Source organism: Saimiri boliviensis, chromosome 14 (genome assembly GCF_048565385.1).
Source record: "Saimiri boliviensis isolate mSaiBol1 chromosome 14, mSaiBol1.pri, whole genome shotgun sequence".
In the NCBI taxonomy this organism is placed as follows: domain Eukaryota; kingdom Metazoa; phylum Chordata; class Mammalia; order Primates; family Cebidae; genus Saimiri; species Saimiri boliviensis.
The window spans coordinates 5253652-5324688 of record NC_133462.1 but is presented as its reverse complement, the minus strand read 5'-3'; the positions used below and the strand labels follow the sequence as shown (position 1 = coordinate 5324688).

General features: G+C 45.4%; 3 protein-coding genes, 1 long non-coding RNA gene and 1 pseudogene across 7 annotated transcripts in view; 2 read left to right on the top strand and 3 right to left on the bottom strand.

The window, feature by feature from the left end:
• The window catches only part of ZNF347 (zinc finger protein 347), a 23503-nt gene extending 10842 nt beyond the window's left edge, over window positions 1–12661 (bottom strand). The window contains exons 1-4 of the mRNA XM_074385543.1: window positions 12480–12661; window positions 6941–7001; window positions 1481–1607; window positions 922–1053 (exon numbers count right to left, since the gene is read on the bottom strand). Of these exons, the coding sequence (XP_074241644.1) occupies window positions 922–1053; window positions 1481–1607; window positions 6941–7001; window positions 12480–12652 (493 nt within the window). The 5' untranslated portion in view covers window positions 12653–12661. The remainder of the gene's footprint in view (window positions 1–921; window positions 1054–1480; window positions 1608–6940; window positions 7002–12479) is intronic.
• A 9633-nt stretch (window positions 12662–22294) lies between these two features.
• LOC101042365 (zinc finger protein 160-like) lies at window positions 22295–39361 on the top strand. 3 transcript variants are annotated; one of them, XM_074385578.1, is made up of 5 exons: window positions 22295–22351; window positions 24967–25054; window positions 27874–28000; window positions 29169–29300; window positions 38417–39361. In XM_074385578.1, the coding sequence occupies exons 2-5, from the start codon at window positions 25040–25042 to the stop codon at window positions 39352–39354; spliced, it is 1212 nt and encodes a 403-aa protein (XP_074241679.1). In that variant the 5' UTR covers window positions 22295–22351; window positions 24967–25039; the 3' UTR covers window positions 39355–39361. The 3 variants fall into 3 exon arrangements, with proteins under 3 accessions (XP_074241679.1, XP_074241678.1, XP_074241677.1); XM_074385577.1 differs by lacking the exons at window positions 22295–22351; window positions 24967–25054 and having other exon boundaries at window positions 26932–28000; window positions 29172–29300; XM_074385576.1 differs by lacking the exons at window positions 22295–22351; window positions 24967–25054 and having other exon boundaries at window positions 26932–28000.
• A 368-nt stretch (window positions 39362–39729) lies between these two features.
• On the top strand, window positions 39730–44534 carry LOC120362778 (putative zinc finger protein 818; annotated as a pseudogene).
• Window positions 44535–44594: 60 nt separating this feature from the next.
• LOC141581132 (uncharacterized) lies at window positions 44595–55985 on the bottom strand. 2 transcript variants are annotated; one of them, XR_012513661.1, is made up of 3 exons: window positions 55937–55985; window positions 48073–53015; window positions 44595–46906 (listed from the first exon to the last, which is right to left on the bottom strand). It is a non-coding gene; the product is annotated as an uncharacterized LOC141581132 (long non-coding RNA). The 2 variants fall into 2 exon arrangements; XR_012513660.1 differs by having other exon boundaries at window positions 44595–53015.
• Window positions 55986–63512: 7527 nt separating this feature from the next.
• LOC101033582 (vomeronasal type-1 receptor 4-like) lies at window positions 63513–64413 on the bottom strand. The gene is given in 2 exon segments (XM_010331974.2): window positions 63513–64283; window positions 64285–64413. Coding segments are annotated over 2 exon segments (900 nt in total).
• Between the last annotated feature and the right edge of the window lie 6624 nt (window positions 64414–71037).

The window sequence follows — 71037 nt, the reverse complement described above, 5'->3', positions numbered from 1 at the left end:
CAATATCCCTGATGAATATATATGCAAAAATCCTCAACAAAACGGAAGTGGCAAATACAATTCAACAACACATTAAAAAGGCATTCACCATGATCAGGTGGGATTCATTCCAGGAACGCAAGGAGAGTTTATACACATGAATTAATGAATGTGATTCATCGCATCAACAGAATCAAGGACAAAAACTGTATTATCATTTCAATAGATGCTGGAAAATGACCCAATAAAATCAGTATCTCTTCATGATAAAAAGTCTAAACAACCTGGATGCAGAAAAAACATACCTAAACTTGATAAAAGCCATATATGACAAATCCACAGGGAATATACTAAACAAAAATTGAAAGCCTTTCTGCTAAGATCTGGAAGACAAGGGTGTCCACTTTCACTCCTTCTATTCGACACAGCATTGATCTTCTAGCCAAAGCAATTAGGCAAGAGAAAGAAATAAAAAAACATACGAATGGAAAAGGAGGAAGTCAAAATACACTTCTTTGCAGATGACATGACTTTATATGTAGAAAAACCTAATGGCTCCACTAAAACACTCTTACAATTTAGCAAACTATATAGAATTCAGATCTGTATGACTGACAACTGGGCATCAGATAGAATCAACTACAGAAGGAAACACCAAAGGACAAAACAACCCTTTTGTAACAGCCTTCCCTGTTCCACATGGAATCAAGGAACCAGAGTTTTCGGAAGCTAGAAAACAGTGGTGTCCATTATGATAAAGCCTTTGCCTTTGTTTGAACTACAGCGCAATTAGAGGGCGAAAGGATAAACTAGTACAAGTCTAAAGGACAGATAAAAGGGGGTAAAGACTTCTGTTCAGAGGTCACAGGATTCTCTATGTGTATAGATTTTCCCAAACACTGTTTAATAAGCAGCATTCTCTCCACCCATCTGAACTCTTACCTGTGATCAGGGCTTTGATCCATTCCCATCCATTTGGGCTTCCTGCTATCTGTACTTGGCTATCCAGAGTGAAAGGCTCCTTCCCTTGCTCCAACATAGAGATAATACTGAGGTCAAAACAAGAGATTCCTGCTTATGAAAGAAAGGAAAACAATGGGCTGTAGAGTTTCCAGAGTTCCAGTCCTATGTTTACATGAGGAGGGAGAACTTCACAGATATATCTAGAAAAAAACTTCAAAAACTCATCTACTAAATGCTTCCTGATGAATTTTTAGGAAACACTGTAATATGCAAATATACAGCTCTCATCCCCAAACCACTGAATCAGAGCATGGGGATAGAAAACAGCGAATTGGGTATTTTAAAAGCTCTGAAACCCTCCAGTGACATCAGGAAGAGGACAATGGAAATCCAGTTTCCACATTATGGAAATTTTCATTTTTGAGTCAACACAGCTTCAGTTTCAGCCAAGCCATGCAGGGGCTCCCAAGAGAACCACAAGGAAAAGGAAAAGAGACACAAGGGAAGATCCTAACTTCTGGAGGAAAGTCATCCTCACCCAGGGAGGCCAGGTTCCTGTAGTTCTCCAACATCACGTCCCTGTACAAACTCCTCTGAGCAGGGTCCAGGCATGTCCACTCCTCCTGAGAGAATTCTATAGCCACATCCCTGAATGTCACCTGTCCCTAAAATAAAAAACACATCCACCAAGGGGATAAGAGGAAATTTCTAATTTTCACATAAAATGAGAAGAATAAACTGAAGTGAGTGGGCTGACATCCAAGTTGTGATATAATAAAATATACATGGTCTTCATCCCCCTTTCCTGACATACATTTCACTTGGAATCTCTGGAGTGATAAGTATCTTTGCAAGCTAATGAGATGACTGGTGGCTAGAGGCCCCAAGACAGTTTCAGAATAGGGGCTGGTCACCAGAAAGACCGAGGCTGGATTAGAGAGCTGGGGCTTCAAGCCCCATGCCCCAACTTCCCCTGAGGGGACAAGGGCTGAAGGTTCAGTTGATCACCAATAGCCAAAGATGTAAGCAATCATGCCCACATAATGAAGCCCCCATAATAACCTGAAAGGATAGGGCCCGAACAAGCTCCCGAATAGGGAAATACATGAAGGGCCTCCCGAGTAGCTGGGATTACAAGCGTGCACCACCAGACCATGCCCCTTCTATACCTTACCAAATAGACTCCTTACATCTGTGTGTTCATCTCTATACTCTGTAATATCCTATATAATAAATGGGTCAATATACGCAAAGTGTTTCCCTGATATCTGTGAGCCACTCTAGCAAATGAATCAAAGCTGAGGAGGGGTCATGGGAATTCATGATGCATAGCCAGTCAGTGAGAAGCAAAGGTCATCTGTGTTTGCAACTGGCACTGAAATGGGTACACTCTTGTGGGACTGAGCCCTCAGCTTGTGGGATCTGAAGCTATCTATGTCCAGGTAGATAGTGTCAGAATTCAACTGAATAGAGGTCACCCAGCTGGTGTCTAGTCCAGAACTGCTTGCTTAGTGTGTGTGGGACATCTGGGATCACAGATGTGTTCTCTGTTGTGAGTACAGTAGGAGAAAGTGGATCTGTTTTCACTGCATTCTCACACACACACATTATTTTTGAGCAGGAGGTTTCCTTGTCTTCTTATACTTTTGTATAAGAGGTTATGATAGCCTCTAAATCAGTATTGATTTCTCAGTTTTGTAGACAATACAAAAAATATACAAATATACAAACAAAAAACCAACACTGGGTTAACTTTATTGAAGTGTTATATATCATGTTTGACACACCAAGTGATATTCAGTATCTAAATGATCTAGAGCATGAGTAACGCCTTATGAGTGAAAATGTATACAGTGACTGTATACATGAAAATGTATACAGTTTTAAGATTCTGAATCTTAAAACTGTGATAATCCTCACAATAACAATGACAGATGTTTCTGAGCACTTCCCCAGTGCAAGGCATTATCCTACTTATTTATTTACTTACTTGAATATATATATATATATATATATATATATATATATTTTTTTTTTTTTTTTTTTTTTTTTTTGAGACGGAGTTTCGCTCTTGTTACCCAGGCAGGAGTGCAATGGCGCGATCTCGGCTCACCGCAACCTCCGCCTCCTGGGTTCAGGCAATTCTCCTGCCTCAGCCTCCTGAGTAGCTGGGATTACAGGCACGCGCCACCATGCCCAGTTAATTTTTTGTATTTTTAGTAGAGACGGGGTTTCACCATGTTGACCAAGGATGGTCTCGATCTCTTGACCTCGTGATCCACCCGCCTCAGCCTCCCAAAGTGCTGGGATTACAGGCTTGAGCCACCGCGCCCGGCTACTTACTTATATTTTTGAGATGGAGTTGCTCTGTCGCCCAGGCTGAAGTGCAGTGGCGTGGCGTGATCTTGGCTCACTGCAACCTACACCTCCTGGGCTCAAGTGACTGAAGCAAGTCTCCTGCTTCAGCCTCCCAACTAGCTGGAATTACAGGTATCCACTACCAGGCCCAGTTAATTTTTGTATTTTTACTAGAGACAGGGTTTCACTGTGTTGGCCAGGCTGGCCTCGAACTCTTGACCTCAGGTGATCCACTTGCCTTGGCCTCCCAAAGTGCTGGGATTACAGGTGTGAGCCACTGTGCCTGGTCTGACATTATTCTAAATAAATGTCATGCATGTAGTAATTTGTATATGAATATGACAGCTCATGAGAGAAAGATCTGTTCCCATCTTACTAGGAGATAAATGTATGACAGACACTCTAAGAAACTTGTGTCAAGTCAAAGACCTAAAATGTCAGAGCAAACTTCTGAGTCCAGGTGTTTGGGAATAAGAATTAAACCTAAAGAATCCAACAGTTAAGTAAGAGAGTATGAAAAGTGCCTACATGAGCGAAGGTGAAACAAGGTCGTGAATACCAACATGCAACTACATATAAACACATTTATTTATACCCATAATGTTTTACTATTCTTACTTTTTTTTTTTTGAGATGGAGTTTCACTCTTGTTGCCCGGGCTGGAGTGCATGGCACAAACCTGGCTCACCACAATCTCCACCTCCCGGTTCAAGCGATTCTCCTGTCTCAGCCTCCCGAGTAGCTGGGATTACAGGCATGTGCCACCATACCCGATTATTTTGTATTTTTAGTAGAGATCGGGTTTCTCCATGTTGGTAAGGCTGGTCTCAAACTCCTGACCTCAGGTGATCTGCCTGCCTCACTCTCCCAAAGTGCTGGGATTACAGGCATAAGCCATTGTGCCTGGCTACTATTCTTACTATTAAGTTATTAATGTGATAGTTGAGAACAAATATAAGACAGAAAACATTAGCTGGGCGCGGTGGCTCACGCCTGTAATCCAAGCACTTTGGAGGCCAAGCGGGCAGATCACCTGAGGTCGGGAGTTCAAGACCAGCCTGACCAACATGGTGAAACCCTGTCTTTATAAAAAAAAAAAAAAAAAAAAAAAGACAGAAAACATTTATGATGTAATTTGAACTGCTAAAAAATATAAAGCTTATTGAAAGTTATGATGTGTCCTTAATAAAAAACCATGCACTCATATCACATATACTCAGTTTAATAACAACAGGGAAAAGTTAAAATATCCATCTATCCTCATTCAGAAAAAGGTCTGATAAGGATGAAGAATGAGCTATCCATATTTCCTAACATGAAAACATGTAAATTTTCAAAATCTGCATGCTAAAGTATCACAACAAAACTTTCACTGAAGGGCGGGCATGGTGGCTCATGCCTGTAATCCCAGCACTTCGGGAGGTCAAGATGGGCTGATCAGTTGAGGTCAGAAATTTGAGACCAGCCTGGCCAACATGGTGAAGACTTGTCTCTATTATAAATATTAAAACTAGGCTGGGTGCAGTGGCTCACGCCTGTAATCCCAATACTTTAAGAGGCCTGGGCGGGCAGAACACCTGAGGTCAGGAGTTTGAGACCAGCCTGGCCAACATGGGGGAAACCCTGTCTTTAGTAAAAATACAAAAATTAGCCAGGCTTGGTGGTGCATGCCTGTAATCTCAGCTTCTTGGGAGGCTGAGGTGGGAGAATCACTTGAACTTAGGAGGCAGAGGTTGCGTTGAGCCGAGATTGTGCCATTGCATTCCAGCCTGGGCAACAAGAACAAAACACCGTCTCAAAAAAAAAAAAAAATACACACACACACACACACACACACACACACACAAATAAACTAGTTGGGTGTGGTGGCATGCAACTGTAGTCCCAGCTACTTTGGAGGCTGAGGTGAAAGACTGCTTGAATCCAGGAGGCAGAGGTTGCACTCAGCCGAGATTGTGCCACTCTAACCCTGAGCAACAGAGTGAAACTCTGTCTCAAAAAAAAAAAAAAAATTAACTGAAACATTTTGTTCTTAATGTCATAACAATCTACAAACACATTTCTATAGGACTTGAGCTGTCTCCTGACATGAAACTGACAACACTACTTCCCCACTGAGATGAGATGGAGGACGGAAGATGCAACAGGAAGGGGATGCTTTATGGTTTAGGGTGTGAGCTGCAAGTTTGCTTGGAGTTATACTACAAAACAGAGAAATACAACATGTCAAGTTTAAAATGAAAGAAACAGCCGGGCCAGGCGCGGTGGCTCAAGCCTGTAATCCCAGCACTTTGGGAGGCCTAGGTGGGTGAGTCGCTGGAGCTCAGGAGTCCAAGACTAGCCTGGGCAACATGGTAAAACACTGTCTCTATAAAACATACAAAAATCAGACAGGCATAGTGGTGTGTGCCTGTAGTTGAGCTACTTGGAAGTCTGAGGCACGAGGATCGATTGAACCCAAGAGGTTTGAGAACTGCAGTGAGCTAGGATCATGTCACTGCACTCCAGCCTGGGCAACAGGGTGAGACTCTGTCTCAAAGTAAGTAAATAAATACAATAAATAGAATATTTAATAATTGGTAAAACAAGAATGTGGTTCTATCCTTTCTAATGGCAATGAAGTTCTGCTCTGATAACCGAGCAAAATAACCATTCTCACCTAGCACAGGAGTCCCTGCAGAAACACCGTAGTCTCCACTGTATGGGTTTTCTGAGAACAGGTGAATGATTCTCCTGCTTTTTCCTTTTAGGTTGATTTCAAGTATTAAAATAGACGATGGGGCCAGGCGCGGTGGCTCACGCCTGTAATCCCAGCACTTTGGGAGGCCGAGGCGGGTGGATCATGAGGTCGAGAGATCAATACCATCCTGGTCAACATGGTGAAATCCCGTCTCTACTAAAAATACAAAAAATTGGGCATGGTGGCACGTGCCTGTAATCCCAGCTACTCAGGAGGCTGAGGCAGGAGAATTGCTTGAACCCAGGAGGCGGAGGTTGCGGTGAGCCGAGATCGCGCCACTGCACTCCAGCCTGGGTAACAAGAGCGAAACTCCGTCTCGAAAAAAAAAAAATAGACGATGGGATGAAAGAATCCTCTGCCACTGATGCCTGTCAGCCTCAAGCTCCCATTCCATTCCCAGTCATTAGTAAAACTTTGGAGCTGGAAACAGTGACTCACTTGGTCAGCTTCGAATGTAATATAAATGAGTCAAAAAATATTTCCCTTTATTAGTCTATTTTATAGAATTTAGTAGGTATTTGTGCATATTAATAAGTGACGTCCATGTGCAGTTTCTCTACTCCTGGTCCACAGCCAGCTGACGGTACATCCCGATGTGGCTCCTGAACAATCCCTGCTGCCCAGCAGCCCTGACACCACGGGGCCCACACCCCATCTCCATCCATGTCTGGGGTGAGCCCTTCCCAGGACCATGCCCAGTGCAGCCTCTTCCCAAGCTCATGTCACTGGGTCACGGGAGATGGAATCTAAGTGAGATGAGAGGGACTGAGGGAAGGCATGGGTGAGTGCCAGCAAACGTGTCAGGCAGGACGCTTCAGACTCAGCAGATTTGCTGCTTCAAAGAGTGACATGTCAGGAAGAAATAAGAGGCAGAACAACCCACTGAGAATGTGACTTTACCTGAGTGAGAGCCATGCCTGACTTCTCCTTCGCTCCTCTGCCTCCTCTTTGAGGGTTCTTCCTTAGGGAACAGGAAAGCACCTTGAGAAGTCAATACTAAATATCCAAAATGTGCTGTCTATTGCTCAGAATCAACACATCCCCTTCCTCTGCCACAGTCACACACACACAGGGAAGACCCTCACCCTGTGGAAAGATGGTCCTCTGTGGCCCACTGCACCAGGTGCAATGCAAGGACAAGAAACTACTACGGGAAGAACAGTAAGTGAGTTTCTGGCCCCTTTCTTCAGAACCAGCTGCTCTCCTGGAGAAGCCCACACACATGCCACAGCAGTGGGGAGCTGGGCTGGAAGGAGCTCCCCTTAGGGCACAGACCCAGCCCTGACCTAATCCCATGCAGAGAACAGCCTCCCTCACCTCTCTGTGGATTGCAGGCCAATCTCAGGCCTCAGAAATGAAAGGCAGAGGCTGGATGCGGTGGCTCACACCTGTAATCCCAGCACTTTGGAAGGCCGAGTTGGGTGGATCACCTGAGGTTGGGGGTTCAAGACCAAGCCTGGCCAACATGGAGTAACTCCATCTCTACTAGAAATACAAAAATTAGCTGGGTGTGGTGGCGGGCACCCATAAACCCAGCTACTTGGGAGGCTGAGGCAGGAGAATCGCTTGAACCTTGGAGGTGGAAATTGCAGTAAGCCAGAATCATGTACTCTAGCCAGGGCCACAGAGCAAGACTCCGTCTCAAAAAAAAAAAAAAAAAAAAAAATGTAAAGCTTAATGGGATGTCCTAAAAGCCAGGAAAATAGAAAAGAAAGTGATCAACTGTGCCACATGCTGCTGATAGTAATGGAAAGATGACAGGAAATTAAACACTGAATTTCAAATGGAGCTGTCAGTGGTAACTAAAAAAGAGAGTATCAATGGAATGCTGGGTATGAGAGCTTGATTCAAGCAAGAGTTCAAGCAAGAATTGAACACACACAAAAAATTGTAGTGTAAGGAGGCTGAGGCAGAATTGCCTGAGCCCAGGAGGCGGAGGTTGCGGTGAGCCGAGATCGCGCCATTGCACTCCAGCCTGGGTAATAAGGGCGAAACTCCGTCTAAAAAAAAAAAAAAAAAAATTGTAGTGTATTGTACTCTTAAATGGAGCACAGACGAGGCGCACGTACTATATAGAGTGAAATGTAGTATAGGGGTTGGTTTTTTTTTTTTTTTTTTTTTGAGACGGAGTTTCGCTCTCATTACCCAGGCTGGAGTGCAATGGCGCGATCTCGGCTCACCGCAACATCCGCCTCCCGGGTTCAGGCAATTCTCCTGCCTCAGCCTCCTGAGTAGCTGGGATTACAGGCACGTGCCACCATGCCCAGCTAATGTTTTGTATTTTTAGTAGAGACGGGGTTTCACCATGTTGACCAGGATGGTCTTGATCTCTCGACCTCGTGATCCACCCGCCTCGGCCTCCCAAAGTGCTGGGATTACAAGCTTGAGCCACCGCGCCCAGCCGGTTTTTGTTTTTTTTTTTAAGATGGAATCTTGCTCTTGTCACCCAGGCTGAAGTGTAATGGCACAATCTTGGCTCACCGCAACCTCTGCCTCCCGAGTTCAAGTGAGTCTCCCGCCTCAGCCTCCCAAGTAGCTGGGATTACAGGCGCGTGCCACCATGCTCAGGTAATTTTTGTATTTTTAGTAGAGTCAGGGTTTCACCAGGTTGGCCAGGTTGGTCTCGAACTCTTGATCTCTGGTGATCGGCCCGCTTCGACCTCCCAAAGTGCTGGGATTACAGGTGTGAGCCACCATACCTGGTCAATTTAGAGTATTTTTTGTTTTAGAGATGTAGTGTAGAAGAAAAAAAGGGCTTTATTCTATGTCTTTTTTTTTTTTTTGAGACAGGGTCTTGCTTTGTTGCCCAGGCTAGAGTGCGATGGCATGAACGTAGCTCATTACAGCCTCAGGCTCTTGTGCTCAAGCGATTCTCTCACCTCAGCCTCGCAAGTAGCTGGGACCACAGGTATCAGCCACCACGTCCAGTTTATTTCTTTTCTAATTTTCACAGAGATGGGGTCTTGCTATGTTGCCCAGGCTGGTCCCAAACTCCTGGGCTCAAGCAATCCTCCCACCTTGTCCTCTCAAAGTGTTGGGACTGCATGTGTGAGCCACTCTGCCCAGCCCTGGGTACGTGTCTTAATGGAGAACACCTGCCCCTGGGTACAGGGATGAATTCCCTTGAAGTTAAAATTCTGAAAGCTTTATGAATTGGGAAGAAAAAAAAAGAAGTTAAAATCAATCGCATGCATATTGTTCTGAGACTGGGAGTCGGGCTGGCACGTGGTGCACAATTGCAGGGGAGCAGCAGCCAGAAGCAGGGACAGGCCATTCCCAGTCACTACTGAGTATAGGCCACAGGCCCTGACAGGTGGGTGCGTCACTTGGAGGTCTCTGCCTTTACTCTTTGAGATAGGAAAAAACGAGCTGGGCGCGGTGGCTCACGCCTGTAATCCCAGCATTTTGGGAGGCTGAGGCTGGCGGATCACCTGAGGTCGGGAGTTCAAGAGCAGCCTGACCAACATGGTGAAACTCTGTCTCTAAAAAAAAAGAAAAAGATAAAGATAGGAAAAAACCAAACTCTACATACTGCTCTCACATTAACACAGAGTCCTTCACCTCTAGTCATCAAAGTGTGCGTGTGGCTTTTCCCACAATCACCAGTTCCCCAGGGGACTCCCAGCTGGGGGGAGGTCCCACAATTTCACTTAACTCTGACATTAACTACAAAAAGACAGCATGGACTAGGCGAGGTGGCTCATTTCTATAATCTCAGCATTTTGGGAGGCCAAGGCAGGCGGATCACTTGAGGCCAACAGTTCGAGACCAGTGTGGCCAACAGGGTGAAACCCCATCCCTATTAAAAATATAAAAAGTAGCTGGGTGTGGTGGCGCGCACCTGTAATCCCAGCTACTCGGGAGGCTGAGGCAGGAGAATCGCTTGAACTCAGGAGGCAGAGGTTACTGTGAGCCAAGATCATGCCACTGCACTCTAGCCTGGGTGACAGAGCAAGACTCTGGTTTTTTTGTTTTTGTTTTTGTGTTTTAAAGGACAGAATGAGGTGCTACAGGTTCAGAGCTCAGTTTAAAACTGCCCCTCGCTTCCGACACGGTATGCAAATGGTGCCTGTCACTTATACTCTTTGAGTGACCTGACAAATACTGTGGTTCTTTTAAACCCTCCTCTGCTTTAACTTTCTAGGACAGCTCTGCCTTCTGACTGTTCATCTGTATCCTTGGTGAAATCCTTTATAAATGTGTAAACTAAGTAACGTGTTTCCCTGAGTTCTATGAGCTACACTCGCAAATTTACAGAACCCGAGGTGTTGTAGGGGATATCAAGGGAATCCCCACTCTATTGCTGGTCGCTCAGAAGTTCAGGTCCCAATGTGAGACTTGTAACTGGCACCTGATGTGGGGCAGTTTCGTGGAACTGAGCCTCAACCAGTGGGATCTGATGCTAACTCCAACGTAGTTTCAGAACTGAGTTAAACTATAGGACAATCAGTTCGTGTCTGACAGGGAATGGGTTGCTGGTGGGAGAAATCTGCTCATTTTGGTGAGTGGAGATGCGATATTGCACAGAATGTGCACTGTGGTACTGAGTGTGACAGGAAGAAAAACCAAAGGAAAAATATTTTTGTTTTTCCTCTTAGTTCCTACACTCGCCCAACCCTACCCTATCCCAGGAAAAGGGAAGTGGTGACTCAAAACCAAACGAGTGAAGTCACGACCCTCTGGTTTCAAGAGCGATTGCAAATGAAGCTATACTCTAATACTAAGAACTGTCAAACGCACATGTCTTAGGCATTTTACATAAAGGAGTTTCTTCAGTTCTCATTCACATCTGCGTAATTTGAGTACACGTATTTTAAATGTGTTGCATTATTATAAACCCAGAAACCAGTCGCAATGTAATCATCACATGGAATCAATGCACCACTCACCTGGACCCAGGGTCCCTCTCTCGCTTCCATACTGCATCTTTCCCTCCCTCACTCTGTGCATCTCTCTCATTCTCACATTAGCTTATTTTTCATTTTCTGTGTTTTTCCCCTGGTTCTTTCCAAGTTGTTTTGTGCTCCCTGCTGTTTCTCTCCTTCTTCCTGTTTCTTCCTTCCTCCTCTTCCACCTGTTCTGTCCCATTCTGGGGCCTTGTTTCAATTCTGACTGCTCTTTCTCCCCAATTTTTTCATTGTCCCAGTCTCTATATACATTTCTGCCTCTTTCTTTCTTTTTTTTTTTTTCCGAGACGGAGTTTCGCTCTTGTTACCCAGGCTGGAGTGCAATGGCGCGATCTCGGCTCACCGCAACCTCCGCCTCCTGGGTTCAGGCAATTCTCCTGCCTCAGCCTCCTGAGTAGCTGGGATTACAGGCACGCGCCACCATGCCCAGCTAATTTTTTGTATTTTTAGTAGAGACGTGGTTTCACCATGTTGACCAGGATGGTCTCGATCTCTCGACCTCGTGATCCACCCGCCTCGGCCTCCCAAAGTGCTGGGATTACAGGCTTGAGCCACCGCGCCCGGCTCTGCCTCTTTCTTCTTCCATCTCTGCTCCCCCTGTAAACCCTCTCTTCCCTGTTACACTCCTTGTCCTATTCTCTGGCACCCACAGGCCCCAGGCCTCCCCCTGCCGCGGTCTTCCCTCTGCTCTCCTTGTCACCCACTGTCCCCTCCTTGCTGTCCCAGCACCACACTACTCTGTCTGACCTGGCTCCAAATCTCTCCTCCTCTCCCCGACTCTCTGTCTGAAGAGCCTCCCCCTATCTGCCCCTCTCCCCGCCATGCCATCCCTTCATCTCTCTGGACACCGCGCTTTTCTCTACATTTCTCCAGTTGCTTTTCTCCTGCTTTCTCAGCTCCTTCTTTCACGCTTACTATGGCTGCAAATCCTCACCCACCCTCTGCTGTGCCAGCTGTTTATGGGTTTCCTTCATTCTTTTCCTCTGTCTCAGTTGTTCTGCTTTTCTCTCTGTCCCTCTCTGTCTCCCGATCCCACACATGCACAGGAGGGTTTGGAGTAAGACGCCTGCATCCCCGAGGGAGGAGCACATTTTCCAGGGGGTGGAGCTGGTCAGGTGTCACAGGACAGGCCCCGGGCCCCTCCCAACGCGGACTCAGGGAAGCGGCGACTGCGGAGGGGAGACCTGGGGAGCAGCAGGGCCCGGCACGAGGAAGAGGGAGGTGGGGGGACGGCGTCTTAGGACAGGGGTGGGGTCTGCAGGATCCCAGGACCAGGCAGAGCACGCGGCCTCCCAGGGACCCGGACTGCGGCGCTGCGCTCCAGGGGCCCACGAGGGCGAGGCTGGGAGGCAGCCAGGGCGGGAATCCACCTCGCAGGTGAGGACTTGAAAAAGCTGGGGGCGGGAAGAAGGGACGGGAAAGGGTTTTAAGCGGGAGGAAGAAGCAAAAGGCCAGGGACAGGGAGCAGCCTCTGAGAGACTTCAACCTGAAGGAAAGCGACTCGGGACCCACACCGCGAGGACTGTATTCACCTGGGGTGGAGGGCGCGGTGCGGGGATCTTAAGGTCTGTAGCGAGCCCGGGAACAGAGTGTGGAAACGGAGTATGGCGATTCGCAAGTTTAAGCCATACTGAAGGACACTCACGCTCCGCGGCGTCACCTCCACCCAACGGATCCGCTTCCGGAACTGCAGGAGACTGCGCATGCGCGGAGAAGAACACAGGTCGTCTGGGGGCGTGGCCTACGCGAGAGGCGGGGTCTACGGACGCAACGCGGGGGCGGAGCCCGGGCGGGGTCTGCCCTTTGCTAAACCTAACTCACAGCTTCTCACTCTTCCCGGTTACAAAACGCTGGAGCGTTCACCGTGACCCAGGGAGCATGGTTCACATCTGAGCAGTTGTAAGGTGAAAGAACAGACTTATGTGGACCACTTACATTAGAAACCAAAATGTGTTCCTCTTACCAAGTTGAAAACAATTTGTGTTAAAGTTGTTGGCTGGTGTGGGTAACCCCCCAATATAGGCACTGAGGAAAGAGAGCTAAGCAGAGCCCTGGCACAGTTAGGGCTTGAGGAATATCTCACTTTATAGTGTTACCACTCAGCGATTTCCTTTTATATAATCCTTTATATAATCATACATTAGTTTATAGAATTAGGGCTTGAAGAATCCCTTTATATAATCATATAATAGTTGATAGTATGAGTGCCTAAAGAATATTTCCCTACATATGTACCTATAATTATATCTTAGTTCATAATCAGACGAATGCCTGGAGTGGACACAGTACAGGCGCGAATTAAGGAATAAGCAGCTTATAACTGGAGGAATGCCTAGAGCAGATGTGTGGGTAACCCCCCATATAGGCACCGAGGAATGAGAGCTAAGCAGAACCCTGGCACAGTTAGGGCTTGAGGAATATCTCACTTTATAGTGTTACTACTCAGCTATTTTCTTTTATATAATCCTTTACATAATCATATATTAGTTTGTAGAAATAGGGCTTGTAGGCTCCCTTTACATAATCCTCTCTATATAATGATATAATAGTTGATAGTGAGAGTGCCTAAAGAATATTTCCCTACGTATATACCTATAACTCTATCTTAGTTCATAATCGGAGGAATGCCTACAGCAGACAGTGCAGAGCATGAATTAAGGAATAAGCAGCTTATAGTCGGAGGAATGCCTAGAGCAGACACAGCGCAGAGCATGATTTAAGGGAAAACAGTTAGACCAGGACAAGAATCCATGGCCCAGGCGGCGGCATTCAGTATCGTAAAGATACCTACTGTATAGCAGGCTTGGGGTGAGAGCCACCCCTCCTGATAAAGGAGTTGTAGGACCTTGCTCCAGTTCTTGTGGAAGGCTGCCCTCAGAATGGCAATCCACCTTGGTGACTGTGAACTTTATCAGCTCTTGCTACTGTGCTGCTTGAAAAGCATCTTCCTATAGAACTCACTGGAAGCTGCTGATAGGTGGCGGTAACCCTGACGGCTCTGTGACTTAAAGCATCCCCCCATAAATCTTCTTAGAAGTAGTTTGCCAATAGATAGAAATATTGCACACTGCACCCTCTTCCCTGCTCATGGCCCACCTTCAAGCCTCTGTGACCTAATGCGGGTGGACCCCTTACTGCACACGGCCCTTGCCTTTGTGGGAACGGGCCCCTTGCTGTGCACTGTCCACCTGCTGGCCTAGGTGCCCTAATGGGGGTGGACCCCTCATTTTATTGCTCATGACCCTATCACTATCCTTAAAGATGATTCCACTCACTGTCCTGCCCCTTAACCTACACACAATAAATACTCATGCTTCTGGACATTCGGGGCCTCGCCTGACTCCGCTCATAGGTGGCATGGCCCCTCGGGCCTAGCTGCGTTTTCCTTGTACTTCTGTGTCCTGTCTCTTTATTTATTGGATCCTGAGCCTCAGCACAGCATAAGGCTCACCCCACGACCCTGTGGGCCATCAGCCCTACATTTGGAATGGAGGGAGCCGTGCCGGGACTTTAAGGGTTATAGGAACCCCCGGACATGGGGTACAGAAGCGCTGGTGAGTTTCCCTCTACCTAGATTAAACCTTCTCCAAAACACACATTCAATCTAGGTAGAGGGAAACTCAAGCCATGAGGCCCAGCCTTCGCTCCACCAGAACTGCTTCCGGGTTTGCAAGAAACTGCACGAGCAGCAAAGGGTGTCGGCGGCCTGAGGGCGGGGCCTGGGCGGACAGTGGCAAAGGGGCGGGTCGTGGAGGGGGGTGGGGTGGAGAAGCCAGGTGTTGGGCGGGGCGGAGAGAATGGAGGCGGGGCCTTGGTGGGGAGGGGCGGGGCCTGGTTGGACTGCAGCAAAGGGGTGGGTAGTGGAGGGGAAAGGCCAGGTGTTGGTGGGGCGGAGTGGATGGGGAGGCGGGGCCTGGGCAGGGAGGAACTGAGCGGACCACGGCAAAGGGGCGGGTCGCGGGGAAAAAGACAGGTGTTTTAAAAATCAAACTTATTTCAAGTGATGTGTCTTTGATAAAAAAACCACGGGCTTCGCCGGGCGTGGTGGGTCACGCCTGTAACCCTAGCACTTTCGGAGGCTGAGGTGGGTGGATCACCTGAGGTCAGGAGTTCGAGACCAGCCTGGCCATCATGGTGAAACGCTATCTTTAAAAAACAAAAACAGAAACAAAAACAAAACCATGGACTTCTACATGCATACGCTAAATGCACATACATCACATGTACACACAGTTAAATAAGAGTTGTGTCTCAGTGACTTTTTTCTTTCTTTCTTTTTTTTTTTTTGAGACGGAGTTTTGCACTTGTTACCCAGGCTGGAGTGCAATGGCGCGATCTCGGCTCACCGCAAACTCCACCTCCTGGGTTCAGGCAATTCTCCTGTCTCAGCCTCCTGAGTAGCTGGGACTACAGGCGTGCGCCACCATGCCCAGCTAATTTTTGTATTTTTAGTAGAGACGGGGTTTCACCTTGTTGACCAGGATGGTCTCGATCTCTTGACCTTGTGATCCACCCGCCTCGGCCTCCCAAAGTGCTGGGATTACAGGCTTGAGCCACCGCGCCCGGCTGAATGATTTTTAAAATTACCACTTTTGCTTATGTGCATTTCAGCGTTTCGGACAAACTTGCTTGTAGTTACCTGAAAAGCTTTGGCAGTTTTTCTGCAGGCGCCCTCCTGCTGATAGTCTGCAGGCAACTCCGCGGTAGCTGGGTTTTCATGGTAAACTGTGGTCTGGTTCGCCCCCTAGTGTCCGCCTGCGTTACTGCAGACTCTGGTTTATGTTGGTTGTATTTATTCTCAGTGGTTTCCCTGACCTGGTACCCTCTTACTTTCAGTGTTTATATTCAACCAAGACAGAAACTTGTCCCTCAGGCAGTGCCCTGAAAACTCAGGATATTATATGGACCTTTCCATACTTTCCCTCCCCTTGGAAAAATCAAGAGTTTGTGGTTTCATCACAGTGACACCAGATGATGCCAGCGTAGGATCTTTGCCAGTAAGTGTCTCAAATTTTCCTACTGGGCACTTATTAAGAGTTCCAGGGCCGGGCGCGGTGGCTCAAGCCTGTAATCCCAGCACTTTGGGAGGCCGAGGCGGGTGGATCATGAGGTCAAGAGATCGAGACCATCCTGGTCAACATGTGAAAGCCCGTCTCTACTAAAAATACAAAAAAACTAGCTGGGCGTGGTGGCGCGTGCCTGTAATCCCAGCTACTTAGGAGGCTGAGGCAGGAGAATTGCCTGAGCCCAGGAGGCGGAGGTTGCGATGAGCCGAGATCGCGCCATTGCACTCCAGCCTGGGTAACAAGAGCGAAACTCCGTCTCAAAAAAAAAAAAAAAAAAAAAGAGTTCCAACCACTTAGTGGTGTTTAGATTTCTTTCCTTTCTTTCTTTTTTATTGAGACAGGGTTTCACCATGTTGGCCAGGCTGGTCTTGAACTCCCGACCTCAGGTGATCCGCCCACCTCAGCCTCCCAAAGTGCTGAGATTACAGGCCTGAGCCACGGCGCCCGGCCTAGATTTCTTACAAAGGCAGTCGGTACATGTGTTGTTACTAGATGTGTGTCTTCATGATGGACGCAGTGTTTGGGACTTCCTATACCTTTGTCTTGTTGACATCACCAATTCAGCAGTTTTCTAAGTTATTCACATAGGCCTGGAAATGTACTTTAATTAGGTGCCACGGTATATTTCCTATTGGAAAAAGCAAAATCCCAGAGGCAACACATTCCCAGAAAAGGCTTGAGAGGTCTCCAGAATCTCTAGTCAGGATGAATAGAGAGTGTCCTCCCTGAAGGAGGCCAGTAGTTAAAAAGGAGGAGGAATGGCTGATTAGTCAAATGCTGAGGTGCCAAGATAACAAGAGATTCCAAGAGAAAAGGAAACATGATCCACACAAAGCAACAAATGAAACCACCACAAACTGACACTAGGGAAATGAAGATGTGTGAATTATCAGGTGTGAACCACCATGCCCAGCTTAACAATCAATTTTCTATATACATGTACACAAAGTAACAGACTTACTCAGACTCCCAAGAAATCAGAAAATGAAACACCATAAAGTAGTCCTTTTACCCAGATAATCAAAATATAAAAAGAGAAGCAATTTTTGCTTAAATGAGTAGAAAAATCTTACATGGTGTTAGTGGGAGAGGGCGCCTTTGTAACTGTGGGTAGAGGTAAAAATGTAGCCAGATCTAGCAACATAGGAAATCCACCATCCTTGAAGAAGCAACGTTTTCAACTGCCTGACCTGAAGAAACCCTTAGACTTTTTGTTTGTTTGTTTGTTTTGTTTTGTTTTGTTTTTGACAGCATCTCACTCTGTTGCCAGGCTGGAGTGCAATGGTGCAATCTCGGCTTACTGCAACCTCCACCTCTGGGGTTCAAGTGATTCTTCTGCCTCAGCCTCCCAAGTAGCTGGGACTACAGGTGCCTGCCACTATGCCCAGCTAATTTTTTTATTTTAGTAGAGACGGGGTTTCACCATGTTGGCCAGGATGGTCTCAATCTGTTGACTTCATGATCCCACCTGCCTTGGCCTCCCAAGGTGCTGGGATTACAGGCATGAGCCACTGTGCCCGGCCACCCTTAGATTTCTTTAGTGAAGTTGGCATGCCCACAGGAAGCATCTGTGGCATTGTTAAATAGTGAAAAACTAAAGAGCAAGTTATCCTTTCTTTCTTTCTTTCTTTTTTTTTTTTTTTTTTTTTTGAGACGGAGTTTCGCTCTTGTTACCCAGGCTGGAGTGCAATGGCGCGATCTCGGCTCACCGCAACCTCCGCCTCCTGGCTCAAGCAATTCTCCTGCCTCAGCCTCCTGAGTAGCTGGGATTACAGGCATGCGCCACCATGCCCAGCTAATTTTTAGTATTTTTAGTAGAGACGGGGTTTCACCATGTTCACCAGGATGGTCTCGATCTCTTGACCTCGTGATCCACCCGCCTCGGCCTCCCAAAGTGCTGGGTTTACAGGCTTGAACCACCGCGCCCGGCCTAATTTTGTATTTTTAGTAAAGATGGGGTTTCTCCATGTTGGTCCACCTGGTCTCGAACTCCCGACCTCTGGAGATCCACCTGCCTTGGCCTCCCAAAGTGCTGGGATTACATGCCTGAGCCAACGCATCCAGCCCACGGGATGTTGTGAAAAAGAAATACAATATTTAATAACAAAAAGCGGAATGGAAATATGATCATTCTCTCTCATGTCCAGGAAGTTCAGCTATAATATCTGAGCAGAGTGACAATGATTTTAACCTAAAACACCTGCAGCACAAGAGTCCTCTCAGGACCACCATTGTCTCCGTGGGACACAAGTGCTGAGAACGGTTTTAAAAAATCTCTTGCATTTAGATACCTCTGTTAATTTCATATTTTAAAAATAAGTGATGGAGGCTGAGCATGCTGGCTCACACCTGTAATCCCAGCACTTTGGGAGGCCGAGGCGGGCAGATCACTTGAAGTCAGGAGTTTGAGACCAGCTTGGCCAACAAGATGAAACCCTATCTCTACTAAAAACACAAATAATTAGCTGGGTGTGGTGGGCAACAAGAGCAAAACTTTGTCTCAAAACAAACAAACAAAGACATAAAATGATGGAATAAAACATTCTCTATCACTGATGACTGTGCCTTAACTTTCCATTCCATTCCGTCATTACAAGTTTGGAGTCAAAGACATGCTGTCCCTAATTTAGCTTCGAATGTATTGCAGAATCAGGCACAAAATATTTCCCCTTCTTGGTTTTCTTTTCGGAATTTAGGAGGTGTTTGTGCACATTAATATGTGACTTCAATGGGCAGCTGCTCTACTTCTGGTCTACAGTGAGCTGATCGTGCATCCAGATGTGGCCCCTGAACAATTCCTGCTGCCCAGCAGCCCTGACACCACGGGGCCCACACCCCATCTCCATCCACATCTGGGGTGAGCCCTTCCCAGGACCATGCCCAGTGCAGCCTCTTCACAAGCTTATGTCATTGGGTCACGGGAGGTGGAATCTAAGGGAGATGAGAGGGACTGAGGGAAGGCATGGGTGAGTGCCAGCAAACCTGTCAGGCAGGACGCTTCGGACTCAGAGAAGATTCCCAACTCCAAGGCCCACCTGAAAAACAATCCACCGAGAAGATCATCTCACCTGAGGAAGAGCTATCCCTGGCTCTTTTACTTTCCTCTTCCTCTCCTGGGCTTCTTCCTCAGGTAACATGAGTATTTGGAAATCAATTGTAAATGTTAAAAATATGCTTTTTTTTTTTTTTTTTTTAGAGACGGAGTTTCGCTCTTGTTACCCAGGCTGGAGTGCAATGGCGTGATCTCGGCTCACCGCAACCTCCGCCTCCTGGGTTCAGGCAATTCTCCTGCCTCAGCCTCCTGAGTAGCTGGGATTACAGGCACGTGCCACCATGCCCTGCTAATTTTTTGTATTTTTAGTAGAGACGGGGTTTCACCATGTTGACCAGGATGGTCTCGATCTCTTGACCTCGTGATCCACCCGCCTCGGCCTCCCAAAGTGCTGGGATTACAGGCTTGAGCCACGGCACCCGGCCACAAAAATATGCTATTTTATGTATTTAATCAACACATCCCCTTCTTGTGCCACAACTGCACTCACACAAGGCAGACTTTATCGTGTGGAAAGGTGGTCTTCTACTGCCCAATACACCGGGGGTGGGGGAGACATGGGGCCAAGAAATTCCTACAGGAGGCCAGGTGCGGTGGCTCACGTCTGTAATCCCAGCACTTAGGGAATCTGAGGTGGGCGGATCACAAGGTCAGGAGTTTGAAACCAGCCTGGCTAACATGGTGAAACCCTGTCTCTACTAAAAATACAAAAAATAGCCGGGTGTGGTAGTGGGCACCTCTAATCCCAGCTACTCGGGAGGCTGAGGTAGGAGAATCACTTGAACTTGGGAGACGGAGGTTGCAGTGAGCCGAGATTGCCATTGCACTCCAGCCTGGGCGACAGAGTAAGACTCCATTTAAAAAAGAAAAGAAGAGAAAAGAAATTTCTACAGGAAGACCAACATGTGAGTCTTTTGACCTTCCTCAGAACTTGCTCCCCTCCTGGAGAAGCCGCCACTCATGAGGTATAGTGGGGAGCTGGGCTGGACTGAGCTCCCCTTCAGGACACAGACCCAGCCCTGACCAAACTCCACCCAGAGCACAGCTCCTCCCCTCTCTGTGGATCACAGGTTCAGCTCAGCCCTCAGAAACGGAGGACACAGAGCCTTGACCCTCAGTGCTGCACACAGATTACTATCACCTGGGACACCATAGGTATTACTGAGGGTGGATCTCAAACTGACTGTGGAATCTTGGGTAAAGGAGCTTAAGAGATGTTTCCGCAAAATGTTCTGCAAAAAGCCAAAGTGCCTTCGAGTTTTAGCGGAAAGTTGAAATGGTTTATGTTAAAAGCTATTTTTGCCAGCCGATGGGACAGTGTTTGAAATGGTTTACGTTGAAATGGTTATTTCTGCCAGTAGGTAGGACGGAAGAGCTGCTAGTGAGACTGAAGCAACTCTGGATAGGGATCTGGCATCTCTGGGGTAGTGACTGAATCCGGGAAAGTTTCTGCAATCTGAATTAATTTAAGCAACTTAACTAAAAAGCCGTGAAAATGTCTGTGAGGGGTATGCAAACTCGAATGTGAAATGCAAAACTCTGCCTGGGTAGAATGTGTAATTTCATGTTGCCTCGAAACATAACTTAATAGAATCCCCTCCATATTCTACACCCCATTCACCCTTGAGGGAGAGGGTCACCCTGTGCACAGTTGCAGAGATTTTCTTACAGTAAATATCTGGGATGTGCAGCAAGGAGGGCTAATACCTGTGACATTAACTCTTGCTTTAGAAAAACCAGTTACTTTTATTTTAAATCTTATTCAAATTTAAAAGGTTATCAGCCATATTACATGCCATGATTAGCTTTCTATAAGCAATTTTGTTTACTGTGTGCAGATCAGTGTCAATGAAATAAAAAGTAAAACTGTATACTGGGCAAAGAACTTTATTAACCGTTGTTTCAAGCTTGAGTCCCAGGCTTCTTTGGCTTCATTAGCTGCAAAGAATGAATTGTTTATAAGCAAAAAACAGAAAAGAGCTGCAGTGTCTGAGGGGCTTCAGCTTAAAAATATTAGAGATTCAGATTTTATCAGATCCATAAAGAAAACTTTCTTAAAAAGCAGTCATAATATAAAATAGCAGCTCCCAGTAACTTCTTCGAGTTTTATCTTCAGAAGTTGACTCAATTGTTTGCCTCATTCTTGGAATCCTCATCAAAATTCTCCACAAGATCTGGAACTTCATCATCATCATCATTATCATCATCATCATCATCATCATCTCCAGTAGCAAGTGGTACTTTTCCATCCACAGATTTTGGGCAGACTGTCTGCCCCAAGCTGGTTTCAGAGGCTGGGTAGCATTTCTGTCAGCTGCTTTGTCTCAGCATGGCCTGTGATGGTGAAAGTGTTCACTGCCAGAGATGCCTGAACTTTAGGGTTGTGAAAGTGGATCACTGTTCCTTGGTTGGTAAACATATATTCACCTCTTCAATGCCAGAGATATTGTTTACCCCTAACTTCTTTAAGGAGAACTTAAGTTCTTTTTATCATCTGCTGCAGCTGTTCTATGAACCACCTTCTTCTTTCTGCCAGCAGTTCCTTTCCCACCAATGCGCACCTGTGCCTGCAGTTTGGAGAGTTTTCCTGGTTCATGATTGTTTCTTTCATCTTGTCGGAGCAGATAAGGGGCGGCTGGGGGCACTAGGGTTGGTGCTCAGGGCGTCTCGGGTGGACTAGCTGAGATTAGGTGCACGCACGCGGGGATGCAAGATGGCAAGAAAACCAATAACTTTTAAATAATAGTTAAGTAACAAGTTTGCAATTTAGGAAAACATCTTAGTTTCCAACATAGACGGCCCACGTAACTCTAAGGCTTTATCTTAAAATGGAAACATTAACTGAAAATAAGCAGAAAGGAAAACTGCTCCGCAGGACACGAAATAGACTTAAGGGTTCCCAAACCCAGAAAATAGGGACGCTCTGGGAACCAGGTGGCTGGAAACACAGGCTCGGACCGCCCTCCGGCCGTCCCTCGCGGCCCCGCCCCATGCCAGTCCAGGCCCCGCCCCATCCTCGCGTTTTTCACCCTCCCGTCCCCGCCCCCTGCTGGTTGTGCCCCGCCCAGGCCCCGCCCCCGGGCGGCCTCAGTCCTCCCCGACCCGTCGCGCCCCGCCCAGGCCCCGCCCCTAGGCGGCCTCAGCCCACCCCGGCCTGCCCCCTGCCGGTCGCTTCCTGATCAGACCCCGCCCCTGACCCCGCCCCCTGGACCGCCCAGTCGAGCTGCGCGCGGTTTTCTGCAAACCCGGAAGCGGATCGCGGGGAGTGAAGATTGCACAGCAGAGCGTGAGTTTTCCTCTTTCGATAAAATCTGCGCTTCGCAGGCCCCCTCCTTCCATCCCCCGGGTCTGGAGGGGGTCTCTACAGACCTTAAAACGCCCGCACCGCGCCCTCCACCCCAAGTACATTCTGACGTTGCTGCGAGAGTGCGGGGATCGCTTTCCCTTTGGGTTAAAGTCGCTCTTAGGCTGGTCCCTGACCCTCGTCTTTCGTCTCCCGCTAGGTAAACATGACCTTTCGAGTCTTTTCCTGCCTAAATTCCTTTACCGATTTTTCTTCCCGCCACGCGGGAGGGCACTTCTTAAAGTCCTCACCTGCAGGGTGGATTCGGTTCTATCCGATTCTCCAAGACTCGCCCTCGTCGGTCCCTGGAGCGCACGCAGCGCTGCAGCCTCAGTCCCTGTCCTTTCCTTGGTTCTGGGATTCTGCAGACCCCACCCCTGTCCTGAGGTGCCACCTCTGTCGTTCTCACCTCAAGTCTTTCTCAGGCAGGGCCTTCAAGCTCCCAAGCCCCTCTTGGCAGTCACCTCCCGTGGTGGGAGGTGACCTGGGCATGTCCTGTGACACCCATGGTGGAGGAGGTGACCTGGGCCTGTCCTGTGACACCCAGTATCTTTTTTTTTTTTTTTTTTTTTTTTTTTTTTTTTTAATTTTTGACACCAAGTCTCGCTCTCTCAGGCTGGAATGCAGTGGTGCGACCTCAGTTCACTGTAACCTACGCCTCACAGGTTCCAACGAGTCTCCTGCCTCAGCCTCCCGAGTAGCTGGGATTACAGGCGACTGCCACCAAGCCCAGCTAATTTTTGTATTTTCAGTAGAGACGGAGGTTTCATCATGTTGGCCAGGCTGGTCTCGAACTCCTGACCTCAGATTATCCCCCTGCCTCAGGCTGCCAAAGGGCTGGGATTACAGGCATGAGCCGCAGGGCCAGCCAACATAGAACACTTCTGACAGCAAATGTGTGGGAGTTTTTTCCCATATACTAGGCAGTTCTCCAGTGGACACCAGCTGCGCGCTCTACAAGACACTGTGCACCTGGAGCTAGAGCCAGATCCAATGGGTTAAGGTCTTAGTCCCACAAGACCACTCCCTACCCTCGCCCTGCTGCCACTTCAGATGTCAATCAAAAGTAATACGTTGTCACCGGTCCTTAAAACTGACCTATATATTAAGGCTCCCATGACTCCCTCTTTGAGTTTGATTAATTTTTGAGGACAGCTCACAGAACTGCTGGAAGCACTTAGGTTTACCGATTTTTTTGGGCAGTCAATCCTCACAATGTTTTCCATAGGTTCTTGGAAACTGGATCATGAATGAAATTATATACAGCAGGTACTCGAATAATGTTTGGTTCAATGTGATTATTATCATTATTTTGAGACAGAGTCTTGCTCTGTTGCCAGGCTGGAATACAGTGGCACGATCTTGGCTCACTGCAACCCCACCTCCCGAGTTCAAGTGATTCACCTGCCTCAGCCTCCCGAGTAGATGTGATACAGGCACCCGCCACCACGCCCAGCTAATTTTTATATTTTTAGTAGAGACAGGGTTCCACCATGTTGGCCAGGATGGTCTCAATCTCCTGACTGTGATCCACCCACCTTGGCCACCCAAAATGCTGGAATTAGAGAGGCATAAGCCACTGTGCCTGGCTGTTCGGTGTCATTTTTTTTTTTTTTATGTTGATGAGGAAAAAAATGTTGCCATTTCACTTAAAGTTCCAGTTTCTAAGAATCTCTTGATAACATCCAGTGAGGATTTGGTGTATTAATAAAGGATATCATGAAAAACACCCATGGGCAGCCAGATGAAGAGATACATACGGTGAGGTCTTAGAATGCTCTGAGCACAGGAGCTCTGTCCTTGTGGGTCTGGGTGCACCACCCCTCTGGCATTCAAATGTGTTTATCAACCAGAAAGCTCTTTGAACCAATAGATCAGGGATTTTTTAAATCGAGGCTTCATCCTGTAGGCATGAGAGAGTATTAACTCAATCTTCAGCCCTCTCCACTCTTTGGGAAATGGGGGATGGAGGTGAAATTTCGAAGCTTCGAATCATAGCGTAGTCTTTCTGGCCAATGGCTATATCCAGGAGCCCATCAAGACTTGCCTCATTAGAACAAACACATTCCTATCATGCAGGAAATTCTAAGGGATTGAGGAGCTTTGTGCTGGACCTGGGGTCAAAGACCAAATATGAGAACAAAAGATTCTCCTAACAGCCCTATCTATGAGGTATCCATGTCCTAGGAACCAGGGGCAGAGACCAAAAATATATTTTTGTTTTATTTATTTATTTATTTATTTTTTTTTTTGAGACAGTTTCCCTCTTGTTACCCAGGCTGGAGTGCAATGGCGCGATCTCGGCTCACCGCAACCTCCGCCTCCTGGGTTCAGGCAATTCTCCTGCCTCAGCCTCCTGAGTAGCTGGGATTACAGGCACATGCCACCATGCCCAGCTAATTTTCAGTATTTTTAGTAGAGACGGGGTTTCACCGTGCTGACCAGGATGGTCTCGATCTCTTGACCTCGTGATCCGCCCGCCTCGGCCTCCCAAAGTGCTGGGATTACAGGCTTGAGCCACCGCGCCCGGCCTAAATAACTTCTTTTTCACATTCCAGATTGACCTCTAAAGACTCATGTGGCCTGAAGAAGTCCAGAAGAGAAGAAAGGGGAAGGAAGGAGGAGACAGGGATGGCTCTTCCTCAGGTAAAGCGATATTCTTGGGACGTTGTTCTGTTTCTCTTTCCTTTCTGAAATGTTTCTTTGAAGCTGCAAATCTCTGAGCCTAAAGCGTCCTGCCTGACAGGTTTGCTGGCACTCACCCATGCCTTCCCTCAGTCCCTCTCATCTCACTTAGATGCTATTGGCTGTGACCCAGTGACATGAAGAGGCTGCACTGGGCATGGTCTTGGGAAGGGCTCACCCCAGACATGGACAGACACAGGTGTGGGCCCTGGGGTGACAGGGCTTTCACACAACAGGGATTGTTTAGCGGCCACATCTGCATATACCGTGAGGTCTCTGTGGACCAGGATTAGAGAAGCCGGATGTGGAAGTCACCTACTCATGTGCGTAAGTACTTGGGAAACCCTAGAAAAGGAGACTGATTTGGTGAATTGTTTGTCTGATTTGATAATACATTCGCAGATAAACACATGAACCAGTATGTTTCTGGCTCCAGAATTGTTATGGTTTGGAATGGAATCTAAAGTTCAGAAACACCTTAGGGAGGGTGTTTTATTCTACCTCCGATTGTGTGTGTGTGTGTGTGTGTGTGTGTGTGTGTGTGTGTGTGAGAGAGACAGAGTTTTGCTCGTTACCCAGGCTGGAGTGCAATGGCGCGATCTCAGCTCACCGCAACCTCTGCCTCCCGGGTTCAAGCAATTCTTCTGCCTCAGCCTCCTAAGTAGCTGGGATTACAGGCATGCACCACCATGCCTGGCTAATTTTGTATTTTTAGTAGAGATGGGGTTTCTCCGTGTTGGTCAGGCTGGTCTTGAACCCCTGACCTCAGGTGATCCGCCCACCTTGGCCTCCCGAAGTGCTGGGATTACAGGCGTGAGCCATGCACCCAGCCAGTTGTATATTTTTGAACTGTTCAGATATTTATATCTGAAATATTTTCCATAGCCTTAAATTTTTTCCTACATCATCACATTAATGAGTTGACGAATAGTAAGAATACTAATTTATTATGTGCAGGCATGTGTATGTATGTGTAATGACCTTTTATGCAGTTTCATGTTGTTAGATGTAAACTAGTTTTTTTCCAGGGAATTCTTTGCCAAAGCACTTTTGATGCTGTATGTGTTACTTAACTGTCTGATTCTTTAGCCCCAAATGCCTAGTTTCAAGGGCTTGTTCTGCTGCATTTTAGCTGTTTTACCTGAGTTGAGTTTCTGAGGGTTTCTGTGACACAGTTTTCTCCTAGCAAAATGGAAATAAAAATTATTTCTCTCTTGGGTTATTGTGTCTTACACAAGTTAGCACATGTAAAGCATCAGAATAATGCCCACCACATAAAAGTGTTCAAAAGCTTTAGTCATTATTGCTGTCATCATCAGTTTTCTTTCTTGCTTTTTTTTTTTTTTTTCAGTAAAGACGGGGTTTCACCATGTTGGTCAGGCAGGTCTTGAACTCCCGACCTCAGGTGATCCACCCGCCTTGGCCTCCAAAGTGCTTGGATTACAGGCGTGAGCCATTACGCCTGGCCACAGTTTTCTTTTAAATTTTTTTTTTTTTTTGAGATGGCGTCTGGCTCTGTCACCCAGGATGCAGTGCAGTGTTGCAACTGTGGCTCACTGCAACCTCTGCCTCCTGGGTTCAGACGTTTCTCCTGCCTCAGCCTCCCGAGTAGCTGGGACTACAGGCACGTGCCACTACGCCTGGCTAATTTTTCATATTTTTAGTAGAGATGGGGTTTCATCTTGTTAGCCAGGATGGTCTAGATCTCCTGACCTCGTGATCTGCCTGCTTCATCCTCTCAAAGTGGTGGGATAACAGGCATGAGCTACTGTGCCAGGCCTTTTTTTTTTTTTTTTTTTTTGTATGAGATAGAGTCTCTGTCGCCAGGCTGGAGTGCAGTGGCACAGTCTTGGCGCACTGCCCTGCGCCTCCTGAGTTCAGGGGAATTCTCCTGCCTCAGCCTCCTGAGTAGCTGGGATTACAAGCATGCGCCACTATGCCCAGCTGATTTTTGTATTTTTAGTAGAGACGAGGTTTCACCGTGTTGACCAGGATGGTCTCAATCTCTTGACCTCGTGATCCACCCACCTCGGCCTCGCAAAGTGCTGGGATTACAGGTGAGCGCCACCGCACCTGGCCTATTTTTCTCTTTTTACTAGGGGCAGACTTTCACCATGCTGGCCAGGATGCTCTCAATCCCTTGACCTTGTGATCCGCCTGCCTTGGCCTCCCAAGTGCTGGGATTATAGGCATGAGCCACGGCGCCCGGCCACATTTTTTAGATTGTGACCTTTCTTTCTTTAAAGCTACCATGGAGGTTGCCATCTCGGAAAACACCACCCTTCCTCTGTCTCATCTAGATATTGAGTATCGCCTCGTGTCAGAAGTATTATCAAACACTTCTACAGAGATAGCCCGTGTTGATTTTTATTTGTAACTTTCTTCCATTGTCTACAGAAAGGGAAATCCACACTTATTTAGAAGGTATTGTCAGCTCTTACAGAGTAATATAATAAAATGCAATTAGGGAGACATACCTAGTTTTCTTCCTAATATCCCTAAATCCCCCAAAATACCTTAACATGGATCTGCCAGAACCCTCCCTTCAGTCAAATCAATACAGTTCTCTCCTTTTCTCATTTTATGTAAAGTTGATACCGCTCCCCATATGCAGCTGGTAAAATGTGTTTTTCAGACACAATTCGCCTGAAAAAACCGTTCCCTGGATCTCCAAGAATGTCCATTTAAATTAAATGGACTTATACCTCTCTTTCTGTCATTTGTGTGAAGATAATGGCTCTCCCCATGACTTCTTGGTGAAATGTGTTTTCTCGTATCAGGAAAGGTTGACATTCAGGGATGTGGCTGTAGAATTCTCTCCGGAGGAGTGGAAGTGCCTGGACTCTGCTCAGAGGACTTTGTACAGGAATGTGATGCTGGAGAACTACAGGAACCTGGTCTCCCTGGGTGAGGACAACTTCCCTCCAGAAGTGGGAATCTGCTCTGCTGTATGTCTACATTTTCCCTCGTGTGCCTCTTGGGAGCCCCTGCATTGCTCCATTAAGACTGAAGCTGTGTTAATTCTCAGATGAAAAGCTTGATAGTATAGCATCTGGACTTGTCTACTTTGGGCTGGGCGTGGTGGCTCACGCCTGTAATCCCAGCACTTTGGGAGGCCGAGGCAGGCAGATCAACTGAGGTCAGGAGTTTGAGAGCAGCCTGGCCAACTTGGTGAAACCCTGTCTTTACTAAAAATACAAAAAAGTTAGCTGGGTGAGATGGCAGGTGCCTGTAATCCCAGCTACTCGGGAGGCTGAGGCAGGAGAATTGCTTGAACCTGGGAGGTACAGGTATCAGTGAGCCAAGATCGTGCCATTGCACTCCAGTCTGGGCAACAAGAGTAAAACTTCATCTCAAAAAAAAAAAAAATCTACTTTGGGCTGAGCATGGTGGCTCACGCTTATAATCCTTGCACTTTGGGAGGCCAAGGCGGGCAGATCACCTGAGGTCAGGAGTTTGAGACCAGCCTGGCTAACATGGAGAAACCCCATCACTACTGAAAATGCAAACATTAGCTGGGCGTGGTGGCGCATGCCTGTAATCCCAGCTACTCAGGAGGCTGAGGCTGGAGAATCGCTTGAACCCGGGAGGTGACGGTAGCTGTGAGCCATGATCGTGTCATTGTACTCCAGCCTGGGCAGCATGGTGAAACCCTGTCTCTACTAAAAATACAAAAAATTAGCCAGGCATGGTGCCAGGTACCTGCAGTCTCAGCTACTTGGGAGGCTGAGGCAGGAGAATCGCTGAACCCAGGAGGTGGAGGTTGTGGTGAGCCAAGATCACGCCACTGTACTCCAGCCTGGGCAACAGAAGCGAGGTTACGTCTCAAAAAAAAAAAAAAAAAGGAAAGAAAGAAAAAGATCCACTCTACCTTTTTGCTTGTGATTCAGTACTTCTTAGAGGAGAGCTCGACATCCGTATCTTACCATGTTTTCTAAACATTCAAAAGGAGGCATTCAGTGGGTGAATTTGTGAGGTATTTTTCTAGATCCATTTCTAATGTCCTCTCTCCTCTAAACAAAGGGCTGGGATTCTGTAAAAGCCACAGCACATCATATCCCTTTCTCTTTATAAGCAGGAATCTCTCTCTCTGAAATGAATATTGTCTCCACGTTGGAGCAAGGGAAAGAGCCCCGGACTGTGGAGAGTGAAGTGAAAATAACAAAAACATCAAATGGTTGGAAATGCATCAAAGGTGTGAACACAGGTAAGAGCTCAGATGGGCTGAGAGGAAGCTGCACTGTTAGTTTTCAGGTAACTCTTTCCAAGTTGAAGCATTCTATGGGACAAAAAGGGTTTCAATCCTGTGAGCACTCAGTGGAAATCTTCCTTTGCCCTCATTTATCCCTCTGCTGTTCTGCTGTGTCATCATTTAAACTTTCACTACCCCATGGTGCTGCAGCTCAGTGACAAAGGCAAAGTCTTTATCCTGATGGACCACACTTTGTCACGTGGCTTCTGGGACCTCTGTGGTTTCTTCACTCTGAGGGGAACAGGGAGAGCTGTGTTTAAAGGGGTCTCTTTCCCCCGTGATCTCTCCTATACGATTCCATCTGATGCTCGGTTCTCTGTCTATACAGATCAGAGCTGAGGCCTGATCTGTATAGACCTGCCCCCTTGACCTGAATAGGTTCGGCCCCATTTCCTGTACTTGGGAGACCTAATCAAATGATGGGAAAAGATTAGGGGCTCCTCCTTTGCATCTGGGGCTCCAGAAACCTCATGGTGCTTTCCAGCCCTCTCTGCCTGTTGAAGTCCTTCAGCCTCAGTCATTTCTTCTGTTCTGCTTTGGCCACAGATGGCAGTGTGTGGAACACATTGGGTCTTCTGAGATTGTTACTCAGTACTGGAATGGCACTAGACAGAGAGTTCTTTTTTTTTGAGACAAAGTCTGGCTCTCTTGCCCAGGCTGTGGTGCAGTGGCCTGATCTCAACTCACTGCAACTTCTGCCTCCCAGGTTCAAGCAGTTCTCTTGCCTCAGCTTCCTGAGTAGCTGGAACTACAGGCATGCAGGCGTGTGTCACCACACCTGGCTTATTTTTTTAAATTATACTTTAAGTCCTGGGGCACATGTGCAGAACGTGCAGGTTTGTTACATAGGTATACACGTGCCATGGTGGTTTGCTGCACCTACCAACCTGTCATCTACATTAGGTATTTCGCCTAATGCTATCCCTCGTCCATCCCCCGCGCCACCGACAGGCCCCAGTGTATGATGTTTCCCTCTCTGTGTCCATGTGTTGTCATTGTTGAACTCCCACTTATGAGTGAAAAAATGTGGCGTTTGGTTTTCTGTTCTTGTGTTAGTTTGCTGAGAACAATGGTTTCTAGCCTCATCCATGTTCCTGCAAAGGACATGAGCTCATCCTTTTTTTTTTTTTTTTTTTTTGAGCTGGAGTCTCACTCTGTTGCCCAGGCTGGAGTGCAGTGGCACAATCTTGACTCAATGCAACCTCCGACCCCCGTGTTCAAGCAATTCTCCTGCCTCAGCCTCCTGAGTAGCTAAGACTATAGGTGCCCACCACCATGCCTGGCTAATTTTTGTATTTGTAGTAGAGACAGGGTTTTACCACATTGGTGAGACTGATCTCGAACTCCTGATCTTGTGATCTGCCCACCTTGGCCTCCCTAAGTGCTGGGATTGTAGGCATGAGCCACCATGCCTGGCCAAACTCATCCTTTTTTATGGGTGCATACTATTCCATGGTGTATATGTGCCTCATTTTCTTTATCCAGTCTATCATTGATGGGCATTTGGGTTGGTTCCAAGTCTTTGCTGTTGTGAACAGCCACAGTAAACATATTATGTGTGCATGTGTCTTTTTAGTGGAATGATTTATAATCTTGTGGATATATACCCAAAAATGGGATTGCTGAGTCAAATGGTATTTTTAGTTCTAGATATTTGAGGAATCGCCACACTGCCTTCCACAATGGTTGAACTAATGTACGCTCCCACTAACGGTGTAAAAGCATTCCTATTTCTCCGCATCCCCTCCAGCATCTGTTGTGTCCTGACTTTTTAATGATCACCATTCTAAGCGGCGTGAGATAGTATCTCATTGTGGTTCTAATTTGTATTTCTCTAATGACCAGTGATGATGAGCTTTTTTTCATGTTTCTTGGCTGCATAAATGTCTTCTTTTGAGAAGTGTCTGTTCATATCCTTTGCCCACTTTTTAATGGTTTTTTTTTTATTTTTTTGAGACAGAGTTTCGCTCTTGTTACCCAGGCTGGAGTGCAATGGCGTGATCTCGGCTCACTGCAACCTCCGCCTCCTGGGTTCAGGCAATTCTCCTGCCTCAGCCTCCAGAGTAGCTGGGATTATAGGCATGCGCCACCATGCCCAGCTAATTTTTTGTATTTTTAGTAGAGATGAGGTTTCACCATGTTGACCAGGATGGTCTCGATCTCTTGACCTCATGATCCACCCGCCTCGGCCTCCCACCAAAGTGCTGGGATTACAGGCTTGAGCCACCGAGCCTGGCAAGGTTTTTTTTTTTCCCTTGTAAATTTGTTTAAGTTCTTTGTAGATTCTCGATATTAACCCTTTGTGAGATAGATAGATTGCAAAAATTTTCTACCATTCTGTAGGTTGCCTGTTCACTCTGATGATAGTTTCTTTTGCTGTGCAGAAGCTCTTTAGTTTAATTAGATCCCATTTGTCTATTTTGGCTTTTGTTGCCATTGCTTTTGGTGTTTTAGCCATGAATTCTTTGCCTATGCCTGTGTCCTGAATAGTACTGCCTAGGTTTTCCTCTAGGGGTTTTATGGTTCCAGGTCTTACATTTAAGCCTTTAATCCATTATGAATTAATTTTTGTATAAGGTGTAAGGAAGGGATCCAGTTTGTTTTCTGCATGTAGCTAGCCAGTTTTCCAAACACCATTTATTAAATAGGGAATCCTTTCCCTATTGCTTGTTTTTGTCAGGTGTGTCAAAGATCAGATGGCTGTAGATGTGTGGTGTTATTTCTGAGGGCTCTGTTCTGTTCCATTGGTCTATATGTCTGTTTTGGTACCAGTACCATGCTGTTTTTGTTACTGTAGGCTTGTAGTATAGTTTGAAGTCAGGTAGTATGATGCCTCCAGCTTTGTTCTTTTTGCTTAGGATTGTCTTGGCCATACAGGCTCTTTTTTGGTTCCATATCAAATTTAAAGTTTTTTTTTTTTTTTTCCAATTCTGTGAAGACAGTTAATGGTAGCTTGATAGGGATAGCAATGAATCTTTAAATTACTTTGGGCAGTATGGCCATTTTCATATTGATTCTTTCTATCCATGAGCATGGAATGTTTTTGCATTTGTTTGTGTCCTCTCTGATTTTCTTGAGCAGTGGTTTGTAGTTCTCCTTGAAGAGGTCCTTCACATCCCTGGTAAGCTGTATTCCTACAATTTTTATTCTCTTTGTAGCAATTGTGATTTGGCTGTCTTGTCCGTTATTGGTGTATAGGAATGCTCGTGATCTTTGCACATTGATTTTGTAGCCTGAGACTTTGCTGAAGTTGCTTATCAGCTTGAGATTTTGGTCTGAGATGATGGGGTTTTCTAAACACACAATCATGTCATCTGCAAACAGAGACAATTTGACTTCCTCTCTTCCTAATTGAATCCCCTTTATTTCTTTCTGTTGCCTGATTGCCCTGGCCAGAACTTCCAATACTATGTTGAACAGGAGTGGTGAGAGAGGGCATCCTTGTCTTGTGCCAGTTTTCAAAGGGAATGCTTCCAGTTTTTGCCCATTCAGTATGATACTGGCTGTGGGTCTGTCATAAATAGCTCTTATTTTGAGATACATTCCATCGATACCAAGTTTATTCAGAGTTTTTAGCATGAAGGCTATTGAATTTTGTCGAAGGCCTTTTCTGCATCTATTGAGATAATCATCTGGTTTTTGTCATCGGTTCTGTTTATGTGATGGATTATGTTTATTGATTTGTGTATACCGAACCAGCCTCGCATCTCAGGGATGAAGCCAACTTGATCATGGTGGATAAGCTTTTTGATGTGCTGCTGAATTCAATTTGCCAGTATTTTATTTTTTCACATTGATGTTCATCAGGGATATTCGCCCAAAATTTTCTTTTTTGTTGTGTCTCTGCCAGGTTTTTCTATCAGGATGATGCTGACGTCATAAAATGAGTTAGAGCAGCTCCTCTTTCTACCTCTGGTAGAATTTGTCTGTGAATCCATCTGGTGCTGGACTTTTTTTGGTTGGTAGGCTATTAATTACTGCCTCAATGTCAGAACTTGGGAGGCCGAGGCAGGCCCGCAGCTGTCCCTTCCCTCAGGTGATCTGTCCCAGGGAGATGGGGGTTTTATCTATAAGGCCCTGACTGTGGCTGCTGCCTTTTTTTCAGAGATGCCCTGCCCAGGGAAAAGGAATCTAGAGAGGTAGTCTGGCTGCAGTGGCCTTGCTGAGCTGTAGCAAGCTCTGCCCAGTTCAAACTTCCCGGCGGCTTTGTTTATCTGTGAGGGTAAAACCGCTTACTCAAGCCTCAGCAGTTGCAGACACCCTTCCCCCCACAAAGCTCAAGCATCCCAGGTCAACCTCAGACTGCTGTGCTTGCAGTGAGAATTTCAAGCCAGTGGGTTTTAGCTTATTGGTCTCCATGGGGGTGAGACCCGCTGAGCCAGAGCACTGGGCTCTCTGGCTTCAACCTCCTTTCCAGAACCGACAGAATGGTTCTCTCACTGGCATTCCAAGTGCCACTGGTGTATGAAAAATAAAGTCCTGCTGCTAGTTTGGTGTCTGCCCAAGCAGCCACCCAGTTTTGTGCTTGAAACCCAGGGCCCTGGTGGCATAGGCATCGGAGGGAATCTCCTGGTCTGCTGGTTATGAAGACCACGGGAAAAGCGCAGTATCTGAGCTGGAGTGCACCCTTCCTCACGGCACAGTCCCTTATGGCTTCCCTTGGCTAGGGGAGGGAAATCCTCCGACCCCTTGTCCTACCCAGGTGAGGTGACATCCTACCCTGCTTTGGCTCAACACTACGTGGGCTGCACCCACTGTCCAACCAGTCCCAATGAGATGAACTGGGTACTTCAGTTGGAAATGCAGAAATCACCCACCTTCTGCATTGATCTTGCTGGGAGCTGCAGACTGGAGGTGTTCCTATTCCGCCATCTTGCCAGCAAATCCCCAATTTTTGTATGTTTAATGGAGATGGGGTTCCACTGTGTTGGCCAGGCTGGTCTAGAACTCCTGACCTCAGGTGTTCTAGCCTTGGTCTCCCAAAGTGCTGGAATTACAGGCATGAGTACATGGGGTCAGGGACCCACTGAGGCCATGCCCAGCCTCTCTCTCTGATTCTCAGTTCTACACAGGGAGCATATCTCAGTCTTTCAGGCTCTCAGCTTAACGTCTGTGGGCAGAGCACAGTCATGTATTTAAAGCCCACATAATCCGACCCCCATAATATGTTGTATTTATGTCTCTTTTCCACGGCTCTAACTATTGTGTGAATGCAGAAAAACATGGGCTCTTCCTGATTTTGTGTTCTTGTACATCTCGGTGATTTTGCCTTTGAAACTTGCTTTTGAAATACACATCCCTGGGGTCTGAAGTTTCATCTAGTTTTTTTCTCCTGTGGCAACCAACCTTTATGTGATGGAGAGCTTCTGGTGGACTCTTCCCATGGAGCAGGCTTACCTGATGACGGAAAATTCTTCAAAGACAACACTTTAATTCACATGTCACTCTATTATCCTGCTACATGCAAAAGTGCCCCATGAAGGCATTGAGTCAAGTTGTCAGGATGACCCATGACACTGAGAGTGGAAGTGTCACAAGAGCCAACTGATAAGTGTTTGCCCCTGGTTATTGAGGACGTTCCAAAATATGGTTCTCAAGGATGTTGTGACAGTGTTGACCAAATATACCAATGGTCATCTATTTTGAGCTAGCAATAAATGCGGTAGGAATGTATCCTAGGGAGAACGTTGTCCAAGTTCACAACCTCATTCCATGAGGCTGTTGACTAAACTCTTGTTCATGACACGTTGTCAATCCTGTGTTGTATGGCATTTATTCTTCTTCAAAAATGCAATTATGAAGCATCTCAAGGGAGCTGATGAAATTGAATGATGCCCAAATTCTTCTTCTTCTTTTTTTTTGGTTGACACGGTTTCACTCTTGTTGCCCAGGCTGGAGTGCAATGGTGCGATCTCGGCTTACCGCAACCTCTGCCTCCTGGGTTCAAGTGATTCTCCTGCCTCAGTCCCGAGTAGCTGGGATTACAGGCACGTGCCACCACACCCGGCTAATTTTGTATTTTTAGTAGAGATGGGGGTTCTCCATGTAGGTCAGGCTGGTCTCGAACTCCTGACTTCAGGTAATCTGCCCACCTCGGCCTCCCAAAGTGTTGGGATGACAGGCGTGAGCCACTGCACCTGGCCAATGTGTACTTTCTTTACGTCTACTGGAACTTGTCCTGTTTAAGCCAGTGCTACTTTCATTTAGTACATTTCTGTATATTGTAAATGAACTTGTTTTTATTTAATAAGCAGTCCATATTTTTTATGACTTTAGGGGTTATTTTATGTTTACAACATATAGAGCTTTGTATTGGGAAATGCATTTTTTTTTTTTTTTTTGAGACAGAGTTTCGCTCTTCTTGCCCAGGCTGGAGTGCAATGGCGCGATCTCGGCTCACCGCAACCTCCGCCTCCTGGGTCCAGGCAATTCTCCTGCCTCAGCCTCCTGAGTAGCTGGGATTACAGGCACACGCCACCATGCCCAGCTAATTTTTTAGTATTTTTAGTAGAGACGGGGTTTCACCATGTTGACCAGGATGGTCTCGATCTCTTGACCTCATGATCCACCTGCCTCGGCCTCCCAAAGTGCTGGGATTACAGGCTTGAGCCACCGCACCCGGCCTGGGAAATGCATTTTTAAATATATTTTACAAGCTTTCCTTCTTTAGTTTGAGGGAATGAGTCAGTAGCAGTTTCCCTAAAACCTACATAAACTCGAGAATATATTGAAAGTATTGTCTAAAATGTTTTTTATTTTTGTTTCACCTGATTTAATGTCTGTTATTAAAGTGCCACTCAAGTTTGTTACAGCTTCTAAATTGGTGGATTTTCCATATCTTAAGAATACACTTTTTTCTTTTTCCTTTAAAATTTTTTATTTGTTGAGAATATACTTTTTAAAATTAATTCAATGTCTTAATTTCAGAAATACCACTAAATTGACTTGACACAATTTGTTATAGAAAATAACATTGCTTTTTTCTATAGTATGTGTGTGTATATATACGGTGGTGTGGTGCAGTGGTGCGATTATAGTATATTTTTAATTGTCTAATCTAACTTGGTGGGTTTGGGTTAAAGCTCACTGGATTTTTATATCCTCCAGCTGTTACTTTGTAAACATTATGCTTCTTATCTAGGTTTATCATATCCATCTTGGTGTACTAAATTCGTATTTAAATATCTCACAGTATTTTAAAGGAAGCCTGGCTCATTTCTTATTCTTCAAGGACTTCTCCACTGTTACATATATCACCCATATTTTCTACAAATTTCTGAAGTTCTGCAAGTTGCATTCTTCAGTTAACACATGGTGACTATTTTGTTCCCCATCTTTCTTTACATCTGAATTTTCTGTAATGTTCACTTGGTTTCTGTCAATCCACTTCTTAGTGCTGTCCTGTTATTCTCTGTCAGTTATGTGCTGTGTTGCTAAAAACCTAGTCCATGGGTCTCTGTGCACTGCCAGGAAATGTTTCTGTACTCTGCATCCACTAACAGCTCCCTTCAGTATAAACCATTACCCATTGTAGGTCATTTACTTCTTGTCTTTTTTTGAGACGGAGTCTCACTCTGTCAACCATGCTAGAGTGCAGTGGCATGGTCTTGGCTCACTGCAACCTCCGCCTCCCAGGTTCAAGCAATTCTCCTGCCTCAGCCTCCTGAATAGCGGGGATTACAGGCATCCACCACCACACCTGGCTAATTTTTGTATTTTTAGTGGAGACGGGGTTTCACCATGTTGGTCAGGCTGGTCTTCAACTCCTAACCTTGTGATCCGTCCACCTTGGCCTCCTAAAGTACTGGGATTACAAACAGGCATGAGTTACTGCACCCATCCGTGCTTATTTTCTTTATTAAAGATACCACTATAGTTTGGAGGGGATGTCTGTCCCTTCCAAATCTCATGTTGAAATTTATCTCCAGTGTTGGATGTGGGTCCTAATGGGAGGTGTTTGGGTCATGAGAGTGGGACCTTCATGAAAGGCTTGGTGCTTTACTTGAGGTAATGAATGAGTTCTCACTCTATTAGTTCTCATGAGAACTGGCCATTAAAAAGAGCCTGGCACCTCCTTCCCTCTTAGTTCCTCTCTTGCCATGTGATGTCTGCACATGCCATCTTCCCTTTGCCTTCTGCCTTCAGTGGAAGCAGCCTGAGGCCCTCACCGACTCAGATGCTGGTGCCATGCCTCTTGTACGGCCTGCCCTCATTTTTAGAATTAACGTAAGTTTGCACAACACAGATGTTTGGGGTATAGGTTATTTGAAACTAGGCGTCCCTAAAATTAATTTGAATTACACGTAATCACTTTCTTTTTGAGACGGAGTTTCACTTCTGTTACCCAGGCTGGAGTGCAATGGTGCTATCTCGGTTCACCACAACCTCTGCCTCCCAGGTTTAAGTGATTCTCCTGCCTCAGCCTCCTGAGTAGCTGGGATTACAGGCACACGCCACCACACCCGGCTAAGTTTTGTATTTTTAGTAGACACAGGCTTTCTTTATGTTGGTCAGGCTGGTCTTATACTCCTGACCTCAGGTGATCCACCTGCCTCAGCCTCCCAAAGTGCTGGGATTACAGGCGTGAGCCACTGCACCCAGCCTTTTTTGAGGGGGGATGGAGTCTTGCTCTTTCGCCAGACTAGAGTACAGTGGCATGATCTCGGCTCACTGTCACCTCTGCCTCCTGGGTTCAAGTGATTCTCCTGCCTCAGCCTCCCAAGAAGCTGGGACTACAGGCATGTGCCACCATGCCCAGCTAAGTTTTGTATTTTTAGTAGAGACAGGATTTCACCACATTGACCAGGCTGGTCTCGGTCTCTTGACCTTGTAATCCAGCTGCCTTGGCCTCCCAAAGTGCTGGGATTACAGGCATGCACCACCGTGCCCAGCCATAATCACTTTTTCTTTATTAAAAATCCTATTCCTACAAATTTGAAGATCATGTTTGGAAACTTTATAATTGTTCAGTATAAATACTATTTTTGGTATAATACCTTTTTCAGTATGAACTACTGATTTGCCAACTGTAGATAATACAAAACCTGTTTTTCAAATAAAATATCTTGTAGGTGTCTCTCCTACTCATATGATCAAGGAGTTACCACCAAAAGAGAACAACAGCACAGGAAAAGCCTTCCAAGCAGTGATGCTGGAAAGATGTGAAATCTGTGACATCAAAGATTTTTACTTCAGGGAAATGCAGCAAAATGTTCATGACTTTGAGTGTCAGTGTCACAGTGAGGAAAGAAATTACAAAGAAACACCTGCGATTAAAATAAAAAACATCACCGGAAGAAGAGATCAATGTGATGGAAGGAAAGCTGGAAATAAGCCAGTTGAAAATCAGCGTGAACTGAGCTTTCAGTTGCATCTGGCTGAACTGCAGGGATTTCAAACTGAAAAGAAAACCTATGAATGTAATGAAATTGAGAAGTCTGTCAACCATGGCTCCTCAGTTTCACTGCTTCAAACAAATCTTCCTCGTGTCGACACCAGCATTTCTAATACATGTAGGAATGATTTTATGCATCCCTCATTACTCACACAAGAACAGAAAGCACAGAGTAGGGAAAAACCTTACAAATGTAATGATTGTGGCAAGGCCTTTCATCAGAGGTCCCATCTTGATACACATCAGAGAATCCACACTGGACAGAAACCATATAAATGTGATATATGTGGCAAAGCTTTCAGTCAAATTTCAAACCTGGCAAGTCATCACAGAATTCATACTGGAGAAAAACCTTACAAATGTAATGAATGTGGCAAGGCCTTTAATCAAGGGTCCAACCTTACTAGACATCAGAGAATCCATACTGGACAGAAACCATATAAATGTGATGTATGTGGCAAAGGTTTCATTCAAAAATCAAAAGTAGCAAGTCATCACAGAATTCATACTGGAGAGAAAACTTACAAATTCAGAGTGTGGCAAGGTCTTAAGTCAACATTCATACCTTTAAAACCATCAGATAATTCACACTGGAGAGAAACCTTACTAGTGTAATGAGTGTGGCAGAGCCTTTAGAGTACACTCAAGCCTAACTAAATTTCAGGCCATCCATACTGGGGAGCCCTTATAAATGTAATGAGTGTGGCAAGACTTTTTTCAGAGTTCAAAACTTGGAAAACATCACAGAATTCATTCTGGAGAGAAACCACATAAATGTAATGAATGTAGAAAGGCATTTATTCAAAATTCAAGTCTGGGGGACCATCAGAGAACTCAGTGGAGAGAAACCTTACAAGTGTAATGAGTATAGTAAAATCTTTATTGTGTGTTCAAGCCTAACCAACCATCAGGTAATTCATACTGGAGAGGAACCTTACAAATGTTATGAGGGCGGAAAGGCTTATGTGAAGCGGTCCCACCTTAGACATTATGAGAGTATTCACACTGGAGAGAAGCCATACAAATGTACTGAATGCGGTATGGCTTTTAGACAACGGACAGACATCAGAACTCACCAAAGAATCCATGCTGGAGAGAAACCTTTCAAGTGTGATGAGTGTGGAAAAACCTTTACCAAAGCCTCTCACCTCACTACACATATGATCATCCATACTGCAGAGAAACCATATGAATATGATGTATATGGCAAACTCTTCAGCAAAACTGTCATCTGGAAAGTTATCATAGGATTCATACTGGAGAAAAGCCTTACAAATGTGATGTGTGTGGCAAGGTCTTCAGTCAAAATTCACACCTTGTAAATCGTCGGAGAATCCATACTGGAGAGAGACCTTACAAATGTGATGAATGTGGTAAGACTTTCGGCAGGTGTTAACATCTTAGGCTTCGTAAGAAAATTCACACGGGAGAGAAACCATACAAATGTACTGAGTGTGGCAAGGCCTTTAGACAGTGATCTGACCTCAGGATTCACCAAAGAATTCATACTGGAGAGAAACCCTACAGAAGTCTTGAGTCTGGCAAAGCCTTTACTCAGGGCTCATACCTCAATAATCATCAGATAGTTCATACTGGAGAGAACCTTCCAAAGGTACTGAATGTAGCAAGGCTTTTAGGCATGGCCCTAAACTCAGGACTCACCAAATAATTCATACTTGTAAATGCAATGAATATAGCAGTGGTTTAAAGCAGGGCTCACTACTCTACTAGATATGAGTATCTAATATATCTTGGGGAAAAAGCACACAAATGTAATGTGTGTGACAAAGATTTTATCTGAGGACCAAAAGTTGGAGAACAAAATTCATACTGGGGAGAAACCTTACAAATACAATGAGCATGGGAAAACCTTTACCACAGTTCAAGTATTGCATGACATCAGAGAGTCCATATTGAAAAGAAACCATGTAAATATCAGGTATGTGGCAGAGGCTCTATTCAGGCTTTACAGTGCACTAAATATTAAAGTATACATCTTTTGCTAGGTATGGTGCTCACACTTGTAGTCCCAGAACTTTGGGAGGCTGAAGTGAGCGGATCACCTGAGGTCAGGAGTTTGAAACCACCCTGGGCAACATGGCAAAACCCTGTCTCTACTAAAAATACAAAAATTAGGCTGGGCGTGGTGGTTCACACCTGTAATCCAACCACTTTAGGACACCAAGGCAGGTGATCACAAGAGGTCAGGAATTCAAGACCAGCCTGGCCAAGATGGTGAAACCCTATCTCTACTAAAAATCCAAAAATCAGCCAGGTGTGCTGATGGGCACCTATCATTCCTAGCTACTCGGGAGGCTGAGGCAGAGAATTTCTTGAACCCGGGAGGTGGAGGTTGCAGTGAGCCGAGATCGCATCACTGCACTCCAGCCTGGGCAACAAAGCAAGACTCCATCTCAAAAAAAAAAAAAAAAAAAAAAAAAAAAAAAAATTAGCTGGGCATGGTGGCAGGTGCCTATAATCCCAGCTACCCAGAAGGGTACAGGAATTGCTTGAACCCAGGAGGCAGAGGTTGCAGTGAGCCGAGATCGCATCACTACACTCTAGCCTGGGTGATAGAGCAAGACTCCATCTCAAAAACAAACAAAAAACAAAGTATACATCTTTTAGATAAATCACACAAAAGTAATATGTATGCTAAGGCTTTTACCCAGTGGTCAAAACCGGCACATCACAGGATTTATACTGGAGAGCAACCTCACAAATGCAATGAAAGTGGTAAGCTATTTGTTTTATTGTTTGTTTTGGGGACAGAGTTTCACTCTTGTTGCTAGGCTGGAGTGCAATGGTGTGATCTCGGCTTACTGCAACCTTCGCCTCCCAGGTTGAAGTGATTCTCCTGCCTCAGCCTCACAAGTAGCTGGGATTACAGGCATGTAACATTACGCCCAGCTAATGTTTTCGTATTTTAAGTAGAGATGGAGTTTCACCAGGTTGGCCAGGCTGGTCTTGAACTCCTGACCTCAGGTGATCTGCCTGCCTCAGCCTCCCAAAGTACTGGGATTACAGGTGTGAGGCACCGTGCAAGGCCAAAAGTGGTAAGGCTTTTTATCAAATGTCCCTGTCTTTCCGGTCATGAGAAAATTCATACATAATCTATTAAAACTGTACTAAGGCCGGGCGCGGTGGCTCACGCCTGTAATCCCAGCACTTTGGGAGGCGGAGGCGGGTGGATCAGGAGGTCGAGAGATCGAGACCATCCTGGTCAACATGGTGAAACCCTGTCTCTACTAAAAATACAAAAAATTAGCCGGGCATGGTGGCACGTGCCTGTAATCCCAGCTACTCAGGAAGCTGAGGCAGGAGAATTGCCTGAACCCCGGAGGCGGAGGTTGCGGTGAGCCGAGATTGCGCCATTGCACTCCAGACTGGGTAACCAGAGCAAAACTCCGCCTCAAAAAAAAAAAATAAATAAATAAATAAAAATAAAATAAATAAATAAATAAAACTGTACTAAACGTGAAAAGACCTTTAAGCAACAGTGCCATGGCTGGTAGTTTTTTAAACCAACTTCCACAACAGTCTCCACATCATAGTATTCATATGAGGAATCACTAAGTCTCCAATTCTCCAAAATTAACTGGTAATATTACAAACTGCAGAATAATTCCAGGTCAAAATATGTTGTGTGTGTTTGTCTTTTTTTTTTTTTCAGACAGAGTTTCACTTTTGTTGCCCAGGCTGGAGTGCAATGGTGCCATCTCAGCTCACCACAACCACTGCCTCCCGGGTTTAAGTGGTACTCCTGTCTCAGTCTCCCGAGTAGCTGGGATTACAGGCATGTGCCACCATACCCAGCTAATTTTGTATTTTTAGCAGAGACGGGGTTTATTCATGTTGGTCAGACTGGTCTTGAACTCCTGACCTCAGGTGATCCACCTGCCTCGGCCGCCCAAAGTGCTGGGATTACAGGTGTGAGTCATTGCACCCGACCAAAATATGTTAAATTCATAACATGACGTATATCAAAGGAGCAAAAGACGTGTGGAAACGACACATCAACTTCAGTTTATAAAATATTCATTTATGTGAAGTTTCTTGGAAAGGCTACATTACTACTATTAGTTTCTATCTGAAGTTTGAAATCTGTCAATGCCACACTTTTCTTATAGGCCTTTCGTTATGGTCCTTGGGAAGGAATCAATAAAATGAAAGGGCCACTCTGTTAGGTGTGGTTCATTCCTACCCATGCTCCCTGAAGAACAAGGATGCTGAATTTAAGAATTTAATATTGTATGAATTAGCGCCAGGGATGGGTGAAGAATAATAGAAAACTATAAGCCATGCTTATTGTGTTCAGTGTGCCCTTCTCCAGAGGGCCACTGGCTCATCAGAAAGGACTGCTGCTCTACCAGTTGACCGTGAGATGGCATGCCAGGACATTAAGACACTGGGCTTTTGTGTGTGTGTGAGATGAAGTCTCAGACTGGGTACAGTGGCTCACACCTATAATCCCAGCACTTTGGGAGGCCGAGGCAGGCGGATGACGAGGTCAGAAGTTCAAGACCAGCCTGACCAACGTGATAAAACCCCGTGCCTACTAAAAATACAAAAAAAATTAGCCGGGTGCGGTGGCAAATGCTGTAATCCCAGCTACTCAGGAGGCTGAGGCAGGAGAATCATTTGAACCTGAGAGGCGGAGGTTGCAGTGAGCTGAAATCATGCCACTACACTCCAGCCTGGGCAACAAAAGCAAAACTCCATCCCCCGACTCCGCCAAAAAAAAAAAAAAAAGATAGGAAGTATCGCTCTGTTGCCCAGGCTGGAGTGCAGTGGCATGATCTTGGCTCACTGCAACCTCTGCCTTCTGGGTTCAAGTGATTCTCTTGCCTCAGCCTCCCAAGTAGTTGGGACTATGGGCACCCGCCACCACAGGCACCTGTATTTTTAGTAGAGATAGGGTTTCACTGTGTTAGCCAGGATGGGCTCTATTCCTGACCTCGTGATTGATCTGTCTGCCTCAGTCTACCAAAGTGCTGGGATTACAGGCATGAGCCACCGTGCCCAGCCTTGACACTGGGCTTTTTATGAGAGTGACAGTTTAGTAGGACCTGGTTAAGTGGCAGAAGTAATGTAGGGGAAGTGGTAATCATCCTGCTTAAAAAGCAATAGCTGTTGTATCTCAATGATTAATGAAAAAATTAGTTGTTCTTGTAAATTGAAGAAAGAATGGTTATCATAGAGGGTAGTTCAAGCAAAAGAACCAGAGCTGGGCGTGATGGTTCACACCTGTATTCCCAGCACTTTGGGAGGCCAAGGAGGACATCTCTTGGGGCCAGGAGTTCGAGACCAGCCTGGCCAACATGACAAAACCCTGTCTCTACAAAAAATACAAAAATTGCGGATGTGGTGGCGGGTGCCTGTAATCCCAACTTCTCAGAAGGCTAAGGCAGGAGAGTCACTTGAACCTGGGAGACGGAGGTTGCAGTGAGCCGAGATTGTGCCACTGCACTCCAGCCTGGGCGACAGAGTGAGACGCTGCCTCAAACAAAAACAAACAAAAGAACCACAACAGCATGTGCACATTTACATGGACATTTAACAACTGGCATCATGTTTTACTGCTGTTTGATTTAGAATGTATCTTAAGTTTTATGCTTTAATTAAAATTTAATCATAACTTTTAACGAATCCTGCTGCTTCTGCCACCACAGTTTCATCTCCCCTCAGTTGGGTATTTCATAACAGATAGTAATAGTGCACCACTAGGCTCTCTGTGTTGAAGGGATCTTGCAGGGAAACATGGGGTTGTGCTTTAGCTGTGGCAACTGACATCAGTATCCTCCCCTTTAATTTGTTCTCATCCCAAAATAATACATCTATTTTTCTTTAATAAGTGATTTTTCAAGTTTGCATTTATTTTTTCCTTGATATCACACTTTGAGAGTCACTGTTATTAGTGCTTTATGTGTAAAAACTGAATCTTAAGACGGTGAGGTTCAGTACTGATGTTATTCACATTTTACAAATGAGGAAACGGAGGACAAACGCGGTTTAAGGGCTCATCACATCCCTGTAAGTGGGTGAATCAGGATTCACGGTTGGCTGCAAAGACGAGTGATACAGTTTGGTATTACTGTTTTTGTTTTTGTTTTTTTGACGCACAGTTTCACTCTTGTTGCCCAGGCTGGAGTGCAATGGCACGATCTCAGCTCACTGCAACCTTCGCCCCCCTGGTTCAAGTGATTCTCCTGCCTCAGCCTCCCAAGTAGCTGTGATTACAGGTGCCTGCCACCATGCCCAGCTAAATTTTGTATTTTTGGTAGAGACAGGGTTTCTCCATGTTGGTCAGGCTGGTCTTGAACTCCTGACCTCAGGTGATCCACCCACCTTGGCCTCTTAAAGTGTTGGGATTACAGGCGTAAGCCACCTCACCCTGCCTGAGTGACAGGGTTTGGATCCGTGTCCCCGCCCCAATCTCCTGTCAAATTGTATTCCCCATTGTTGGAGGTGGTGCCTGACTGGAGGTGACTGGATCATGGGGGCACATTCCTCCTTGGTACTGTTCTTGTGTTCATGAGGGAGTTCTCATGAGAGCTGGTTGTTTAAAAGGGTGTGGCGCCTCCTCCTCTCCCTCTTCCTCCAGCTCTGGTCATGTGAAGTGCCTGATCCAACTTTGCCTTCCGAAATCACTGTAAGTTTCCTGTGGCCTCCTCAGAAGCAGGGCAGATGCCAGCATCATGCTCCCTGTACAGCCTGCAGAACTGTGAGCCAATTAAACCTATTTTCTTCATAAATTACCCAAGATGGACTAATACACTGAATCTCTTAACCATGGCACCCCACTAACATGGCCAATTATTTTTCTTTTTGAGATGGAGTTTTACTCTTGTTGCCCAGGCCAGAGTGCAATGGTGCAATCTTGGCTCACTGCAACCTCCACCTCCTGTGTTCAAGCGATGCCCCTGCCTCAGCTTCCTCAGTAGCTGGGATTACAAAAGTCTACCATTGAACCCGACTAGTTTTTGTATTTTTAATAGAGACGGGGTTTCACCATGTTGGCCAGGCTGGTCTTGAACTCCTGACCTCAAGTGATCTGCTCGCCTAGCCTCCCAAAGTGCTGGGATTACACGTATGAGCCAACATGCCCGGCCTGACCAACACTCCTGACCCCAGCTTCTTTCCTGGTCATAGCTGTCCTAGAGAGTGACTATGTTGGTAGGAATAAATTGGACACAGGTCAGACAAAGGCTACAAGGGCATCTGCCAGCCTGAACAAGTTTTCTGTGGTAGGGATATCTGTTCACAGGTGGGACACAGGCATTAGGCTGTCTGCCAGGATAAAGAAATGTCCCATAAAAGGCACAATGCACAAAGCATCCACAAACAAATCCTGGAGTCTCATTCGCGCAGGGCTGTATTTATTTATGGCCACTCTCCTGAGAGACCTTGGGACCAAATTAGAACAACCAAATACAACAGAATGCATAGATTCTAATACGCTATTAGATAATATCAGGTGAAGTAAAAAACAACAAAACACAAAGGACTGGCTATCTGTTCTCAGGAGACCTGGAGCCAAGAAGCGGATCATCCTTCATTCCTGCCCCCTGCGGAATCAGGGCCCGACTACCTCTGCCCACCAAGGCTGCACCACAGACTACTGGGTACACTCTTTCTCTTCCTTTTCTCAATGGGAAGGTTTATTGAGGTTTCACTTAAATTTGTTCCACCATGTCTTGTGGGGACTCCATAGGACTAAGAATCAGAATTCTCTTGAGATCCCATTTGTGACTAAAGTCATGTTTGGGTAGGACTTTCTCTTTTTCGGGAGGGAGCAAGTATATTTTGCGTGAACAAAAGAGGGACTAATTATTTCTGATAGAAGCTGTATTGTCCTATATTGTAAATGATTCCCAATTAATTATCTCCCTCCTATGAAATGACATATCTCTGCCCTTTGATATCAGGCATGGCCCTTGACTTGAGGCAACACTTCAAATCAAGGATTGAAATTCCTTGCCTGATTTATGATAGGCTTGACTTTGTGAGTTCCTTGGTCAATTTGGTGTGAGTAGAGATGACATGGTTTTTTTTGTTTGTTTTTTCTTTTTTTTGAGACGGAGTTTCGCACTTGTTACCCAGGTTGGAGTGAATGGCGCGATCTCGGCTCACCGCAACCTCCGCCTCCTGGGTTCAGGCAATTCTCCTGCCTCAGCCTCCTGAGTAGCTGGGACTACAGGAACGCGCCACCATGCCCAGCTAATTTTTTGTATTTTTAGTAGAGATGGGGTTTCACTATGTTGACCAGGATGGTCTCCATCTTTTGACCTCGTGATCCACCCGCCTCTGCCTCCCAAAGTGCTGGGATTACAGGCGTGAGCCACCGCGCCTGGCTTGAGATGACATGTTTAAATTTTTCTTGAGATGGAGTCTCGCTCTGTCACCCAGGCTCAAGTGCAGTGGCATGATCTTAGCTCACTACAACCTCCACTTCCTGGGTTGAAGCAATTCTCCTGCCTCAGCTTCCTGAGTAGCTGGGACTACAGGCATGCGCCACCACACCTGGCTAATTTTTGTACTTTTAGTAGAGATGGGGGCTTCATCACGTTGGTCAGCCTGGTCTCAAAATCCTGACCTAGCGATCCGCCTGCCTCAGTCTCCCAAAAGTGCTGAGTTTACAGGCATGAGCCACCTGTCAATAAGTTGGATAAACTGTCGACTTATTAGTTGACTATCCCTGTCAACTAATATCCCTGTCAATTTCCTCTAATTAATTTATAGCCATTTAGGCCACTTTTAGCTCCTTAAAAATTGTCCATCATGGGCATGTCCTTTGATACACCTTCCCTCAAGTAGCTCAGTGTCATACTTACAATTTTTTTCTTTATTCTTTGGCTTATTGCAGGAATGATATAAAATTCTCCTTTGATCAGAGAAAATAACTAAAACTCCTCCAAAAGGCAGCTGACTCACCAGAGTTCTCAAATGACTTGGAAATCAGAGTAAAACGCAGATTCCCAGGCCACATCAGGCCCCACTGAAGTCATCTGGACAGTGCTTTTGTTTTCAACAGCTTTAGAGAGTTATGCATCACATAATGCTGTTTTGTTCAATGAAAGACTGCATATACAATGATGGTTCCATTAGAATACTGTATTTTTACTATACCATTTCTGTTTGGACATGTTTAGATATACAGATACCGCTGTGTTACAACTGCCTATGACAATACGCTGTACCCATTTGTAGCCTCGGATCCAGAGTCTATACGGTGAAACCCTGTCTCTACTAAAAAACATAAAAATTAGGTGTGGTGGTGTGTGCCTGTAGTCCCAGCTACTCGGGAGGCTGAGGCAGGAGAATCGCTTGAACCTGGGAAGCAGAGGTTGCAGTGAGCCAAGATTGGGCCATTCCACTCCAGCCTGGATGTCTCAGTGAGACGCTGTCTCAAAACAACAACAACAAAACCCCAAAAAAGTCTCTATGGTATAGCCTAGGTGTGTAGTAGGCTATCCCATTTAGGTTTGTGGAAGTACACCCTATGATGTTCGCACAGTGATGAAATCAGCAAATTTCTCAGCATATGTCCTCATCATTAAGTGACCCGTGACTGTGCTACAAAAAGCCGCAAATACTGAGAATAAGGCCAGCGTGGGGCCCCGCTTGCTCATGGCGCAGGCTCTACCCAGACAGCCGGCGCCCCTCAGCTATGTGCATCCATCCTGAGGCGGGGCAAACTCAAGTCAGCTGTACCTCCTGCTGTGTGTATGAAACCCTCTGCGTACTTGGTTCTGCCAAGAAAGCTACAAGATTGGGTGGTTCCAGGGCGGCAACTCATGGATTGCGCTCCAGAGGATTGAGGACAGAAGCTTGCATGTTTGAATTTAAGTGGAATCTGTAAGAGGCTTCATTTGCTTTGTCTAACCCTCTCTTTTCTCTGCTACTAATATGGTATGTCCTGATAGAGACTGAATTTTACCCTGAATCCCAGCATGACATTGTGGAACTAAGAGCTGAATAATGATAGTTCTGAGAAAAAAACACTTGTTCTTCCAAGCCCCTAAGAATTCAAAGATACTTGCTGCCACATTACAACTTCCAGAAAGCTGAAAGTACCCTTTCAATGACCTGTTTTTTACTTTTCTCACCTCAACCTTCCATATCCAAGATTACAGTTGGTAGCTCATTATCTTCACTAATTGCACAAACTTGGAAATCTGCATTTGAGAGTTTCCTTCTTAACTTACTACTTCCTTCCCTTCCACTTTGGATATTCTACTTCCACTAGAATAACCACCTATTTTTAATTCATCTGGAACTATCTTAGCTTTCATTATGTGACCACCCTCAATGAATGATCTGTTCCCTCACTTTTAACTTTACCCAACTGGTTTATCATTAAGAAACTTGCCCTCTTTCACTCTGCCTCCTTCACCTGACTAATCCTCAGAATCAGATGAGCTCAGTCACTGACTCCACAACCAGGAAGTTCATACTGATGACAAAAACCAAAAACCCCCAAACAAACAAACAAACTGTAAAAACCTTCTAGGCTTAGGGTCTTTGTGTTAAATTTGAGTTAAAATAAAATTGCCGATGTTCATCCAAGGGTGCTGTTACCCCATCTGTCATATTAATGGAAAATTTCTTCCAAGTGGGGTGTTTAGCCCACATTCTTTTAAAGTTATTATTATATGGCTAAACGATCTTGATTTTGGTTTTATGTTGTTGCCTTTGTTCTTTCTTCTCGTTTCCTTCTTTGTCTCCTTTGAATTTTTTTTTTTTTTTTTTTTTTGAGACGGAGTTTCGCTCTTGTTACCCAGGCTGGAGTGCAATGGCGCGATCTCGGCTCACCGCAACCTCCGCCTCCTGGGTTCAGGCAATTCTCCTGCCTCAGCCTCCTGAGTAGCTGGGATTACAGGCACGCGCCACCATGCCCAGCTAATTTTATGTATTTTTAGTAGAGACGGGGTTTCACCATGTTGACCGGGATGGTCTCGATCTCTTGACCTCGTGATCCACCCGCCTCGGCCTCCCAAAGTGCTGGGATTACAGGCTTGAGCCACCGCGCCCGGCTCCTTTGGATTTTTAAGTGGCTCTCTTTTCAATTTCTTTTTTGATTTATTAGTGTTAACTATAACCAAATTTTTGGCATTTGCTTTAGGGGTTATACTACACAGCTTATCATAGCCTACTTTCCAGTGATTCCATATTACCTCATCAGAGCATCAGAACCTTACCCGTGTATGCTTTAATTTCACAACTGCTGGTCTGTGTGCTGTCATTATCATATATCTAAGTTTTACAGAACCCATAAGCCCATACTAGATTGTTATTTTCTAAACAGTTACATTCTAAAGAGATTTAAAAGGAAGAAATACATTTTAAAATTACCCATGTTGCCAGGCGCGGTGGCTCAAGCCTGTAATCCCAGCACTTTGGGAGGCCGAGGCGGGTGGATCACGAAGTCGAGAGATCGAGACCATCCTGGTCAACATGGGGAAACCCCGTCTCTACTAAAAATACAAAAAACTAGCTGGGCATGGTGGCGCGTGCCTGTAATCCCAGCTACTCAGGAGGCTGAGGCAGGAAAATTGCCTGAACCCAGGACGCGGAGGTTGCGGTGAGCCGAGATCACGCCATTGCTCTCCAGCCTGGGTAACAAGAGCGAAACTCCGTCTCAAAAAAAAAAAAAAAAAAAAAAAAATTACGTGTGTTGTTACTATTCTGGTGCCCCTCCTTCTTGTGTGTAGATCATGTTACAGAGCACAAGTCAAATATGAATTACTGAGAGGGGAGGCAGGGCTTGGACTCCAAACCAGATTGAAAACTAGCTGAAACAGGGAAGACACAAAAGCACCTCTCCGTAAGACACACCGTCCATTGCCATGTCACTTCACCACTGCTGTCACAACACCTGGAAGTTACCACCCCATTCCATGGCAATGACCTGGAAGTGACCACTCCCTTTCTACAAATTTCTGAATAATGGCCGGGCGTGGTGGCTCACGCCTGTAATCCCACCATTTTGGGAGGTGGAGGTGGGTGGATGATGAGGTCAAGAGATGGAGATCATCCTGGCCAACATGGTGAAACCCCATCTCTACTAAAAATACAAAAACTAGCTGGGCATGGTACCTGTAAGCCCAGGTGCTAGGGAGGTTCAGGCAGGAGAATCACTTGAACACGGGATGTGGATGTTACAGTGAACCAAGATCACGCCACTGCACTCCATCCTGGTGACAGAGAGAGACTCCATCTCAAAAAAAGAAAAAAGAAAGAAGAAGAAATTTGGGAACAAGCTGCCCCTTAGTTTGTATGTAATTAAAAGTGGACATAAATATGACTGCAGACCTGGCCCTGAGCTGCTACTCTGGGCACACTCCTTATGGGGCAGCCCTGCCCTGTGAGCAGCAGTCCCTCTGCTGCTGATGCATGCCGGCACTCCGGTAAAAGTTGCTGCCCACCACCAGCTTGCCAGCAAAGCCCCAGTCTGGGGGTTCACCTGCCCTGCATCATCACCATGTCTTTAGATAATGTTTACTTGGGATACGGCCAAAACCATGTGTAGGTACTATTGATCCATTAAAGGCAGAGTAGAATATTAGCCAACAGTATGGCCTACAAAGAATAAAATATGACTTGGCCCTTTAAAGTTTGTCAACTTCTCATGTAGAATCGTATTCTCTTTTTTCTTTTGAAACCAGGTATCGCTCTTGTCACCCAGGCTGGAGTGCAGTGGCATAATCTCAGCTCACTGCAACCTCTGCCTCCCGGGTTCAAGTGATTCTCCTGCCTCAGCCTCCTGAGTAGCTGGGATTATAGATGCTCGCCACCACACCAAAGTGCTGGGATTACAGGCATGAGCCACTGTGCCCAGCTCCTTTTGGCTATTATTAAAAAGTCAAAAAAAATAAGATGCTGGAGAGGTTATGGAGAAAAAGGAACACTTACACACTGTTGGTGGAAATGTCAATTAGTTCAACTTTTGTGGAAGACCACATGGCGATTCCTCAAAGATCTAAAAACAGATCTCCCATTCAACCCAGCAATCCCATCACGCGTGCATGAATATACACACGTGTGCGCATGTTCACTGTAGCACTATTCACAATAGCAGAGACATAGAATCACCTAAATGCCCATCAATGGTGGACTGGATAAAAAGAATGTGGTACATATATACCATGGAATACTATGTAGCCATTAAAAAAAAAATGAGATCATGTCCTTTGCAGGAACATGGATGGAGCTGGAGGGCATTATCCTTAGCAAACTAACACAGGAACAGAAAACTAAATACTGCATGTTCTCGCAAGTGGGAGCTAAATGATAAGAACCCATGAACCTATGAAGCGAAACAACACACATTGGGGCCTACCAGAGGGTGGAGGGTGGGTAGAGGGAGAGGACCAGGCAAAATAACTAATGGGTACTAGGTTTAACACCTGGATGATGAAATAATCTATACAACAAACTCCCACAACACAAGTTTAGCTATATAACAAACCTAACCCTGAACTTGAGTGAAATTAAAAAAAAAAAATTAGAGACACTTTTATCTAAACATCTGCTGCAAAAGAATTCCTAAATGAACAGCAGCGTCTTCATGACACAGATGCACTGTGAATAATTTAAAGAACCTCCTGCTGTTAAACAATTAGGTTGATTCCGTATTTTAAAACCAATTATAAAAAAAAGACTACCTTCTCCACCCCCAATGTCTATTTCTGAACCTCCCATTCTATTCCAAATTAATATTTAAGGGCTAGAAACACAATGATTCAACTGTTTAGCTTCAAATGTATTATAAACTCAACCAAAGTTCCCCTATCAGTCTTCTTTTCCAAAGCTTTCCAGGTATTTGTGCACATTAATGTATCACCTATGCAGTTCCTTTAATCCTGGTTTATAAAGAGCTGAAAGGGCATCCAAATGAAGTCTCTGGATACTCACTACCACCCAACCTCACTGACACCATGGAGCCTGCTCCCCATATCCAATCCATGCCTGGGTATAAAACCCTTTCCAGAACAATCATGTAAATGGAGCCTTTTCCAAATTTCTATGTTACTTGGTCATAGTGAGATGGAATCTATGTGGAGATGGAACTGAGGGAATGCCCTGGGTATGAATATACATGGTTAGGCAGGACACTTCAGAGTCAGAGAAAATTAGCAAGTCCAAAATACGGCATTTCAGGAAGGAGAAGACAGAACAATCAACCAAGAATATAACTTTTACCTGAGAAAGAGCCATTCCTTTCTCTTCTTTCTTTCCTCTTCCTCTGGGTTTCTTTCTCAGGTAAGATCAGTCTGTATGTCAAAAATACATCGTTTAATGCTTAAAATCAATATACTCCCTTCCTCAATCACACACACACAGAAGAGGCTTAATATAGAAAAAAGATAGGCCTTAGCTTCCACTGCAACAAGAGGGAAAATGAACTTATGAAAAAAAATAAACTGAAGAGAGAATAGAGAGTTATTCCACCCATGTCTTCGAAAAGTTCTCCCTTCTTGGTGAAACGCACATTCTGCTCCAATTGCACTGTCCTTTGTCCACTTGACACTCAGCCAAGAAAAACTGCTGTGTCCAAGTTCACGGCCTCTCCCTAGGTAGCCAGCATCCAATGACCGGTCAATGCAGGATATAAAAGCCTCAAATTGGAACATCTGAAGAGCTACCATAGCTCCAGAAATCCCTGTTGCAGCCATGCTAAGTAGTTCAGATTTTTGTCCCACAGGCAATATTGTCCCACAGTAAAAGCATAAATGGGTTTAATGCCAGGAGATGACATAATAAAACAAGACTTACTCCTGATGCAGTTAGGGCAAAAGAATAAAACGCTGAGAGAGAAGCAGCTCTCTTGTCTCTAAGCCTATGCCCTCGCCACTTTCCTAGTAGTTTCTGTCATTTTTGGAGGTCTGAGGGCTACCGAAGACTATAACTGGACACCCTCTCTCAAAACATCACCACATGCAGATACATGCTCAGGTCTGAAAATCATTTCAGGGATCCCATCGCCTCAGAATCAGAATTTCTGGTATACCCATCACCTCCATGTCACAGGTGGGTACACTGAGCCTCAAAGAGAGGAGACATTTCATCATGTTACCCAGAAAAGGTCTGAGTTGAGTGACCAAAACTCAGTTGTAAATGAATTCTGAAAGGGTGGACTGGATAGGGCAGTAGGGAAGGTGTGTCCTAATTTCCAGATTACCATTCATATTCCTGAGCAGAAGCTTCTATTCCATGGGTTTAATCAATCCCAAGGATTTAATTCCTTTTCCAGAAAAATAGTTAAAAATATGAAATGACAAATAGCTATTACTCTTGGAAAGCATGAGAAGAGGTCAGCTGTGGAGATTGGTTCTGAGTAATCTCTTCATTATGAACAGATGGGCTCTGTTGGAACAAAATTCCACATCAATCCAGCCCCTTCTTCAACATCTTGCAGAGAAAAGACAAAGGGGACTTGGATGAACATCTGCTTAGTGGGAGGCTTTAGATTACATAAGGGAACAAAGAAACTGAATACAGTTGAGCCTTGAGCAATGCCAGTGATATTGGCACTAAACACCACCCAGTCAAAAATCCAGGTACAACTTCTGATTCCCCAAAAACTTTACTGGTAGCCCAAAGTTGACCAGACGTCTATCTGACAATTTGTGTTGTTCAAGGTCAACTGTATTAAATTAACTGGTTAAACCAGATTTTAAGTGTTAAAAGATTATCAACACCCTTAAAGCAAAACCTGAAATTAGGTACCAGACATCAAAGAATAGTTCCAATATATGATAAACAGTTGAAAGCACTTAGGCCAGGCCTGGTGGCTCTCTCCTGTAATCCCAGCACTTTGGGAGGCTGAGGTGGATCACCTGAGGTCAAGAGTTCGAGACTCGCCTGGCTAACATGGTGAAAATCCCATCTCTACTAAAAATACAAAATATTAGCTGGAGGCATGGTGGCGCGTGTCTGTAATCCCAGCCACTCAGGAGGTGAGGCAGAAGAATCACTTGAATCGGAGAGGCAGAGGTTGCAGTGAGCCAAGATCAAGCCACTGTACTCCAGCCTGGGTAAAAGAGTGAGTCTCTGTCTCAAAAAGAAAAAAAGAAAAAGCATTTAAACCCCATAAGCTGAACAATACATTTAAGAGAAAATAAGCTGAAAAAAAAATTTAAATCCAGTAAATTCTGGGATTACATTTAAGACAAGTTTGAGTATACATCAAATTTAGAAAATGACACAAGCCACACACAAAAAAGGAGGGAATAATATTGTTAATGTCTGTTTGCAAAAGCAGCATATGGTGTCAGTCTCTCCCCATTTCTTGACTCTCCTCTTTCAAGATCAGAGAAAGGGAAGAGGGTGAGCTGGAATTAACCGAGCTAAGTCACTTAACCCCCTGGCTGAATGAGGGTTGCTTCTGATGTCATAACTAGAAAACTCAGAAGCTTCACACCCTAGTTTTGCAATTTTCATTATCTTCTGCATAAACAATGAAACAAATTTTAAATAAATTATACAGCCACACATCGGTACTTCACAACTTAATGTTCCATATTAAATCAACTCCACATTTACCGGGATTTGGGTCTTCCCCTTTCTGCACCATTATGGGATTCTTTTCCCCCTCTCTGTAAACGTCTCTCTCCCACCTTCTGTTTCTTCCTTTTTCTTTTGCCCATTTCTGCGTTTCCCTGTTTATTTCTGATTATTTTGATTCTCTTCCTCTCTACTCCTTTTCCGACAGTTTGGCCCCATCCTGGTAACATCCTTTTTTTGGGTCCCTGCTCTTCTTTCTGATTGCTAATTCCCCGCATTTCTCCCTCTTTCTCCTCCATTTCTGCTTTCCCTCTGCTCTCCCTGGACGGGGGCGAAGGGTGTGCAGCCACCCCGAGTGAAGGCTTTACCAGGGGAGGGAAGAGGGAGTCAGAGAAGGGTTCTAAGCAGAGAAATGACGCGTTGGGCAGCTGGTGTCCAAATCGACTCTAAGGCGAAAAGACTGGAGCCGTAGGCACCCCCTTCAGAACGATTTTAAATCCGATATGGACGGAGGCCTCGAGACCCTCTCGGAGAGACGGGACTGGGAACGTCTTAGGGCCACGCCGCAAGAGGAACAGCAGCTTCGGGGTTTTAAACTACAGGGCGACCCCACAACTTTACAGCAGAGCGTGGGAACCTAGGGTCGGCGAAGCGCAGGCTTGAACCCGAAAGACTGACAGTCACTCACCTGAGCGTGCCCGTCGGTCCGCGAGATCCACTTCCGGGTCTGCCGGAAGCTGCGCGTGCGCAAGCGCACTAGGGCAACACAAAGGGCCAGGGCAGGAGCAGGGCGCCTACACTTGCGGGGATGGGCGGACGAATGGCGGGGGTGGGCGGGGACAATGGCAGAATGGGCGGGGGCGAATGGCGGGGCCAGTGACGGGGGCGGGGCCAGAGATGGAGGGTGGGGCCAGTGGCGGGGGTGGGGCCAGTGGCGGGGGTGGGGCCAGTGGCGGGGGTGGGGCCAGTGGCGGGGGTGGGGCCAGTGGCGGGGGTGGGGCCAGTGGCGAGGGGCGGGGCCAGTGGCGAGGGGCGGGGCCAGTGGCGAGGGGCGGGGCCTGCGGGTCCCACTGCCGGGCCTCCCTTCGGCGCGGCCTGGGACCTTCCTAGATGTGTTAAACACCCAGCAGGACCCGATTCTTCTCTTTTGGATTCCCTTGAATCTCTTTTGTGTCCTTTGGGGCTTGGCTAAGCAAAAAACTATACACCCGTGGGCCCCTTATATTGGAATCGGAGCTTAAGTTGGAAAAGGTTTGCGTGAAAACGTTTCTGCGAGCGATGGAGGAGCGTCCTGCGATGAGGCAGGAGGAGAGCTGGGACCACCTGGGGGGTGGGAGAGGGCGCCGGCGTGGGGCGGAGCTTGGATCCAGGAACTTCTGAGCGCTGGACACTTAGAATTTTTTTTATTTTTTTATTTTATTTTTTTATTTTTAAAGACGAGGTTTCACCATGTTGGCCAGGCTGGTCTTGAACTCCTGACCTCAGGTGATCCACCGGCCTCAGCCTCCCAAAGTGCTGAGATTACAGGGGTGAGCCACCGCGCCCGGCCCTAGAATTTTTATTTAAGGGAAAGCTGAATTTATCTGCGTAGGTGACAGAAACTGGAATGAGATGCATTTTTGTGCCTGTTCGGAGTGTACAATTTTATATTGACTTTCACTGGAACATAATTTTCATTTCTGTTCCCCAGTAACCCAGGAGGCAGAGATGCTCCATGGGCTGGGTTCCAGAGAATTTATGGGGCCAGACCCTGGCCTGTGCAGGTGGAGGGCTGAGGCTAGGCTTTAAAAGAACAAACATTTCTGCTTGTATCCGTACAAATGTATTTTTCTTTCTTTAGTTTATTATTCTAATGCACACTTCTTGAGATAAATTATAAATCCAAGTACTGGATTTATTAGAGTTGGTATTTTGTGTTTTGCCTAAGTGATTAATTACTAAAATATCATTATTTTATTATTATTATATTGAGAGGGAGTCTTTCTCTGTCCCAGGCTGGAGTTGCAATGGCACAATCTCAGCTCACAGCAACCTCCACCTCCTGGGTCAAATGATTCTCCTGCCTCAGTCTCCCCAGGAGATGGAATTGCAGACGACCGGCACCATGCCCAGCTAATTTTTTGTATTTTTAGTAGAGACGAGGATTCACCACGTTAGCCAGGCTGGTCTCGAACTCCTGAGCTCATGTGATCCACCCACCTGGACCTCACTAAGTGCTGAGGTTATAGACTGTCAGCCACCGCATCTGGCCTTCAGTTTGTAAAGTTTTTATTCTCAGTTATTTCAAAGAGTATTCTTTTTTCTTTTCTTTTCTTTTCTTTTTTTTTTTTTTTTTCTTTTTTTTCTTTTTTTGAGAGGAAGTCTCGCTCTGTCCCCAGGCTGGAGTGCAGTGGAACGATGTCGGTTCATTACAACCTCCACCTCCTGGGTTCAAGCAATTCTCCTGCCTCAGCCTCCCAAGTAGTTGAGACTACAGGCATACCCTACCACGCCCAGCTTATTTTTTGGATTTTTAGTAGAGATGGGGTTTCACCATGTTGGCCAGGAGGTCTCGATCTCTTGACCTTGTGATCTGCTCGCCTCGGCCTCCTAAAGTGCTGGGATTACAGGCGTGAGCCACCGCGCCCGGCCTTGAAGAGTATTTTGAACATTGTATGTGCTCGGCAATTCTTCTGGCCCACTGAAGTGATTTCTCTTGGGCCCAGAGAGAATACTTATTGACTGGGGGCTCCCCAGCAGAAGATGAGCCCATAAGGTGGTATCTGAGTAAACCAAGGTTTGTCCACTGCCTCTTTGGGTCTCTGTTTTCATAACTGGGAATTACATCTGATAACAGGTGAAGGGTGAAAAAAATGCCGGTGCATTTTAGCATAAAAATACATGTATATTTACATATAAACATACACATGTATAAAATTCTATTTATTTTACATATACAAATACATATATGTATTAAAAAAATTTTTACGTGTATGGTCATGGTTCTTGGTGGTGGAACATAAAAACCATAGGTTGGAGAGTCTGATTCCCCTAGATGGGGATATAGTCACATGTAAGGCTGCCGGAAGGGAAGTTTGAGAATTTTGTCCTCTGATTTTTCTGCCGAAAGCTTCAAAATGCACATGCCCTAAGATTATATTATTTTGGGGGGCTGGGCACAGTGGCTCACACCTGTAATCCCAGCACTTTGGGAGGCCGAGGCAGGCAGATCACAAGGTCTGGAGTTCAAGACCAGCCTGGCCAACACAGGCTGTCTTTACTAAAAATACAAAAATTAGCTGGGTGTGGTGGCACATGCTTGTAATCCCAGCTACTTAGAAGGCTGAGGCAGGAGAATTGCTTGAACCTGGGAGGTGGAGGTTGTAGTGAGCCAAGATTGCGCCACTAAACTCTAGCCTGGATGACAAAGCTAGACTCCTTCTTGAAAAAGAAAAGAAAAAAAAAAAGGCCGGGCGTGGCGGCTCAAGCCTGTAATCCCAGCACTTTGGGAGGCCGAGGTGGGTGGATCACGAGGTCAAGAGATCGAGACCATCCTGGTCAACATGGTGAAACCCCGTCTCTACTAAAAATACAAAAAAATTAGCCGGGCATGGTGGCACATGCCTGTAATCCCAGCTACTCAGGAGGCTGAGGCAGGAGAATTGCCTGAACCCAGGAGGCGGAGGTTGCCGTGAGCTGAGATTGCGCCATTGCACTCCAGCCTGGGTAACGAGAGCGAAACTCCGTCTCAAAAAAAAAAAAAAAAAAAAAAAAAAAAAAAGATTATGTCACTTTTTCTTCCATGATGAAATGGAATTTATTTCTGGATGTGTAATTTTCTAAAGACGCAATGTTGGGGATGAAGAAAAAAATTCAGAAGTAGAAAATGAAAGTTTTCCTTTTCCTGACATGTGGGTAACCTCCCATATAGGCACCGAGGAATGAGAGCTAATCAGAACCCTGTCATAGTTAGGGCTTGAGGAATATCTCACTTTATAGTGTTACTACTCAGCTATTTCCTTTTCTATAATCCTTTACATAATCATATATTAGTTTATAGAAACAGGACTTGAAGACTCCCTTTATATAATCCTCTCTATGTAATCATATAATAGTTGATAGTATGAGTGCCTAAAGAATATTTCCCTACATATATACCTATAATTATATCTTAGTTCACAATCGGAGGAATGCCTACAGCAGACACAGTGCAGAGCATGATTAAGGGAAAAACGGTTATACCAGGACAAGAATCCATGGCCCAGCGTCCACCTGCTGGCCTAGGTGACCTAATGGGGGTGCACCCTATGTTTTATTGCTCACGACCCTATCACTATCCTTAAAGATGATTTCACTCACTGCCCTGCCCCCTAACCTATACACAATAAATACTCACGCTTCTGGACATTCGGGGCCTTGCCAGCCTCGCCTGACTCCGCTCACAGGTGGCATGGGCCCCCGAGCCCAGCTGCATTTTTCTTGTACTTCTGTGTCTTGTCTCTTTATTTCTCAGATCCTGCACCTCACCACAGCATAAGGCTCACCCCACGACCCTGTGGGGCACTCAGCCTTACATCTGGCTCCCAACATGCCCTACACTGACACACCCATTCTAGTAAATAATTGAGATGGCCACGGTTAAAAGTGTAAAGAAATGTGTTCCTAAACTTGAAAACTTTTAAATTTTAACTCTGCTTAATAACTCATATTGGGAAGAATTTTGTAAAATAAGGAATGTCGATGGTAATACGTTCCCATTAATTATTCCTTGTTTCATGCTGGTTTTTAATCAACATATCCCTTCATTAATTTGAGCTGTATCTTTCCAGACCATTTAATACATATTTAAGGTGGAGGACAGTATGTATAGTAACAGACAGTACAGAATTAACCCTCCCCAGATCTTGCCATTGCACTCACCATTAACAGACAGTGTTAATTCTGTACTAATATTTTACATAAATACCACCAATTGATTTTCTTAATCACAAGTACTTTCTGGGGATATTTTCTAATATTAAAGAATGTGAATGTACTAGAGTTTATTTAATAGCTTCCTCATTTTAGACTTTCAATGTTTTATTTACTTATTTACTTATTTATTTTTTGAGATGGAGTCTTGCTCTGTCATCCAGGCTGGAGTGTAGTGGCACGAGCTCGGTTCACTGCAACCTCTGCCTCCTGGATTCAAGCGATTCTCCTGCCTCAGCCTCTCAAGTAGCTGGGATTACAGGCATGTGCCACAATGCCCGGCTATTTTTTGTATTTTTAGTAGCGGTGTGGTTTCCTCATATTGACCTGGCTGGTCATGAACTCCTGATCTCAAGCAATCTGCCCACCTTGGTCTCCCAAAGTGCTGGGATTATAGACGTGAGCCACTGCGCCCAGCCCCTGTTTTATTTTTATATGTTAGCTAGAAGGTACAAATCTATCAGAGTACTTCTTGAATTTTGAACAGGTGTTTGTCCTCTGGATGTCTCGAAAAGTGACATTGATGGCTCATAGGCTGTAGTACTTATATCTTTCTACGTAAAAAAAGGACCCCAAAACTGAGTGGCTTATAACTACAATCTTCTTGAAACAACACGTGCTGGTGAGGATATGGAGACATAAGAATGCTTTTACACTATTGGCAGGCATGTAAATTAGTTCAACCATTGTGGAAAACAGTGTGGTGATTCCTCAAGGATTTAGAACCAGAAATACCATTTGACCCAGCAATTCCATTACTGGGTATGTACCCAGTGGATTATAAATCACTCTACTGTAAAGATGCATGTACATGTATGTTTATTACAGCACTGTTGACAATAGCAAAGACTTGGAACCAACCCAAATGTCCATCAACGATAGACTGGATAAAGAAAATGTTGCACATATACACCATGGAATACTATGCAGCCATAAAAAGAATGAGTTCATGTCTTTTGCAGGAAAATGAAGGTGGAAGCCATCATTCTCAGCAAAGCAACACAGGAACAGCAACAACAAAAAAACAAACACTGCATGCTCTCACTCGTAAGTGGGAGTTGAACAGTGAGAACACATGGACACAGGGAGAGGAGCATCACACGCTGAGGCCTGTCGGGGCAGGGGGCAAGGGAAGGAAGAGCATTAGGACAAACACCTAATGCATGTGGGCTTTAAAACCCGTGTGACAGGTTGATAGTTGCAGCAAACTACCATAGCACAGGTATAACTATGTAACAAACTTGCGTGTACTGCACATGTATCCCAGAACTTAAAGTAAAATTAAAAAAAAAAAAAAAATCTTGTCTTATACTACAGTTTCTGATGGTCAACTCACTAAGCCAAAGGGAAAAGTCGAGCTGGGAACTGCATCATGTAAATCTGCCTCCCAATTTTCCCTAAATAAGACAGCTACCAAGATTTTTTTTAAAGCGCTACATAGGCTGGGTGCGCTGGCTCACACCTGTAATCCTAGCACTTTGGGAGGCCAAGGTGGGCAGATCACAAGGTCGGGAGACTGAGATCATCCTGGTCAACATGATAAAACTCCATCTCTACTAAAAATACAAAAAAAATTTAGCTGGGCGTGATGGCACGTGCCTGCAGTCCCAGCTACTTGGGATGCTGTGGCAGAACTGTTTGAACTTGGGAGGTGGAGGTTGCAGTGAGCCAAGATCGTGCCACGGCACTCCAGCCTGGTGACAGAGTGAGAATCCATTCCAAAAAAAAAAAAAAAAAAAACAGTGCAACATAGCACCCCCCTCACAATTTGCCCACGAGGTAATTCCTTCTGGGCCCGAAAATCTGTACCCTAAAATAGTTCTGTTGAATTTCACCTAGGCAATGTAAATTGATAGCTTATCTTCACAGGTATGGGACAAAGGACAGAACTTGAAGCCATTTCTCTATCCGTCTTTGTAACTCACATTGGACAAGGAGAATTTAGAGGTGCCTTGAGAAAACACATTTTTATTTTTTGAGCCAAGATCGTGCCACGGCACTCCAGCCTGGTGACAGAGTGAGAATCCATTCCAAAAAAAAAAAAAAAAAAAAAAAACAGTGCAACATAGCACCCCCCTCACAATTTGCCCACGAGGTAATTCCTTCTGGGCCTGAAAATCTGTACCCTAAAACAGTTCTGTTGAATTTCACCTAGGCAATGTAAATTGATAGCTTATCTTCACAGGTATGGGACAAAGGACAGAACTTGAAGCCATTTCTCTATCCGTCTTTGTAACTCACATTGGACAAGGAGAATTTAGAGGTGCCTTGAGAAAACACATTTTTATTTTTTGCCTTTGAAAATTCACTTTGTGGGATAAAAATCGACACAGGGGATCATACATTTCCTGGTTACTAGGCAACACCTGCAGTAACTAATATTTATCTGCCATATATTTGCGTTACCCCATCCCCAAGCTGAGATCTTTTGTTGGGCAAAAACCCAAAGCCACTCCCTCTTTATTCTCCTCATTCATCCATGGTTTCTTTTTTTTTTTTTTTTCTGAGACGGAGTTTCGCTCTTGTTACCCAGGCTGGAGTGCAATGGCGCGATCTCGGCTCACTGCAACCTCCGCCTCCTGGGTTCAGGCAATTCTCCTGCCTCAGCCTCCTGAGTAGCTGGGATTACAGGCATGCGCCACCACACCCAGCTAATTTTTTGTATTTTTAGTAGAGACGGGGTTTCACCATGTTGACCAGGATGGTCTCGATCTCTCGACCTCGTGATCCACCCGCCTCGGCCTCCCAAAGTGCTGGGATTGCAGGCATGAGCCACCGCGCCCAGCATAACGTACAGATTTTATAACTCGGCCCCAAATTCTGGAATTAACCGAAACCTTATCTCCACATTACATCATCACTACAGGAGAACACTTTTTTCTTCACTGTCTTGAATGGTCATATCACACGTTGCCACTTGCCCACGTAACTTTTTCAACAATCCCACAGTTATTTAATTTCTGCATAGAATTATGATATCATATTGAAGGTTGCATACTCAAAGTGATCCCCATAATTTTCAGATTGATTCAAGACCTAATTTTAATTGCATAGACCTCTAATGACTGTACTGCAGGCCTTAATAAAAATTTGATAGTATGAATATTGACATATTAATTTCATCATATTTCATTGACCATTGTTCTTATTAGCTATTATTCATCACTGGGATGGAAGTTCACCCTGTGTCATTCACCACCTTCTTATCATTGTGACAGTTTCATCACGATGTGTACATTACTATAGGGAAGAGTAAATCATCAGTTGAACCGTATGCACAAGGTACATGTTTATAATGAGTTCAGGGAATCCTGTCATCTTTTCCAGGCAAAGCAAAGCCTGTATACATTGGGGTCACAGCTCATGATAACAAAGGGACTGAGAGTTGGGAAACAGAGATTCAGGAAGCCTGCAGTGTCCACCAGTAAACGGCCGGGGTTTTCAGAAAGAGTGATACAAATTTGGACAAGGCAGGAGAGAGTGTAAGAAGACACAAAGTTGCTCATGAGGAAGAGGATGCTCTGTGTGGCTCTAGTCTCAGGGGAGGCTCTGGGGGAGAGATCGGTCCTGCGAATGTGCTGGACCCGCTGCTTGTGTCTGCGCAGGATGCAAACCACAGAGCTGCTGGCCCAGAGCATGAGCCCCAGACACAACACATCAGGGAATAACAACATCACATGCAGTGTGTCTGTGCTTTTGTCGTGACCTCTCCCAGAACAGTATCCCAAATCCTTGCTCCCTCTGATGTTCGTGTAGTTCCATTTGGCAGTCACGTAAATGGGAAAGATGACGTTTACCAACACGTACAGGAGCCAGCACAGGAGAACAGAAAAGCCAACATGCCTGGGGGCTTTCTCTTTAAGTTTTGCCCACCTGGGTTTCCTGGGGCTGATCGTGATCACCTGGAAGACACTCAAGAGGCAGGTGGGGCCAATGGACACGCCCCTGTCCACTCCATAGAGATAGAAAACAAGTTTGCACCCAACAGCATTGAGAAAATATCTCAACCCAAAAGCTGCCATTGTCTGGGGGACTCCTTTACAGAGAGATAAGATGTTGGCTACAATCAGGTGCTGAACAATCACCATCTGTGGACCTTAACCTGCCCCCAGTGCAGTAAACAGAGAGAGAACGGAGGAGAGACAAGTTCCCCAGGACTCCAACCACAGTCTGTGGTAGGAAGATCATTCCCGATGCCACGTTCCCGGAGGCCATTCTGCCCATCCCTAGTCACTGATGCATGTCTTCAGAGCCGGAAGGTCCTGCATGGAGAAAGAGACATGAGCTGCATTTATCATGTCACCTGGAACCCGGCGTTCTCCACCACCCATTGCTCTGCCCTTAGCAATATTTATTTATTTATTTATTTATATATATATATTTTTTTGAGACGGAGTTTCGCTCTCGTTACCCAGGCTGGAGTGCAATGGCGCGATCTCGGCTCACCGCAACCTCCGCCTCCCGGGTTCAGACAATTCTCCTGCCTCAGCCTCCTGAGTAGCTGGGATTACAGGCACGAGCCACCATGCCCAGCTAATTTTTTTGTATTTTTAGTAGAGACGGGGTTTCACCATGTTGACCAGGATGGTCTCGATCTCTCGACCTCATGATCCACCCGCCTCGGCCTCCCAAAGTGCTGGGATTACAGGCTTGAGCCACCGCGCCCGGCCCCTTAGCAATATTTAAAGTTGCCCTTGTATTAAGAGGCTTTTGAGAATTGAATGCGTAACCTTTAAGGAGCGCGTACAACGTGGGCATCAGTGCTGTGCAGATCATACATGTGGTAACTTCTTTTTCCACAAATCTATGAGGCAGGCATGACTATTACTTTCATTGTAAATAAAAGAAGTTTTTGTTTGTTTGTTTTGATTTGGGGGGGAAAGACAGTACGTTTGGCTACCATAGTTTACTAACGAAGTTAGACAGCTGTGTTCTTTGAATAACACACACACACACACACACACACACACACACACACATTTTTGTTTTTATTCCTTGTCATTTTATTTTAGTCTGGTAGTAGGTTACTGTATAATTATGTTGTTATGATTTTACACGATGTGTAAAAATGTATTCTATTTGTCACTGTCCAAATAAATAAAGGTTTAAAGATCTTAGAAAATGTAGATGCATGGATTACAGTTTAATACTATAGAAACCTGTGCCATGACAAGTTGGATTTAATGACTGCAAGAATTGATCAATATTAGAATGGAAACAGCAAAAAAAAAAAAAAAAAAAAAAAAAAAAAAAAAAAAAAAAAACGTTGTCAGCATTTGCTTTTGTGCCAGGGACAAAGGCATAAAGGCACCTATCACAATCACGTCTTGTCCAAAACAATAGGACGTGAAACACCAATGTGGGATAAAATAGCGTAAGGTAATAACCAAATTCTTACAAATGTTACACGACCTATTTTGATCTATTAATAACTGAGTTAAAGGAATTATCCTTAAGACAATATTTGTGTAACTAAATTAAAATGTGACAAATACGAAAATTGGAAACTCTAATGGTTGTATATTATATACTTTATAAATGGTAATTATAGAGTTTGGGTGATTTAGAATCTATTTTTTTTAAAGATTCCTTTGGAGTTTTATTTGAATATCGTTAAGTTTGTACAGCATTGATATTTTATCAATTCTTGTCTTCCTGTTCAGGAAGATTGACTGTGTCTCCATCAAACATTATTTAATTCCCCTTTATACATCTTAAGCAGAGACCATATCAGAGGACATATTTGAGCCTGCTAGCTTCTCTCTTTAGCTTGTTATTACAAAGTTACCTTTTCCTTAAATGCTACCTGCCTAACATCAGGAGGAAAAACAGGCTCACCATCATCCACAGACTATGGTAGTCTTCAGTCGAGAAACAATTACTGCTCCCAGGAAGCTCTGCACTTTCAGAATTAGAGAAAACATTTTTGTTCTAGCGACTACCGTTTAGCTACGCTGTTTCTGTAAGGAATTACATGATTCCTGTAGAATTAGTCGATTCATTACAAGCATGGTGATATTATAGCCACATGCTTAGCAATCCTGAAATTTTACCCTGTGATTCCTGTTGGGCAGGCGGAACAGCAGATTAATTTTAGCACCACAATCCTTAAGAATGCAGCCGGGTTTCACCATCACAATCGATTGATTTCAGAACGTTAGTCCTTAAGAATGTAGTCAGGTTTCGCCGTTAATGGGTGAAACACCGACAATGCGGGTCAGTGTGGATTATGCTAAATTACATCAGGAGCCCCAGGGATTGGCGCGGGGCTGGGACCCCCATTTCTCTTTGGTAGCTCCAACTATTCCTCTTTTCTCTGTGATTTGGGAACTAGACCAGTTTTCAATCTAGAACAATTTCTTCCTTCCTTTTTTTTTTTTTTTTTTTTTTGAGACGGAGTTTCGCTCTTGTTGCCCAGGCTGGAGTGCAATGGCGCGATCTCGGCTCACTGCAACCTCCGCCTCCTGGGTTCAGGCAATTCTCCTGCCTCAGCCTCCTGAGTAGCTGGGATTACAGGCACGCGCCACCATGCCCAGCTAATGTTTTGTATTTTTAGTAGAGACGAGGTTGCACCATGTTGACCAAGGATGGTCTCGATCTCTTGACCTCGTGATCCACCCGCCTCGGCCTCCCAAAGTGCTGGGATTACAGGCTTGAGCCACCGTGCCCGGCTATGCTGCAGGTTTTAAGGGTGCCTAGGGGAAAAGCGAGCAAGGAGCTAAGCGTGTGGGGGATACTAGATGCTGTGGGGACAAGGGGGGCCAGGCTCATAGAACAAAGGGAGATAACGGGAATATAGAGATAATGAGGGAAGTTGAGTAAACAGCAGGCGGGTTCAAGGCACAGGAGGCTTAATGTCTAAGGAAGATTGAAGAAAATGAGGGGAACGGAGGTAGCAGGTGGAGTGCACAGGTCCTGGGAGTAGTCAGTGACCCAAGGTGGGGATGGGGTGGGAATGGTGGAAGGAACCGTGTGTATGTCGTGTGCCTGGGAGGAAAATGAGCGCAGGGTATGAGAGGAGCTGGAAGGTCCCTTCTGTTGGCATTTATACTACCCCAGAGCTCCAAAGCCTCTTCCCTTGGCTAACCGAATTGTGGTGTAATCACATATAATCTAATTAGCTCTCCCTCTTTCTCGATCTGTTAGTTATTCTGTTCCTAGCGCTTTCATTTGATCACACCTGTGTGCGTCCGAAACAAATAATATAGCCAGGCACGGTGGCTCATGCCTGTAATCCTAGCAATTTGGGAGGCCGGGGTGGGTGGATCACCTGAGGTCAGGAGTTCAAGACAAGCCTGGCCATCATGGTGAAACCCGAGATCTGTGAAGCACTTGGAGATGGAGGGTGGATTGTACACTCGCCTCTCTGCAGAGACGAGATGGCATTTGATACAGTTTGGATGTGTCCCCGCCCACATCTCCTATTGAATGTCATTTTCATTCTTGTTGCCCAGGCTGGAGACCAATGGTGCGATGTCTGCTCATCGGAACCTCCCCCTCCTGAGTTCTCCGAGTAGCTGGGAATACAGGCCCACCACCAAGCCCAGCTGATTTTTTTTTTTTTTAGTGGAGACCGGGTTTTTTCATATTGGCCAGGATGGTCTCGAACTTCTGACCTCAGATGCTCCGCCCGCCTCGGCTTTCCAAAGTGCTGGGATTACAGGCGTGAGCCACTGCGCCGGGCCCCCTATCTTTGCTTTTCGAGTGAGCCCACCACCTGGAATAAAGTTTTTAAGCAGTTTTTGAAAACTCACACATCAACATCAGAGTTTGGTCTTCCAGTTCTAAAAACGTGCTGGTGTAGAGTTCGCAGCCGTGGCTGCACGGCCTCCAGCTCTGGGAGTTCCAGCCCAAGCAGAAGACAACCCACTGACTTCCTCATTGGCAAACTTCCCTTCCAGCTCCAGGTGCAAAAGATTGCTCAGGACGGCTAAGCAGACCTGCGCTTCCAGAGCAGGTGTGTCGATGCTCTGCAGAGGGTAAGTGCAGGAGGATCTGGGTGGGGCTTTTGAAGTCTCGGACCCTGTGCAGTCCACGCCCACGTGGCTCAGCCCTGCCAGGAGATGCCACCAGCTGGCCCAGGCTGGAGAGCGCGCAGTAGGAACCCACCGTGTTGTGCCCCATGACACTGCAGGATGTCTATCATTAACAATGAGGTAGGGTTTCCAGTAGCTAGAGGGAGGAGAGTGAGTGTCCCCGACACCCAGGCATGAATAATGGACATGCTAATAACCTAACCTAATCACTACCCATTAAACCTATACTTTGGTCTCCACGTGCCCCGTGAGTATGCACAAGGGCTATTTGTCAATTAAAAGGAAATTAAATAAACTTGTAAGTAATAGACACCTTAGGAACCTATTTGAATCTATTAAATATTTGCAGTAAAAAAATCCACTGTAATTGGAAACATCTTCGTGTAAAAAATGATACTCTTTCCCATAATTGATAGAGCTAAACACGACATTTTATTTTGGCATAGGGTCACACAGTAGATGGTGTAATAAAGAAATTAAAAAAAAGAAGCTGTTAAAAATAAAAAAAAAAAAGAAAAAAGAGAAAAAATTTTAAAAGAAATTTAAATTTAAATTAAAAAAATTTCTTTTTAAAAAAATTTAAAAAAAGAAAAAAGAGAAAACAGCAGGTAGTGTATGATTAGGGGTGAAAGAATTCGGTGCAGAAATCAGCTATTGGTGCTTTTCCATTTTCACTTATGTGTGAATTTTAAAAAGTAAATTTAATGAATAAATAATAATTGTATATATTTATGGGGTGTATTGTGCTAATTTGATATATGTGTATGCTGTGGAAATTTAAAGCTGATCATACTAACATATCGATTACTGACCTACTTAACACTTTCTTGGTGAGGACAATTGAAATCCACCCTTTCCAGTTTTGCATGTTAATAATATTCCTTATTTTTAACCATAGCCACGCTGCTCTACCATATCTCAAAAAAATGAGTCCTCCTGCCTAACTGAATCATTGTACATGGATTTTTAATATAAATGTGGGGGAGGTAAAATATTAATGCAAATAAAAATGTTTCAGGAAACACATTCAGCAGTTCCACTTCACGACAGTGGTGACTCGACCTCCTAAAGCTTTGTGTGCAATAACAGCTTTTGGATGTTTTGAAAGGAAGCCAATTTCTTCTTGACGGCAAAACCAAACAAAAACATGGTGCTTTCAGAGAAACAGAGAACAAGCAACTGACCCACAGGACGTGGCAGGACGTGAACCTGAGAATACGTCATTCCCGTCTCCTAATCCTTCTTTTCTTCCTCTTCATTCTCCAAGTTTCTTCCGCAGATGAGATTATCTTGAGAAATCCCATGTGAGTTTTGAAAATATACATTTTGATCTCAGTATTCTCTTCTCCACGCCACCACTGCACCCACAGGCAGAAGGACCTTGAAATGCAGAAAGGGCGACTATTCTTTGTCATAGGTGAGGTTTAGGAAGACTGTGGGTGAGAAACCCACCTGAATAGGACAGATGGACCCCACACCCTGATATCTCTCTGTGAGAATTCTTGGGAACACTCTGGTATCAGGCTGTTCTTGCATTGCTATAAAGAAATACCTGAGGCTGGGTCAAATATAAAGACAAGAGGATCAATTGGCTCACGGTTCAGCGAGCTGCACAGGAAGCATGGCAGCTTTTGCTTCTGCGGAGCCCTCAGGGAGCTTTTACTCTTGGTGGAAGGCAAAGAAGGATTCGGCATTTCACGTGGCAAAAGCGAGTGAGGAGGCAGGTGCCACACACTTTTAAATGCCCAGATCTTAAGAGCTCTCACTCACTCTGGAAAGGACACAACCATGGGGGAGCATTCTAAACAATTCATGAGAAAACCACCCCCACGATCCAATCACCTCCCACCAGGCCCCAGGTCAAACACTGGGGATGACATTTCAACAGGAGATGTGGGCGGGGACACGCATCCAAACTGTATCAACTGCCATCTCGTCTCTGCAGAGAGGCGAGTCTACACTCCATCCTCCATCCCCAAGTGCTGCCCAGAACTCGGGTCTCAGAATCCCGGTGAGGGGCTGAGCCCCTGTCCACACCCTGGAGGCCTGCTTGCCTTTCTGTTCCCATCAGGGATTAAAGGCAAGACCCACTGACTCTCCCGGACGCTGTCCCTGGAATTGACAGTTGGCTTCTTGCAGCTCTCCCCATCCGAGGTGGGCTTTTATTCCTTGCATATATAAAGAGTTTGGGTGACCCATCCCCCTTAGCCACGCCGCACACTCTAGTCCATTCCTGGACTTGCAGTGAGCCAGGCTGTTCTTAGGCCTCACTTACCCTTGGCCCCACAAAGGCCAGAATCTCCGGTCCTGGTTTCCACTGAGCTCCCTGCCATGGGGAGACTGGGCTGCCCATCCCCTTGAGATATGGGGAATGAGACACCAGGGATGCAGGCTTATGTATGAACATTGTAGGCAGGTAGAAAATCGTGTATGTTGTTCAAAATACATAGTTCTAGGTCATACTAAAAATTATGGGAAGGGAAAACAGTAAATTATATTATTTGTTTCAGATGAATGCAGGTGTGAAAAAATGAAAGTGCTAGGAACAGAGTAACTAACAATTGGAGAAAGGGGGAGAGGTAATTAGCTTATACGTGATTACACCATGATTGGGTTAGCCAGGGAGAGTGGCTTCAGAGCTCTTGGGTAGCACAAATGCCAGCAGAGAAGGGACCTTTCCCTCAGTGCTCTCTGCTCCCTTCCTCACGGAAGCTCCACTGTGAAGAGTGGAGTCTGCCAAAGGTCCACTTACCTGAGTGGCTGCTGGAGAGAAGGAAGAAACAGATTGGTCTATTACTATTCT

Coding starts and splice junctions, on each gene's coding strand:
- LOC101042365 (XM_074385576.1), top strand. CDS start 27,787: ATGGACTTATACCTCTCTTTCTGTCATTTGTGTGAAGATAATGGCTCT. Junction 28,001..29,168: donor CAGGAACCTGGTCTCCCTGG/GTGAGGACAACT, acceptor TCTCTTTATAAG/CAGGAATCTCTCTCTCTGAA. Junction 29,301..38,416: donor CATCAAAGGTGTGAACACAG/GTAAGAGCTCAG, acceptor AATATCTTGTAG/GTGTCTCTCCTACTCATATG.